Source organism: Macaca mulatta, chromosome 14 (genome assembly GCF_049350105.2).
Source record: "Macaca mulatta isolate MMU2019108-1 chromosome 14, T2T-MMU8v2.0, whole genome shotgun sequence".
Lineage (NCBI taxonomy): Eukaryota > Metazoa > Chordata > Mammalia > Primates > Cercopithecidae > Macaca > Macaca mulatta.
The window spans coordinates 80660282-80732370 of NC_133419.1; positions in this window are offsets into that span (position 1 = coordinate 80660282).

A 72089-nucleotide genomic window follows, 5' to 3' on the forward strand; every position below is an offset into this window, starting at 1 on the left:
TTAGTCTTGCTAGCAGTCTATCAATTTTGTTGATCTTTTCAAAAAACCAACTCCTGGATTCGTTGATTTTTTGGAGGGTTTTGTGTGTCTCCATCTCCTTCAGTTCTGCTCTGATCTTAATTATTTCTTGCCTTCTGCTAGCTTTTGAATGTGTTTGCTCTGGCTTCGCTAGTTCTTTTAATAGTGATATTAGAGTATCAATTTTAGATCTTTCCAGCTTTCTCTTGTGGGCATTTAGTGCTATAAATTTCCCTCTACACACTGCTTTAAATGTGTCCCAGAGATTCTGGTATGTTGTATCTTTGTTCTCATTGGTTTCAAAGAACATCTTTATTTCTGCCTTCATTTCGTTATGTACCCAGTAGTCATTCAGGAGCAGGTTATTCAGTTTCCATGTAGTTGAGCGGTTTCGATTGAGTTTCTTAGTCCTGAGTTCTAGTTTGATTGCACTGTGGTCTGAGAGACAGTTTTTTATAATTTCTGTTCTTGTACATTTGCTGAGGAGTGCTTTACTTCCAATTATGTGGTCAATTTTGGAATAAGTGTGATGTGGTGTTGAGTAGAATGTATAATCTGTTGATTTGGGGTGGAGAGTTCTGTAGATGTCTATTAGGTCTGCTTGCTGCAGAGATGAGTTCAATTCCTGGATATCCTTGTTAACTTTCTGTCTTGTTGATCTGTCTAATGTTGACAGTGGAGTGTTGAAGTCTCCCATTATTATTATATGGGAGTCTAAGTCTCTTTGTAAGTCTCTAAGGACTTGCTTTATGAATCCGGGTGCTCCTGTATTGGGTGCATATATATTTAGGATAGTTATCTCTTCCTGTTGAATTGATCCCTTTACCATTATGTAATGTCCTTCTTTGTCTCTTTTTATCTTTGATGGTTTAAAGTCTGTTGTATCAGAGACTAGGATTGCAACCCCTGCTTTTTTTGTTCTCCATTTGCTTGGTAGATCTTCCTCCATCCCTTTATTTTGAGCCTATGTATGTCTCTGCATGTGAGATAGGTCTCCTGAATACAGCAAACTGATGGGTCATGACTCTTTATCCAGTTTGCCAGTCTGTGTCTTTTAATTGGAGCATTTAGTCCATTTACATTTAAGGTTAATATTGTTATGTGTGAACTTGATCCTGCCATTATGATATTAAGTGGTTATTTTGCTTGTTAGTTGATGCAGTTTCTTCCTAGCCTCGATGGTCTTTACATTTTGGCATGTTTTTGCAATGGCGGGTACCGGTTGTTCCTTTCCATGTTTAGTGCTTCCTTCAGGGTCTCTTGTAAGGCAGGCCTGGTGGTGACAAAATCTCTAAGCATTTGCTTATCTGTAAAGGATTTTATTTCTCCTTCACTTATGAAACTTAGTTTGGCTGGATATGAAATTCTAGGTTGAAAATTCTTTTCTTTAAGAATGTTGAATATTGGCCCCCACTCTCTTCTGGCTTGTAGAGTTTCTGCTGAGAGATCTGCTATTAGTCTGATGGGCTTCCCTTTGTGGGTAACCCGACCTTTCTCTCTGGCTGCCCTTAAGATTTTTTCCTTCATTTCAACTTTGATGAATCTGGCAATTATGTGTCTTGGAGTTGCTCTTCTCGAGGAGTACCTTTGTGGCGTTCTCTGTATTTCCTGAATTTGAATGTTGGCCTGCCCTCCTAGGTTGGGGAAGTTCTCCTGGATGATATCCTGAAGAGTGTTTTCCAACTTGGTTCCATTTTCCCCCTCACAGTCAGGCAACCCAATCAGATGTAGATTTGGTCTTTTTACATAATCCCATACTTCTTGCAGGCTTTGTTCATTTCTTTTTCTTCTTTTTTCTTTTGGTTTCTCTTCTCACTTCATTTCATTCATTTGATCCTCAATCGCTGATACTCTTTCTTCCAGTTGATCGAGTCGGTTACTGAAGCTTGTGCATTTGTCACGTATTTCTCGTGTCATGGTTTTCATCTCTGTCAATTCGTTTATGGCCTTCTCTGCATTAATTATTCTAGCCATCAATTCTTCCATTCTTTTTTCAGGATTTTTAGTTTCTTTGCGCTGGGTATGTAATTCCTCCTTTAGCTCTGAGAAGTTTTATGGACTGGAGCCTTCTTCTCTCATCTCGTCAAAGTCATTCTCCATCCAGCTTTGATCCGTTGCTGGCAATGAGCTGCGTTCCTTTGCAGGGGGCGATGCACTCTTATTCTTTGAATTTCCAGCTTTTCTGTCCTGCTTTTTCCCCATCTTTGTGGTTTTATCTGCCTCTGGTCTTTGATGATGGTGACGTACTAATGGGGTTTTGGTGTGGGTGTCCTTCCTGTTTGATAGTTTTCCTTCTAACAGTCAGGACCCTCAGCTATAGGTCTGTTGGAGATTGCTTGTGGTCCACTCCAGACCCTGTTTGCCTGGGTATCAGCAGCAGAGGCTGCAGAAGATAGAATATTGCTGAACAGCGAATGTACCTGTCTGATTCTTGCTTTGGAAGCTTCCTCTCAGGGGTGCACTCCACCGTGTGAAGTGTGGGGTGTTGGTCTGCCCCTAGTGGGGGATGTCTCCCAGTTAGGCTACTCAGGGGTCAGGGACCCACTTGAGCAGGCAGTCTGTCCGTTCTCAGATCTCAACCTCCATGTTGGGAGATCCACTGCTCTCTTCAAAGCTGTCAGACAGAGTCATTTGCGTCTGCAGAGGTTTCAGCTGCTTTGTTGTTGTTGTTGTTTAGCTGTGCCCTGTCCCCAGAGGTGGAGACTACAGAGACAGGCAGGACTCCTTGAGCTGCTGTGAGCTCCACCAGTTCGAGCTTCCCAGTCCCTTAATCTACTTAAGCCTCAGCAATGAAGGGTGCCCCTCCCCCAGTCTCGCTGCTGCCTTGCCATGAGATCGCAGACTGCTGTGCTAGCAATGAGGGAGGCTCCCTGGGCGTGGGACCCTCCCAGCCAGGTGTGGGATGTAATCTCCTGGTGTGCCTGTTTGCTAAGATCCTTGGTAGAGCGCAGTATTGGGGTACGAGTTACCTGATTTTCCAGGTGTTGTGTGTCTCATTTCCCCTGGCTAGGAAAAGGGATTCCCTTCCCCCTTGTCCTTCCCAGGTGAGGCGATGCCTCGCCCTGCTTCAGCTCTCGCTGGTCGGGCTGCAGCAGCTGACTATCACCCACTGTCCCGCACTCCCTAGTGAGATGAACCCAGTACCTCAGTTGAAAATGCAGAAATCACCTGTCTTCTGTGTCCCTGGCACTGAGAGTTGGAGACTGGAGCTGTTCCTATTCAGCCATCTTGCTCCGCCATCTCTCCATTTTTTAATATATTTTCTCTGCCTATCTTTATTTTTTAATTTTATAATGTATATAAATTTATCTTTATAAAGTAACAGGGGTAAAGAATATATAATAAGTAAATGGAATGCATTATTATTATGTAAAAACATTTGCCCAATAAAATATTATTCACTATATAGTGGTTTTAGATATGCTGGCAATTTTATTAAAAATTTGAACCAAGCTCATTAACTATAGAGAATACTCTATGCTTTTTATAATACAATCAAAACCTGCTACGTGTTTGTGTTTCTGCAATCCTACAGGGGTTGTTGAAAGATATTATTTAGATATTTCCTTTGTTTCATCCATGCCAGTGGCTATTCCTTCTACTCACAGCTGCTTGTGTCCACACTGAGTCTCCTGTGATTTCAAAATCCCTTGTTCCTAACCAATAACCTCATTAAAAACAGATTCCCTCTAATCATTCTTCTTCTCATTATAGGGTACCTCCAAGTCACCTCCTAGGATAGAAAATATAATTTCCTTATGGTCATGACCTGAGCTGCCTGAGAAGGTTTATGTTAAGTCTCACCCAATGGGTTACCTTTCCTTTTCTTCTATGATGCAGAAACTCTATCAAAAATTTAGGTTTGTGAAAGAGCCATACTGCCTGCAGATAGTTTGAATAATTGGATTGATATGGTTTGGCTGTGTCCCCACCCAAATCTCATCTTGAATTGTAGTTTCCATAATCCCTACATGCCATGGGAGGGACCGGTGGGCGGTAATTGAATCATGGGGGCAGTTACCTCCATGCTGCTGTTCTCATTATAGTGAGTGAGTTCTCAGGAGACCTGATGGTTTTATAAGGTGCCTTTCCCCCTTTTGCTCGGCACTCCACCTTGCTGCCACCATGTGAAGAAGGACGTGCTTGCTTCACCTTCTACCATGATTATAAGTTTCCTGAGGGCTCCCCAGCTATGCTGAACTGTGAGTCAACTAAATTTCTTTCCTTTATATATTACCCAGTCTCAGATATGTCTTTATTAGCAGTGTAAGAACAGACTAATACGTGGGTTAATGTGTTTTAGAATATGTGGATAACGCAGAGATTTGCATTAAGCATTTGATATTTACTCAACTTGTTTTTTGAGCAATATGTATTAAGGACAATTTTGGGTCAGCCCATAGAGGGCAGGTGGTTGACATGGGCCATTGTTCAGAGTGGTATGAGTACGGAGTCCAAGTAAAAAGTGATTATGGCAAAGGATAAAGGAAAAATAAAGGCATTTTGGTTGAGTGCCTACTGTGTGCCACAACCTACTTATATTCCTTCATGAAGTGCTTTGAACATCCCTACAAGGTAGGCATTCCTTCAAAATGGAGGTTCAAAAAAGCAAAATATCTTTCCCAAAGCCATACAACTAGGCAGTAAGAGAAGCAAAATTCAAAGTCAAATAAAATCCATTTGAAAGTGTTGGTTCCATTTGGTATGAAGGAGAATTTTCAAGAGATTTTCAAATGTCTGAATGAACAGTAATAAACCCAACAGGGCCAAGGTGGGGTGTCCAGTTGGACAAGTGGCATAAAAGCCATCTTTGGAAACTCATCATCCACAATAGTACATTCTGTCCCCATTAATTTCCCTAAAAATCTAATAGGTACTATCAGTTTACAGTCATTGAAACACACACACGTGAGTGCACACACTCACACTCCACACATGAATATTTGCGTAGAGGTGTTCTAAAGAATTTTACTTTCCTCTATTTAACTTATTTTGTAGAGATCAATTCAATTCAACCAACTTTTACAAAGCACCCATATGCTTACAGACAGTAACCCAGTTATTCGTGTATCTATTCATGCACCCATCTATTTGCCCACCAGTTATCAATTTAGCAGGCAAGTATCTGTGAATAGTCACTGAATAGTAATATTTTTATATGCAGCAGACCCCTAGTGCAGATGACAAGTTGTAGTCTCTGCCAGGAGGGCTTGCAGTTGACTTTTGGAGTCATTTGCATGATCAGAACCTTCAAAGAAATGTGACAAGGACAGTAATTGAGGTTTGACCAGAGAGTGAAATAAGGTGGGATGGAGGGGTGGCTAGATTAGGCAAAAAGCATGAATTGTAAGAAAGAATTCACAGAGGAAATGTGAGGCTGAGGTTATGAGGTGTAGGGAGAATAAACTGGAAAGAAAAAAGCCTTAAATAAAAGCTTTAGAAACATTAAAATGAAAAGATGATATGGATAGATGATATGGATAGATTAGACATGGTATTTGATAACATATAGTCAAAGAAAATGTCTTTTCTTCTCCCAGGCAAGAATATAGATTGTCATTTGATTGTCCAATGGAAGTAATTTAGAAGAATATACTAGGATATGCTGTTTATCCACTGGACAGCTTTTTGAGATCTGATGTATACGTTCTGACTTTTTTTCTTTCTCCTTCTTTTGTCTGAAACATTACTGACAGTTACTGCTATAGTCCAGCACTCTCAAAGTTGACATATGCTGAGTGACAGATCTAAGATAAGAGTAAAATACATTTGAATGTGCCGATAAAAGAAAAATGGGAAAGGGATGAAATTACAGATATATGAAGGTGTATCTTTAAAGCTCTTAGGGGGACAAATTGCTAATCAGGAATTGAACTATATAGAGGCTTGATAAGTTGTAATGCAGAAACCCTTCTGGGATGAAAACTCTTTCTAGTGCATAGCGGTTTAATAAGAAGTCAAATAAAATCCATTTGAAAGTGTTGGTTCCATTTGGTATGAAGGAGAATTTTCAAGAGATTTTCAAATGTCTGAATGAACAGTAATAAACCCAAGGGCCAAGGTGGGGTGTCCAGTTGGACAAGTGGCATAAAAGCCATCTTTGGAAACTCATCATCCACAATAGTACATTCTGTCCCCATTAATTTCTGACAAATGGAAGCTATCTGCAAGGAAATTATGCTGACATGAATCAAGTCAATCATAGTGTGCGTTTACTTATAACCTAAAAATCTAATAGGGACTATCACTTTACAGTCATTGAAACACACACACGTGAGTGCACATACTCACACTCCACACATGAATATTTATAAAGCATACACAACTTCAATTCTTATTTTATCAACTTCCCAAGTAATATTAATTTATTCTAATAAAATTAATTTGTTCAATTATTTAATTGTTTTAGAAGCCATTGTAACTACCACATATAGTATTTGTTGGGCCTAAATATTGTCCTGTTCTCCAGAATTATTAGACTCTTAGTGTATAGGAATGATAAATTGCTAAGAATTTGCCTCTGCATTCCTGGTCATAGCTGATTGATTTTGGGGTAGATGCCTGACCTTAACTAGGCCAGCAAGAGGGTCTCTACTTGGAAGTGGGAGAGTGGTAGGGGGAGACCCAGAGGACAAGCTCATTCAAGCATTCAAGTTGCTCAGAATGCCTGTTTCAGAATCCTGGAACCCCAACCCTTTGATTGCTCACTCTGCAGAACAGTCTGCAAATTGCAATTTGCTAAAAGCAGAAACTACAGTTGCCCTGACACTTCTAAAGGTAGCAACACATCCCTACTGAACGTGCAGGCACCCAGACTACTCCATAAAGATAATTAAAACATTTTTTTTTTTATAGAAAGCTAACATCATTTTCCTTGCATCAAAACTGCCTTTCCACATCTTTTACCATCTTCAGAATTTACCTGTCACATGTTCCGTTCTTGAGGACCTATAATAAACACTGTGGTATCATAAGAACTATATTTGGTCTTTGTTCTCAGGTGCTGGCACTGAGAGGTTAAAACCCTTGGAATTTCCTGATAGGAGTGTATTTTTGTTATTCATAAAGAGCCTCTTTTTAATCACACCTGGGATTATTCTAATGAGGTGACTTAGGGTGGGGCACCTAGATAGTCTCAGGATGGAGGTTGGGCACTTAAAAGACTAAGCATATGATTAGAAGGTGGGAAGTTTCAGCCCTGCATCCTTACTTCCGGGAGCAGAATGGATCTGGAGATAGGGGTGTATAAACCCTTGACCAAAGATGTTTGGAGAGCATTCAGGTTGGTGAACACATAGAGTACTGGAAGGGTGGTGTACCCAGGGAGGGCATGGCAACTGTGCAGCCCCTCACCCCCATAGCTCACCCCATGCATCCCTTTCATGTGGCTACTGCTGAGTTGTATCCTTTATCATAAACCAGTACATGTAAGTAAAGTGTTGCACTAAGTTATGTGAGCCCACTGGCAAATATGGAAACTGAAGAGGGGTTTGTAGAAACTTCTGATTTATATCTGGCTGGTCAGCAATACAGGTGGCCTGGGACTTGTGACTAGTATCCAAAGTGAGGACAGGCTTGTGGAATGGAGCCCTTTAATTTGTGGAACTTGTTACTTCAGGGAGATAGTCTCAGAATTGAATTGAATGTTAAACACCTAGGTGGTATTTGAGAATTGGAGAGTTGAGTGGTATCAGCGAAAACAGCTCAGAAACACTGATACAAGATAAAGAGTTGATCGATTTGGATTGTGATTAAGCTAACATTTTTCTGGTGATAAAAATTCCTGAAAATTTGCTAAATACTTTTCATTACTTTTGTAGGTTTGGTCCTCATAACTAGCTATCGCTGAGGTATAGTATCCTCATTACATCATTGAGGACACTGAGTCTCAAAAAGTAAGAAGTATAGAAGTGAGGCAGCGTAGGTTGTCATTGACCACATCCTTGGGACATAGCAACAGTGCCGACCATACAATCAACTCAATAAGCGTCAGCATTTGCAGTGTTGTGAAGTTCATTCAAGCAAAGTTATCTTCAGTAGGGAATTTCCCCCATAAACAGCATGCACACTTTCATTTTACCTGTCCTCAAACTGACCCTTTGTTCAGTATAATAGTAAAAAACACGCTCTTGGGTGGATGTTACAGGCCAAAAGAGTGAGAGTGATGATCAACTCAGTATACCACTGGAGGCTAGATGAGCAAACCGCAAACTGTTCTCATAAAGGCAGAATGTTGGCAAACAGACAAACTGCATGTCACCCAGGAGGAATGCTGAGGGCATTCATGCCCCAAGTGCAGTGCTGCTTGTGATTAGGTAAATCTGAAACCTGTTAGTAATAATATGAATCTGTGATCAATTAAGCAGCTGACCAATTGTTACCTCTTCCTCCCTGCTCTTGTTACCCAATAAATACGAAGGGCTGTGGAAGCTCAGTGGCTGCCTTTGCTCACTAGAAGCAGGGAGCGCTCTTCTTCTTCCCCAGTTCCCCTTCCTTTAAGACGGTTTCTTTTGTCTTAAGTTTTCATTTCTGCATTCGTCCCTTCTTTCAGTCTCATGACAATGGTCTCAAGTAGTAACAGTAGTAACTGTCATAGTGACAGTCTCAAGTAGTAATTGTACAAGTCTGCCACAGGTGGAGATTTAAGATACTAATGAGACATACGATGTATGAACAAGCATGTGCAGTTACTGTGCTTGTGCATCCAGAAGACCACCCAGAACATGCTTACGAGGAATGCCTCTTCCCATCCCCTTATGAATAGTTATTTAAGACTCCCATAAAGGTAGTCTCCCTAGTGCCAGTCTTGGCTGGCTCCTCCTTATGACCAGCCCACCCTGAATCCTCTTTCTAAGGGTGGACTATCTATTCTGTACTTAACTTTCAGAGTATTTTTTCTCTTTTGCAATAAATTATCTTGCATCTCCTTTCCTGTGTGTCTCTCGTTCGAATTCTTTTAAACTAAGAAGACAAGAACCAAGGTGTTACAATGACCATCAATAGACGGACAACCTACCACCATGACAGGAACACTGTAACTTTTCCAGTTTCTGAGGTTACTTAAAAATACAGGCATACTTCATTATATTATATCTCATTTTGTTGTTCTTCACAGATAATGCGTTTTTTACAAATTGGTTTGTGGCAACCCTGCATCAAACAAGTCTATAAGTGCCATTTTTTCAATAGTACGTGCCCACTTTGTGTCTCTTTGTCACATTTTGGTAACACTAACAGCATTCCAGACTTTTTCATGGTAATTATATCTGTTATAGTGATCCGTGATCAGTGAACATGATTTTTTTTTATTATACTTTAAGTTCTAGCGTACATGTGCACAACATTCAGGTTTGTTACATATGTATGCATGAGCCATGTTGGTGTGTTGCACCCATTAACTCATCGTTTACATTAGGTATAATGATCTTGATGTTACTATTGTCATTGTTTTTCAGCACCACAAACCACACCAATATAAGATGGCTAATTTAATAAATGTGTGTGTTTGGACTGTTCCACCGACAAGCCATTCCCTCATCTCTCCCTCTGCATAGGCTTCCCTATTCCCTGAGGTGCAAGAATTGAAATTAGGACAATTAATAACCCTACAACAGTTTCTAAGTATTCATGTGAAAGGAGGAATCTTTCATCTCTCATGTTAAATTAAAAGCTAGAAATGATTATGCTTACTGAGGAAGGTAGGTTGAAAGCTGAGATAGGTTGAAAGCCAGGCCTCTCATGAAAGTTAGTAAAGTTGTGACTATAAAGGAAAAGTTCTTAAAGGAAATTATAAATGCTACTCCACTGAACACACAAATGACAGAAAGTAAAATCATCTTATTGCTGATATGGAGAAAGTATTAGTGGTCTGAATAAAAGATCAGGCCAGCCATAGTATTGCCTAATCCAGGGCAAGGCCTTAACTCTCTTCAATTCTATGAAGTCTGAGAGAAGTGAGAAAGCTACAGAAGAAAAGTTTGAAGTTAGCAGAGTTTATTTCACAAGGTTTAAAAAAAAAAAAGCCATTTCCATAACCTAAAAGTGCAAGGTGAAACATTAAGTCTTGATAAAGAAGCTCTAATTATCCAGAAGATCTAGCTAAGATCTACATAAGATTGGTAAAGATGACAACATTAAACAACAAATTTTCCTCTAGGCCATGTAGAAAGAACTTTTATAGCTAGAGAGGAAAAGTCAATGCCTGGCTTCAAAGGATAGGCTGACCCTCTTGTTAGGAGTTAATGAAGCTGGTGGCTTAAATTTGAAACCAATGCTCAATCTACCATTATGAAAATTTTGGGATATGTAAGAATTATGCTAGATATACTCTACCTGTGCTCTACAAATAAACAACAAAACCTGAAAGACAGAACATCTGTTTACAGCATAATTTACTGAATATTTGATACGCCGTGTTTCATATACGGCTTAGAAAGACTCCTTTCAAAATGTTACTTGCCATTGACAATGTATCTGGTCACCCAACAGTTCCGATGGAGATGTACAAGGAGATTAATGTTGTTTTCATGCCTACTAACACAATATTCAATCTTCAGCTCATGGATCAAAGAGTAATTTTAACTTTCAAGTCTCATTATTTAAGAAATACATTTAATAAGGCTATAGCTGCCATAGATTGTGATCCTTCTAATGGATCTGGGCAAAGTCAATTGAAAATCTTCTGGAAAGGATTTACCATTTTAGATGCCATTAAGAACATTTGTGATTCATAGGAGAAGGTCAAAATATCAACATTAATAGAAGTTTGGAAGAAGTTGATACCAACCTTCATGGATGAGTTTAAGGGGTTCAAGACGTCAGTGGAGGAAGTAACTGCAGATGTGGTAGAAACAGCAAAACAACTAGAATTAGAAGTGAAGCCTGAGAATGGAACCAAATTGCCGCAATCTCATAATAAAACTTTAAAGAATAAGGAGTTGCTTTATATGGATGAGCAAAGTAAGCGGCTTCTTCAGATGGAATCTACTCTCGGTGAGGATGTTGTGAACATTGTTGAAATGACAACCAAGTAGAATATTACATAACCTAGTTGATAAAGCCACAGTAGAGCTGCAGAGGATTGACTCTGATTTTGAAAGTTCTATCATAGGTAAAATGCTATCAAACGGCATTGCATTCTACAGAGAAATCTTTAGTGAAAGGAGTCAATTGATGTGGCAAATTTCATTGTCTTATTTTTAAAAAGTGCCATAGCCACCTCAGCCTTCAGCAACCACCATCTTGATGGGTCAGCTGCCATCAACAGTGAGGTAAGACCCTCCACCAGCAAAATGATTATGACTCGCTGAAGGCTCAGGTGATTGTTAGCATTTTTAGAAATATTTTAAAATTAAGGCATACCTTTTTTTTTTTTTTAACATAAAGCACACTAATAGACTACAGTGTAGTGTAAACATAACTTGTATAGGCACTGGGAAACAAAAAAGTTTGTATGACTCTACTTATTGCAATATTCACTTTATTACAATAGTCTGTAACAAAACCTATCATATTTCAAGATATATCTACATATGTATACGTTTGTGTATAGATTTTTATTATACATATCTCATATGACATTTTCTCAGCTTTTATATATTTTATTATCTTTGCAAATATTATTATTATTTTATACTGTACCAAAGTTGTTTCTACCCATTACTTTGCATGATTTTCTCCATACCCTCCCCCATCCTCACACATGTGCATTAGGCAGTAATTAAGATTATTTTTGCTGTACTTAATAGATAAGAAACTAGAGCTCGGAAAATACGGTTGACTCTCAAAATTATAAAATTGAAAGGGCTAGAGTTGAAACTTGCATTTGGAACTTCTTTTTCTCAAGCATGGTCCTTCCTCTGACATAATCTATATATTTTCTTCTAGATCATCTGTTCTCTATACTCACAATCTATTATGGGAATATGACTTGAACAGAGTGACTATTAATGACATAATGAACATGTACATTAAGGGAGGTTTGGAAGAGAGTCTTTTCTTGGTAGAAAGAGTACAGATCTGGAGCCAGGATGCTGGACTAATTAAGGGTCCCTGGTTGTGGAGTCAGATGGACTGGGATTAAATCTTGACTCGTCCACCAACTATCAACTTAAGTTTATTATCTTCTTTAAATCTTAGTTTCCTTATCAAGAAAATCATAATAGATATAACTTGCAGGACTGCTGCAGTGATTATATCATGTTATGAATGTGAAGCATTTATGACACTGCTGAATACAAGAGTTTCTACTATTTCTTAGCTATAATTATTATATTTTGATTATACTGGAATATGGAAAGCATGATCAGGTAATAGCCTTTGAAATCAGCTTGAAGGCAAATAGAATTTGTACATATATAATAATGGTAATCGCTACCATTTACTAAGTGTTAATTAAGTGTGAGCATGTTAATACACGATCATATTTAACCCCAAAACAATTATTTGATTAACTCACAACAATAAGTTATTGTTCCATTTTAAAGGTTAGAAATTTGAAGTACAGAGATATTAAATAATTTTTCTAAGGAAAAGAAAATGATTCAATTTAACTGGAGGGTGAATGTATTAAAATGTTATTGATTCTTCCAATAATATATACACCTTAAGTAGGGATCTCAGGAAATATAAGGTATTAATCCAAAGAAATATGTTTTTAATGATGGAATTTATGACCCCTAAAAGATTGTGAGGAAGAAATATGAAGGTGGGTATGAGGAATATGGCTGAAATGTTTATGCATTCATTCATTCCACATGTTACTAAACTTCCTATTATGTGCCAAATTTCATAGGTTTTCCATGCTGGTTTAGAGTATTAAGACTTATTCTCTCTTTTCCCCTATTTATTTTAAATAATTTCAAATGTAAGCAAATGTTACAAAAATAGTACAATAAGCACCCATATTCTTTTCATCTAGATTAATATATTAACATTTCACTGCATTTGTTTTTTCTCTCTTTCCCTCTGCGTACATATGTGCATATATATACACACACATACATTTCATTTTTGGCTGAACCATTTTAGAGTTAGTTACAGGTATCGACACACTCTACCTCTAAATACTTCTGCACATATTATCTTAGAACAAGAAGGGACTACATTACCACAATAAAATGATCACATATAGGAAACTGATCATCAATGATATTTTGTTATCTAATGTACTTTCAATATTCAAATTTATCCACTTGTCTCAATAATATTACTTAAAGCTTTTTTCCTAGTCCTATATCTAATCAAGAAGTACATTGCAGTTAGTCATCATGTCTCTTTAATTCAGAAAAGTCAACCAATCCCTTTTTTTTTTTTTTAAACTCTTAAGACATTGATAGTTATGAAGAGTCCAGGTGATTTATTTTGCAGAATATCCCACAATTTGACCTGCTTGCTTTCTCATTTTTTTTTCCATTTCTGAACATTACATAGGTGATATTGTCTCCTCATTGCATCACATTGAGAAGCTCATGGCATCAACTTGTTTAATCTCTTTATCTATAAGGAAGAAATTGGACTTTGTTTTTTTTTTTTTCTGAGGCAGAGTCTTGCTCTGTCACCCAGGCTACAGTGCAGTGGTGCAATCATAGCTCACTGCAAGCTTGAATTCCTGCACTCAAGTGATCCCCCTGCCTCAGCCTCCCAAGTTGCAGGGACTTCTAGTTTGTGCCACCATGCCTGGCTAATGTATTTTTATTTTTATTTTTTTTTTTTAATTTTTAGTCAAAATGAAGTCTCAGTATGTTGCCCAGGCTGGTCTTGAACTTCTGGGCTTAAGTGATCCTCCTGCCTTGGCCTCCCAAAGTGTGGGACTACAGGCATGAGCCACTGTGTATGGCTGAGATTGGAATTCTGAAGAATCAAATTTTGCCCCAATTTGCTGTGCTGCCTATGCTTGGAATAAACATTTTGCAGCCATCTATACAGTAGAAATCAGAAGGTAGATATGATGATGATTCTATTCTTTATTTATGTAACTGAAGTTATGTTCATTGCATCATTCATTCATGAATGGATGGCTCTTTCATGAAACAGCTTCTGTTCATGATGGTGCAAAATTATTTTTTGTAAGTTAAGGATTTTTACATACAAGGATGGTATTTATATGGGAAGTCTGACTTATTACTCAAGCATATTATTCCCAAAGTAGGGTGGGGGGACATCTTTGAAAATTAAAAATGGTAAGTTTAGGATGAAAAGAAGGAAATCTTGCTTTCTGTAGCAGCTATAAAGTTTATTACTTTACTTGAGTGACTGTGAACCAAGTTACTTGACTTTTCCAGCCCAGGTTGACTTATTTCAAAATGAAAGGGATAGATAGGTGATTTCTAAGTTCTCTTTCCTTTTGACATTGGGTTTCTGTCTAAATTTGTTAACATTTTAAAATACAATTTCAATGAATTCAGTGCAGACAAATGTACAAGAAGTTATTAGGCAAAACTAGCATGCTTGGAAACTTCCCCAATGTCTTAAGCAGACATCACAGAAAAATCACAATAGGTTCAATGGTACCACTAATTCTTACGTGCTTCTGTTTATTTCGCAGTCTACTATGTATCTTTATGATTCAAATGCCTGACTCATTTTTCTAGATATGGTTACAGTTTATCCTTCTTTTCATTACTTTATCAACTTATTCTTTGGCTTTTGATCCCTACCATGTTTCAGATTTGCTCTTTGACTTTGCTGTTGTTGGCTGATAAAAGTTAAACATTTCACTACATTATTCTGACCCAGAGTCATGCAGAATCTCAGAAGTTACGGTTTTTCTTGGCAATAGCATGAGTTCTAGGCCACGAAAGCAGTCTGATCTAATATGCCAGTCTGTATATTCTTAATTGTTAAACTCAGAGAGGTAAAAAGCACATTAACCTTTTCAGTCCTAGCATCACATTCCATATGATTCATTTCCACTTCATTTTATATTTGTGGGGAAATTGAAAGTAGAAGCAATTCAAAAGGTTGCTCAAAAAGAGAGAAAGACATATAGTGAGATTGATAATTTAAAATAACACTGGACTTGAGAACAGATTATAGATCCATTTTCTGAATGTGTTTAACTGATGAGATTTATTCAATCACTTAGTCATTCATGATTCTATAATACTATAAGGATAATGGCAAAGAGAACAGATTCTGTAGTTTAACTGCTTAAGTTTAAATCAGACCTCTGCTATTTGCCAATAGGGTAAGTCATTTAAACTCCATGTATTTCAGTTTCTTTTTTTTTTTTTTTTTTGAGGTGGAGTCTCACTCTGTCGCCCAGGCTGGAGTACAGCAGTGGCACAATCTCGGCTCACTGCAACCTCCACCTCCCAGGTTCAAGTGATTCTTCTGCCTCATCCTCCTGAGCAGCTGGCACTACAGCCATGCGCCACCACGCTCAGCTAATTTTTGTACTTTTAGTAGAGACGGGGTTTCACCATGTTGGCCAGACTGGTCTCGAAATCCTGACCTCATGATCCACCTGCCTCAGGCTCCCAAAGTGCTGGGATTACAGGCGTGAACTGTGCCCGGTGCTTCAGTTTGTTTATTTAGAAAAATGAGAAAAATAATAGTAACTATTTCAAAGTATTGATAAGAACTAATCAGTTAATGTATGTGAAATCATTTAAAACATTGCTTAGCACATAGTAAGTGCTACATAGACATTAGCTGTTACTATTAACAGCTATTGATAACCTATTACATGTCTGACATAAGGAATTCTGTACACATTCTTGAAGTCAAATAATAAATCAGAGTAATATTTGATGTTCAGTAGTTAGCAGAGAATATTCGTATCCACAGGATTTCTTCCTCAAAGAATAATAATGACTAAATTTATTAAATGTTTGCTTTTTGCCTAGCACTCTTTTAGATGTCTTTTATAATTTTTCTTTAGTTTTTATTTAGTTTTCATTGTACAGAAAGGTTAACTCTTTGCCAAAAGTCGTATAACTTGAAAACGGTAAAACCAGGATCAGCCTTAGGCAGCCTGATGCCATGATTCTTTGTTCTAAATAACACTGGATATATATAAATTTTTTGAGATGTGGCATACAGTCTCTTCTTTCAATCCACACACATTTATTGGGAATATGGTACATGCTTCTAGTGGGAAGAGAGGAATCAGACATAACTCTTGCCATCAAGGAGATCAGAGTTTTGTGATGAAGATACAAAAATGAAAATGACTATGTGTGGAATGTGCTAATAGTGATATGAGCAGGGTAAGCTCAAGGCACTAGGGAGGGTCAAAGGAAGCTTATGAAAGGAAGAGACTCTTCGGCAGTGTTAAGGTAAGTAGATGTGGAGCGGCATTTGAGGCAGAAAAACAACATGTAAGAAAATGCATGATGCATTTGAGAAGTTACAGGATTTGGGGGCTGGTGTTTATCTGAGAGCATGTAGGAGACATGAACTAGAAGGACAAAAGGGGGTCATAAACTCACATTGTATGCTAAAGTGAGGAGTTTGACATTTATCAAGAAGGCAAAGAGCATCTTTCAAAATATTTAGCTAGGACAACGACCAGAGAAAATTTTCTTGGCAAAGATCATTATATAAAACATATTAAGAAATATTTTTATCATGTCTTTGAATTAATCATATATTTTAGGGAAACTATGTGTATTAAATCCTCATTTTTGGAATTTTGCATTTCAGTAGGGAGTATTATTAACACTACTTACCACTACTGACAACAACCACTATTTTTTTTTTAAGTTTACACCATGATTGTGAGGAAGACCTCACAATCATGGTGGAAGGTAAAAGGCATGTCTTACATGGCAGAAGCCAAGAGAGAAAGAGAGTCAAGCAAAAGGAGTTTACCCTGATAAAACCATCAGATCTTGTGAGACTTATTCATGACCACGAGAACAGCATGAGGGAGACTGCTTCCATGATTCAATTATCTGTCACCAGGTCCCTCCCACAACACATGGGAATTATGGGAGTTGTAATTCAAGATGAGATTTGGGTGGGGACACAGCCAAACTACATCAACTATGCTTTCCTCATCACTGTGTCTCCCTCCAGGTTTAAAACAGTAAATTAAATCTAATAGGCACCCAATAAATGTATATTACATGAATGAATAAAACCTATACTAATTTAAATGACTCATATTCATGGCCACATCCTGCTGCACTGAACTATTTTTGCAGAGCTAAACTTTGTACATGGTTAATTTTCTAAATCACACATTTCAGAAAATGCACTAAGCAAACTGGAAAGGATCACATGCCATACCTAATTTTTTCAAACAATGTGGCCAGTCTCAAATTGAAAGTTAGCATTTAGATCTTTAAAAAACATTCTATTGATGGTACAAGATGACATATCTCAAAACATTGGGTCCTGAGAAATAGTAAACCTACACCAAGCTTTACTCTCTAGAACCTAGTTCCCTCAGAACAAAGTTCATAAATTATTATTTTTTCTTTACACAGCTGCAGAGGTAAAACAAAACAAAATGCACTTACAACAAAATAAACAAAAAGTCCCAAGTTCAAATCCTACTGCGGGTACTTACTAGAGCTTCACCTTGGGCGTGAAGTTCTTCTATTATTAAATGGGAAAAATCAAGTGTTCTAAGAATGCTTCTTAATTCCTTTTAAAGCTGTGATTCAGGCATTTATTCCCAAATTTTGTATGCTTATTTTCTGTTTATGATACCACGTGCTAAATTTGTTCTATAATATTTTACCAAGGAATCATTTTTTTTCTCTCTTTATTTACATTCTCCTGTTCATTGCTAAGAATTGCTTATTTGCCTGGCCCACTCAGAAATGAAGAGGTAGGTTAACACTTAGATCTTCTTATTAAAATATTTTCCTTCTCTTTCATAGATAATATCTTCTACTTCTCTTATATTAACTGCACTTTGTAACTGTGTTTTACTGCAAACAAGGTCTTCTAGGAAGTACATAGCATTTACATTTTTATGTAAAATTTAATGTATGCAATATTAAAAGGAACTTTACCATTTATTGATTATCTTCTATGAACACAGTACTTCCAAATCTTTAATCTTCAAAGAAATGTGACAAGGTAAAGAATTTGTCATCTTCCAGATGAGGAAAGTTAGGTTTGGGACAATTAAATAACATGCCCAAGGCAACTCAGTTAAGTGAGTGGCGTATTGAGGATTAGAAGTCAAAACTCCATGACCCCCAAAGTTGTATTGTTTGCTATACACCAGAGGTAAAAGAAATAGATAGGCAAACAGCAGCTTCCAAGGACATAGATAACCCTTTGCAATTCCTTGCCAAGAGGTAAGAGAGAGATAACTATTTTTATGAAAATCAAGACTTACATGGAGCTTAATTAACACAATGTTACATTTTAGAAATTATTTGACAAAATCCTAATGAAAGAATAAGGACCATTTTTTTTTGCATCTATATTTTTGTTTTCTTCTTTCTTTTTTTTTTTTTTTTTTGAGATGGAGTTTGCTCTTGTCGCCTTGTTGCCCGTGCTGGAGTGCAAGGGCATGATCTCGGCGCACCGCAACCTCTGCCTCCCTGGTTCAAGTGATTCTCCCACCTCAGCCGCCAAAGTAGCTGGGACTACAGGTGTGCACCACCATGCTCGGCTAATTTTTGTACTTTTTTTTTTTGTGTGTGTGTGTGTGTTCAAAAATTTTATTTATAGACTCTGAAAGATGAATTTTTTTTAAAATTTATTTATTATTATTATACTTTAAGTTGTAGGGTACATGTGCATAACGTGCAGGTTTGTTACATATGTATACTTGTGCCATGTTGGTGTGCTGCACCCATCAACTCGTCATTTACATCAGGTATAACTCCCAATGCAATCCCTCCCCCCTGCCCCCTCCCCATGATAGGCCCCGGTGTGTGATGTTCCCCTTCCTGAGTCCAAGTGATCTCATTGTTCAGTTCCCACCTATGAGTGAGAACATGCGGTGTTTGGTTTTCTGTTCTTGTGATAGTTTGCTAAGAATGATGGTTTCCAGCTGCATCCATGTCCCTACAAAGGACACAAACTCATCCTTTTTGATGGCTGCATAGTATTCCATGGTGTATATGTGCCACATTTTCTTAATCCAATCTGTCACTGATGGACATTTGGGTTGATTCCAAGTCTTTGCTATTGTGAATAGTGTTGCAATAAACATACGTGTGCATGTGTCTTTATAGCAGCATAATTTATAATCCTTTGGGTATATACCCAGTAATGGGATGGCTGGGTCATATGGTACATCTAGTTCTAGATCCTTGAGGAATCGCCATACTGTTTTCCATAATGGTTGAACTAGTTTACAATCCCACCAACAGTGTAAAAGTGTTCCTATTTCTCCACATCCTCTCCAGCACCTGTTGTTTCCTGACTTTTTAATGATCGCCAATCTAACTGGTGTGAGATGGTATCTCATTGTGGTTTTGATTTGCATTTCTCTGATGGCCAGTGATGATGAGCAGTTTTTCATGTGTCTGTTGGCTGTATGAATGTCTTCTTTTGAGAAATGTCTGTTCATATCCTTTGCCCACTTTTTGATGGGGTTGTTTGTTTTTTTCTTGTAAATTTGTTTGAGTTCTTTGTAGGTTCTGGATATTAGCCCTTTGTCAGATGAGTAGATTGCAAAAATTTTCTCCCATTCTATAGGTTGCCTGTTCACTCTGATGGTAGTTTCTTTTGCTGTGCAGAAGCTCTTTAATTTAATGAGATCCCATTTGTCAATTTTGGCTTTTGCTGCCGTTGCTTTTGGTGTTTTAGACATGAAGTCTTTGCCCATGCCTATGTCCTGAATGGTACTACCTAGGTTTTCCTCTAGGATTTTTATGGTATTAGGTCTAACATTTAAGGCTCTAATCCATCTTGAATTAATTTTCGTATAAGGAGTAAGGAAAGGATCCAGTTTCAGCTTTCTACTTATGGCTAGCCAATTTTCCCAGCACCATTTATTAAATAGGGAATCCTTTCCCCATTTCTTGTTTCTCTCAGGTTTGTCAAAGATCAGATGGCTGTAGATGTGTGGTATTATTTCTGAGGACTCTGTTCTGTTCCATTGGTCTATATCTCTGTTTTGGTACCAGTACCATGCTGTTTTGGTTACTGTAGCCTTGTAGTAGAGTTTGAAGTCAGGTAGCGTGATGCCTCCAGCTTTGTTCTTTTGACTTAGGATTGTCTTAGCAATGTGGGCTCTTTTTTGGTTCCATATGAACTTTAAAGCAGTTTTTTCCAATTCTGTGAAGAAAGTCATTGGTAGCTTGATGGGGATGGCATTGAATCTATAAATTACCTTGGGCAGTATGGCCATTTTCACGATATTGATTCTTCCTATCCATGAGCATGGTATGTTCTTCCATTTGTTTGTGTCCTCTTTTATTTCACTGAGCAGTGGTTTGTAGTTCTCCTTGAAGAGGTCCTTTACATCCCTTGTAAGTTGGATTCCTAGGTATTTTATTCTCTTTGAAGCGATTGTGAATGGAAGTTCATTCCTGATTTGGCTGTCTGTTTGACTGTTACTGGTGTATAAGAATGCTTGTGATGTTTGCACATTAATTTTGTACCCTGAGACTTTGCTGAAGTTGCTTATCAGCTTAAGGAGATTTTGGGCTGAGACAATGGGGTTTTCTAAATATACAATCATGTCATCTGCAAACAGGGACAATTTGACTTCTTCTTTTCCTAACTGAATACCCTTGATTTCTTTCTCTTGCCTGATTGCCCTAGCCTGAACTTCCAACACTATGTTGAATAGGAGTGGTGAGAGAGGGCATCCCTGCCTTGTGCCAGTTATCAAAGGGAATTTTTCCAGTTTTTGCCCATTCAGTATGATATTGGCTGTGGGTTTGTCATAAATAGCTCTTATTATTTTGAGGTACGTTCCATCAATACCGAATTTATTGAGCGTTTTTAGCATGAAGGGCTATTGAATTTTGTCAAAAGACTTTTCTGCATCTATTGAGATAATCATGTGGTTCTTGTCTTTGGTTCTGTTTATATGCTGGATTATGTTTATTGATTTGCGAATGTTGAACCAGCCTTGCATCCCAGGGATGAAGCCCACTTGATCATGGTGGATAAGCTTTTTGATGTGTGGCTGAATCCGGTTTGCCAGTATTTTATTGAGGATTTTTGCATCGATGTTCATCAGGGATATTGGTCTAAAATTCTCTTTTTTTGTTGTGTCTCTGACAGGCTTTGGTATCAGGATGATGTTGGCCTCATAAAATGAGTTAGGGAGGATTCCCTCTTTTTCTATTGATTGGAATAGTTTCAGAAGGGATGGTTCCAACTCCTCCTTGTACCTCTGGTAGAATTCAGCTGTGAATCCATCTGGTCCTGGACTTTTTTTGGTTGGCAGGCTATTAATTATTGCCTCAATTTCAGAGCCTGCTATTGGTCTATTCAGGGATTCAACTTCTTCCTGGTTTAGTCTTGGAAGAGTGTAAGTGTCCAGGAAATTATCCATTTCTTCTAGATTTTCCAGTTTATTTGCATAGAGGTGTTTATAGTATTCTCTGATGGTAGTTTGTATTTCTGTGGGGTCGGTGGTGATATCCCCTTTATCATTTTTAATTGCGTCGATTTGACTCCTCTCTCTTTTCTTCTTTATTAGTCTTGCTAGTGGTCTGTCAATTTTGTTGATCTTTTCAAAAAACCAACTCCTGGATTCATTGATTTTTTGGAGAGTTTTTTGTGTCTCTATCTCCTTCAGTTCTGCTCTGATCTTAGTTATTTCTTGCCTTCTGCTAGCTTTCGAATGTGTTTGCTCTTGCTTCTCTAGTTCTTTTAATTGCGATGTTAGAGTGTCAATTTTAGATCTTTCCTGCTTTCTCTTGTGGGCATTTAGTGCTATAAATTTCCCTCTACACACTGCTTTAAATGTGTCCCAGAGATTCTGGTATGTTGTATCTTTGTTCTCATTGGTTTCAAAGAATATCTTTATTTCTGCCTTCATTTCGTTATGTACCCAGTAGTCATTCAGGAGCAGGTTGTTCAGTTTCCATGTAGTTGAGCGGTTTTGATTGAGTTTCTTAGTCCTGAGTTCTAGTTTGATTGCACTGTGGTCTGAGAGACAGTTTGTTATAATTTCTGTTCTTGTACATTTGCTGAGGAGTGCTTTACTTCCAATTACGTGGTCGATTTTGGAGTAAGTACGATATGGTGCTGAGAAGAATGTATATTCTGTTGATTTGGGGTGGAGAGTTCTATAGATGTCTATTAGGTCTGCTTGCTGCAGAGATGAGTTCAATTCCTGGATATCCTTGTTAACTTTCTGTCTCGTTGATCTGTCTAATGTTGACAGTGGAGTGTTGAAGTCTCCCATTATTATTGTATGGGAGTCTAAGTCTCTTTGTAAGTCTCTAAGGACTTGCTTTATGAATCTGGGTGCTCCTGTATTGGGTGCATATATATTTAGGATAGTTATCTCTTCCTGTTGAATTGATCCCTTTACCATTATGTAATGGCCTTCTTTGCCTCTTTTGATCCTTGATGGTTTAAAGTCTGTTTTATCATAGACTAGGATTGCAACCCCCGCTTTTTTTTGTTCTCCATTTGCTTGGTAAATCTTCCTCCATCCCTTTATTTTGAGCCTATGTATGTCTCTGCGTGTGAGATGGGTCTCCTGAATACAGCAGACTGATGGGTCTTGACTCTTTATCCAGTTTGCCAGTCTGTGTCTTTTAATTGGAGCATTTAGTCCATTTACATTTAAGGTTAAGATTGTTATGTGTGAACTTGATCCTGCCATTATGATATTAACTGGTTATTTTGCTCGTTAGTTGATGCAGTTTCTTCCTAGCCTCGATGGTCTTTACATTTTGGCATGTTTTTGCAATGGCGGGTAACGGTTGTTCCTTTCCATGTTTAGTGCTTCCTTCAGGGTCTCTTGTAAGGCAGGCCTAGTGGTGACAAAATCTCTAAGCATTTGCTTATCTGTAAAGGATTTTATTTCTCCTTCACTTATGAAACTTAGTTTGGCTGGATATGAAATTCTGGGTTTAAAATTCTTTTCTTTAAGAATGTTGAATATTGGCCCCCACTCTCTTCTGGCTTGGAGAGTTTCTGCCAAGAGATCTGCTGTTAGTCTGATGGGCTTCCCTTTGTGGGTAACCCGACCTTTCTCTCTGGCTGCCCTTAAGATTTTTTCCTTCATTTCAACTTTGGTGAATCTGGCAATTATGTGTCTTGGAGTTGCTCTTCTCGAGGAGTATCTTTGTGGCGTTCTCTGTATTTCCTGGATTTGAATGTTGGCCTGCCCTACTAGGTTGGGGAAGTTCTCCTGGATGATATCCTGAAGAGTGTTTTCCAACTTGGTTCCATTTTCCCCCTCACTCAGGCACCCCAATCAGACGTAGATTTGGTCTTTTTACATAATCCCATACTTCTTGCAGGCTTTGTTCATTTCTTTTTCTTCTTCTCTCTTTAGGTTTCTCTTCTCGCTTCATTTCATTCATTTGATCCTCAATCGCTGATACTCTTACTTCCAGTTGATCGAGTCGGTTACTGAAGCTTGTGCATTTGTCACGTATTTCTCGTGTCATGGTTTTCATCTCTTTCATTTCGTTTAGGACCTTCTCTGCATTAATTACTCTAGCCATCAATTCTTCCACTTTTTTTTCAAGATTTTTAGTTTCTTTGCGCTGGGTACGTAATTCCTCCTTTAGCTCTGAGAAATTTGATGGACTGAAGCCTTCTTCTCTCATCCCGTCAAAGTCATTCTCCGTCCAGCTTTGATCCATTGCTGGCGATGAGCTGCACTACTTTGCGGGGGGAGATGCGCTCTTATTTTTTGAATTTCCAGCTTTTCTGCCCTGCTTTTTCCCCATCTCTGTGGTTTTATCTGCCTCTGGTCTTTGATGATGGTGACGTACTGATGGGGTTTTGGTGTAGGTGTCCTTCCTCTTTGATAGTTTTCCTTCTAACAGTCAGGACCCTCAGCTGTAGGTCTGTTGGAGATTGCTTGAGGTCCACTCCAGACCCTGTTTGCCTGGGTATCAGCAGCAGAGGCTGCAGAAGATAGAATATTTCTGAACAGCGAGTGTACCTGTCTGATTCTTGCTTTGGAAGCTTCCTCTCAGGGGTGTACTCCACCGTGTGAGGTGTGGGGTGTCAGACTGCCCCTAGTGGGGGATGTCTCCCAGTTAGGCTACTCAGGGGTCAGGGACCCATTTGAGCAGGGAGTCTGTCCCTTCTCAGATCTCAACCTCCGTGTTGGGAGATCCACTGCTCTCTTCAAAGCTGTCAGACAGAGTCGTTTGCATCTGCAGAGGTTTCGGCTGCGTTTGTTATTGCCCTGTCCCCAGAGATGGAGTCTACAGAGACAGGCAGGTTTCCTTGAGCTGCTGTGAGCTCCACCCAGTTCGAGCTTCCCAGCAGCTTTGTTTACCTACTTAAGCCTCAGCAATGGCGGGCGCCCCTCCCCCAGCCTCGCTGCTGCCTTGCCAGTAGATCACAGACTGCTGTGCTAGCAATGAGGGAGGCTCCGTGGGTGTGGGACCCTCCCGGCCAGGTGTGGGATTTGATCTCCTGGTGTGCTTGTTTGCTTAAAGCGCAGTATTGGGGTGGGAGTTACCCGATTTTCCAGGTGTTGTGTGTCTCAGTTCCCCTGGCTAGGAAAAGGGATTCCCTTCCCCCTTGAGCTTCCCAGGTGAGCCAATGCCTCTCCCTGCTTCAGCTCTCGCTGGTCGGGCTGCAGCAGCTGACCAGCACCGATCGTCCGGCACTCCCCAGTGAGATGAACCCAGTACCTCAGTTGAAAATGTAGAAATCACCGGTCTTCTGTGTCGCTCACGCTGGGAGTTGGAGACTGGAGCTGTTCCTATTCGGCCATCTTGCTCCGCCCCCTCTAATTTTCATATTTTTAGTAGAGACGGGGCTTCACCAACTTGGCCAGGCTTGTCTCAAACTCCTGACCTTGTGATCCACCTGCCTCGGCCTCCCAGAGTGCTGAGATTACAGGCATGAGCCACTGTACCTGTACCTATATTTTTCTTTTTTAAGAAATTATTCATCCCAGTGATGATCTTAAGGAACAATTAGTAAATAAGCATTACTTGATAAGTTAAGCTTAGAGAAAGCTTAGAATGAGTAAACATTTAAAAACTTGGCTAGTTTTATTCTTTGTAAGGTGTCAGAACTTGAGAGGAGATGCAGAAATACATAATTTAATTTTTCCCAATTTATTAATCAAATAATATATTAGCTACATGGAGGGCATTTTAAAATAAATAAAATGATCTACTTGGTCATTACTATAACACAATAGTTGTTTCCATTTCTTTTTCTTGTATTTCTTTTAAGCCTCTCTCAATATGAGGTTGTGAAATCTTTATATTTGAAATATTTGTTAAGAATAGCATACTGATGGGAACACAAGATCTTAATAAATATGATTTGATGAAAAGAAACCAAAGTTCAGCTTTTGCTCCAGAGAATACAATGTAACCAGCTTTATTTGATATAGAATCATTTACACAGACTATGGTCTCTAGTTAGAACTCATAGTGGCAGAAAGAAATATTGAATATGAAGAAAAAGGCATTTTCCAATGAGATATTAAAAGATGACATAGGTTGAGAGATTGGGTGGGGGAGGGGGGCGGCGATTTGAAAGGGGAAAGAGGAAGGATAGTTTCTAGCATGCAGAGAGCTAATATCACTGTTTTTTTTTTTTCTTAGAATATCTTTTCAACCAAAAAAGGGACATTCTGTTCACTGAATAAAGGAGTAGATAAATGAATAAAATCAGCTTTTTTTCCCCCCTACACAGCTGCAATGGCAAAACAAAATGCACTTACAAAAAAATAAATAAATAAATAAAAACAAGAAGTCCCAGGTCCAAATCCTACTAAGCAGGGTCACCAGTCAGCAGGCTACTGTAGCCACCTAGGTGATGGCAGACAACTGTTGTGGACTAGGGTGATAGCAGGGGAGATGAAGAGAAGCTTGAGAAACAGAACTTACTTGAGATTAGGAAGTTTGTGCTGGGGAAATCAACAAATTATCTCCCCAGATTGAAGCTACATGGAAAACAAAATCAAAACCAGAGACCATGTCCAAGTTTTCCACGAATGATTACTTTGATCGGATCTAAAATGTTTGTGACCCGAACACTATTTCCTGAAGGCAAATCTGATGAGCCAAGAGACAATCAAGAAGATGACTTTGTAGGCATAGAATTTGAATAAGGGAGCTAGATGACTTGGAAGCTGACTAGCACTAGCAAACATAGCCAGATTCAGCATTCTCACAGTAAGAATGGTCTGGCCAGCAAGGTCAGAAATACTTGAAGTGCAGTGACCATACTCCTGTGCCTCTTCCTCCAGGAATCATTTCACCTTTGAGATGGGCAAGGCTGCTGCCTGAACACTCATATTCCTCCTCCTCAGTCCCTGCTGACTACCCCTGCTCTGTTTGCTTCTAAAATGTTTTTTGCTACATTCCTAGGGCTAGCAACCTTCTGTTTTTATAGTTCATTTATTATAATATAATTGTCTGGTGGAGATTAAAATTTGCCCATTATTTCCAAGGTATATAAAAGAATATAGCTATTTTTTTTTCTACAAATGATCAAAATATTCTCACAAGCCTTTCTTCCCAGAGGTAGAGGGGGTCAAAAGGTGAGATTAACAATTACCACATTTTTCTTCAAATTATTTTGGGTTATTTCTCTTATCTTTCCCTTTGGAGAGACTGTGTCTTACTTTGTTTGAGCTACTATATCAAAATATCTTAGATGAGGTAATCAATAAACAACAGAAATGTACTGCTCTCAGTTCTAGAAGGCTGGAAAGTCTAAACTCAAGGTGCAACAGATACCGTGTGTGGTGAGGGCTTCATCTTCACAGACGGTGGCTTCTTACTGTGTCCTCACGTGATGGAATAAAGGAACAGGTGTCCTCAAGCCTCTTCTCTAATGGCACAAATCCATTTTGTGGCCCTTATGACCTAATCACCTCCTGAAGGCCCCACTTCTGAATACTATTGCATTGGAGATTACATTCAACATACATATTTTGGGGGACACAAATATCCAGAACATCGCAGACTGCATGATCAAATTCAAGACTGAAATAGTCTAATGGTGGTGTTTCTCTCCTCTAAAGTGTCTCCTTGTCTCCTTTTCTCCTCTTTCTCCCAAATATGGCTTTTTTATTTTTATTTTTATTTTTTTTTTGAGTCTTGCACTGTCACTCAGGCTGGAGTGCAGTGGCATGATCTCAGCTCACTGCAACCTCCGCCTCCCAGGTTCAAATGATTCTCCTGCCTCAGCCTCCCAAGTAGCTGGGATTACAGGCGCCCACCACCATGCCCAGCTAATTTTTTTGTATTTTTCGTAGAGATGGGGTTGCACTATGTTGGTCAAGCTGGTCTCGAACTCCTGACCTCATGATCCGCCTGCCTCAACTTCCCAAAGTGCTGGGATTACAGGCATGAGCCACCATGCCTGGCCCTTCTTGATAAATAAGGAAGTTCATGTAACCTCATGTCAGCAAGAAAAGGAGTCTAGCTGGTGCCCTGTGTCCTTACTAGTTTCTAGCAAGTGGGGTTGGCCTGATCTCTGTGCACATATTTTTCTTTTTGATTCAAAAATTGTTTTAAAAATGTATATGTGGGTATTTCATTTTGGTGTTCCCTGCCCCAGATCAAGTGTGAATCCCTGGGTCTTCTGCATTTTTTAGAGATTCATCTTTCAATACATCTCTCCTTGCTGATCTTCACTTCCTAGGTCATTCCAATGAAGCAAGGACTATGAACAGCTGCCTGCATCTTTTTCTATCTTTCCAGCCTCTCTGGGGCTCCTCTGCTATCTCCTCACCCCAGTCTCTCCTCTGGGCAGGAGAGGAGGGAGTTTGAGGGAGTCAGGCAGTATTCTTAACTTAACTGAATCTCTTTTACATCTTTCTTCTTTTGGCATTACACCTACAACTGAAAGGTCTCTCAACATCTTTCTTTCTAGCTTCCATTTCTTCTCCCTTGTGGCCTCAGTCCTTTGCCTTTTTTTTATTTGTGATTTTTTTTTTTTAAGGTCAGAGGTATTTGTGGAAAGCCTGCTTACTGATAAAATACATAAGGGGTACTCTTTAGATACTATCACCTTTAAACTGGCCAGTCAAGGAGCTAAGATAGTACTATTGTTTATCTCTTCTCTGACCTTTTATGTGTATGTGGCTGATCTTAGGGATTTACTCCCAGGAGGCAATCTCCCTTTTGTCAAAATTCTTAGGGATACAGACAGTCTCTAAAGATAAATATAAATTTATAAAAAAAAACAGAACACACACACACACATATATGAAGGAGAAGAAAGATAATCAATATTTTAGAAGAGTTGATGTGCTAGACACCGCTGGAAGATTCACACACATTTTCAAAATCAATAACTCACAAGAACTAAATGCAGTCCCTCTATTACAAATCTAAAAATGGAGACTGCCAAAATCTCAGGTTAATATAATTATGTATTTACTGATGTCCCACAAGTACTCTAAACCCAAAATGTCTGCTTATCTCTGTATCGAGGCTCCTCATTCCTCATCTCCCATTACAGTGAATGTCGCTAACATCCAAACAAACTCTAGGGTCAGAAAGTTTGTCATCATGCTGTACCACTTTCTTTAAGCCATTCTCTTCTCTAAGCAAATACAAAGATTTTAAATTTCTACCAACTTAACATCTTCTTCTTTTTTGTCCTATTTTCTCCATCTACTCTGTGACTGGCTCGACACAGACATTTATCACTGCTCACTTCCACAATGTAATAGAATCCTAATTGGCCTGTTCTATTTCATGTTCCCTGTATTATTTCTAAAATGTAGATTTGGTCATGTCATATCATATGGTTTGAATCTGTGTCTTAACCCAAATTTCATGTCGAAATGTAATCCCCAGTGTTGGGGTTGGGGCCTGGCGGGAAGTAATTGGATCGCAGCATTCTCATGAATGGTTTAGTACCATCCCTCTTGGTACTGTATAGTGAGTGAGTTCTTACGAGATCTGGTTGTTTAAAAGCGTGTAGCACCTCTACCCTTGCTGTCTTGGTCCTACTCCTGCTACGTAATACACTTGCTCCGTTTGCCTTCTACCATGAGTAAAAGTTGCCTGAAGCCTTCCAAGAAGCAGATGTTGCCATGCTTCCTGTACACCCTGCAGAATCATGAGCCAATTAAACTTCTTTTCTTTATAAATTACCCAGTCTCAAGTATTTATTTATAGCAATGAGAGAATGAACTAATACATCAGGTCTTCACTTAAAATTCTTTAGTGGCTCTCCGTTTCCTCCTTAAGAAAGTCCAGCCTCCTCAGCATGATTTGAAAATCTCCTTGACTTGCCCATTTGCAGCCTTATTTCTGTGGGTCGTGGTATTTCACACTTCTATGCCTTTGCTCTGCTCTTCTCTTGGCTTTAAACATATTTTACTTATTTACCTGACTCTATCAGTTTACTTAACAAAATTAACCCAAGAGTAAAGATTTTCTGATGCCCCAAGTAAGATCAACCCATTTTCCTTTGTGCTTCTACAAAGTCATATACGATAGGATGCTTTCTTCTTTATGTGTCTCTAGTTATCCAGTGATATTAGTGTTTGTATATCTTATGCCCAGAAAACTCTCCACCTCTTAGTAAGCACCTAATAAGTATTCAAAGCCATGATGAAAGAGAAATAAAGAGGAAAATAAAAGTAAGAAAATATAGATCATAAAGAGGAAATAAAAACAACTGGCTAAGATCAGCTCAGAGCTAACAGGGGCTCCCCATTGTAGGGAAAGGTAAAAGAGAGATCCACAATGCTCCACATTCAAACTACAGATGTCTGCAATACTGACTACAGGAGAGTCCCTTGGCCCTTGAGAGTTCCTGAGTCTAGTACAGGGATCTGCCTGGAGTCCACATGACTACATTGTCCCAGAGAGGAAATTCATGCAGGGTCTCACCCACTCCCGGGTCACAAGATGCTGTAGCAAAGTGCTGTTTTGAGAGCTGAGCCAATATCAAACTACATCTTTTCCTAGGTCTCAATAACCCCTGAATTTCCAAATCCCTGGGGTCCTACCAACATCCTTCATATCTACTCACAGGCATGCAGCATTGAGACATCACCTTCACTCAGTGGATCAGCTGTGTCCCTAGTACCTGAGCCCAGGAAGAACCTTATAACTTGAGAAATAGGTAATCAGCACACCAGGGAGGCTACTTCTGGAATACACGTAGCCAAAATATGTGCTCCAAGAAGCCTGAGAGCCACTCACCCAAGGCCTCTGTCATTAACAGCGACTCAGTCCCCTCCAGCACTGGGATTGCCACACACCTGATTGTTTTGCCTAGGGAACCAAAACTTGGCCCATTTATGCTGCTAATGCCACTGCAGGTGCTAGCACACACTGCCCAGGGACGCAAGGAGACCAGCCAGCCCAAGACTGCTGCTGCCATTGCTAATGCCTGTGTATGTCATCTGGATTCCTGAGGACCAGCCTGTCCAGGCTGTCACCACCAGTAATCTCACATACTTCCATGCGATTCAAAGAACATTCGCACAAGGGTCTGCTGCAGCTGGTGCCCATGCATGGCTCTCAGGGGCCTAAGACCTGGCCTTCCTGGCAACCTAGTTCGCAGATAAGCATCAACACAGCCTTCACAAGTAACTGCAACCAAAGTCACTGAGGAACTCACACATACCATTGAGATTAATTACAGCTTAAGAAATCATATGAAGACTCTATGTTACCCACCCAGAAACAAAGGCAAAGTTCTCTAATCAACTGACACTATAGATTCCTCTACAGAAAAAAGCCTTTCCTTATAAAAGCTACCCCACAAAATTGGAAGAACCAACTGTTGCACAAGATGTGCATATGTCAATGTAAGAACACAAGAAACATGAAAAAGCAAGAAAACATAGCACCTGCAAAGGAATACAATGATTCTCCAATAAAAGACTCCAAAGGAAAGAAAATTTATAACATTCTTAAAAAGGAATTCAAAATAATTGTCTTAGGAAAACTCAGTAAGATACAAGAGAACACAGACAATACAAATAAATCAAGAAAACAATTCCTCACCTGAATGAGAAACTAATAAAGAGATAGCTACTATAAAAAAAGAGGCCAAGCACAGTGGCTTACGCCTGTAATCCCAGCATTTTGGCAAGGTGAGGCAGGTGGATCATGAAGTCAGGAGATCGAGACCATCCTGGCTAACATGCTGAAACCCTGTCTCTACTAAAAATACAAAAACAAAATTAGCCAGGCGTGGTGGCGGGCGCCTGTAGTCCTAGCTACTGGGGAGGCTGAGGTGGGAGAATGGCATGAACCCACGAGGCGGAGCTTGCAGTGAGCCGCGATCACACCACTGCACTCCAGCCTGGGGACAGAGCGAGACTCCGTCTGGAAAAAAAAAAAAAAAAAAAAGAACAGAATATGACTGGGCGTGGTGGCTTACGCCTGTATTCCCAGCACTTTGGGAGAGTAAGGCAGGTGGATCACTTGAGGTAAGGAATTCAAGACCAACCTGGCCGACATGGCAAAGTCCCGTCTCTACTAAAAATACAAAAATTAGCCAGGCGGGGTGGTGCGCGCCTGTAATCCCAGTTACTTGGGCGGATGAGGCATGAGAATCACTTGAACCTGGGAGAAGGAGATTGCAGTAAGCCAAGACTGTGCCACTGCACTCCAGCTTGGGCAACAGAGTGAGACTCTGCAAGAAAAAAAAAAAAAAAAAAAAAAAGGAAAGAACAAAACATAAATCTAGGAAGTGGAAAATTTAATAAATGATAAAAATATAATCCAGAGCTTTAATAAAAGACTAGATAAAGTAGAAGAAAGAATTTGTGCATTTGAAGATAGATCTTTTGTAATAAGTCAGTCATACAAAAAAAAAGAAGAAAGAAAAAGAATGAAGAAAGCCTATGTAACATATGGGATGCCATCAAATGAACAATTATTTAAATTCCAGAAGGAAAATAAATGGAAAAATACCTAGAAAACATGTTTAATAAAATAATAGCTGAAAACTCCCCAAGTCTTGAAAGAAGTATAGTCCTCCAGATACATAAAACTTAACATTTCCAAATAAATTCCATCCCCCAAAAAACCCTCTCTGAGGTACATTATAGTCAAACTGTCATTCTACAAACAGCAAAGAATGTGTCAAGTCACATGTAAGATAATCACTTTTAGACTTACAGCAGATTTATCAGCAGAAACCTTCCAGGCCAGGAGAGAATGGGATGATATATTTAAAGTACTGAAAGAAAGAGAGAGCTGGGCATGGTGGCTCACGCCTCTAATCCCAGCACTTTGGGAGGCTGAGGCGGGTGGATCACGAGGTCAGGAGATCGAGACCATCCTGGCTAACACAGTGAAACCCCGTCTGTACTAAAAATACAAAAATTTAGCCAGGCTTAGTGGCGGGCGCCTGTAGTCCCAGCTACTCGGGAGGCTGAGACAGGAGAATCGCGTGAATCCAGGAGGCGGAGCTTGCGGTGAGCCGAGATCGCGCCACTGGACTCCAGCCTGAGCGACTAGACCCAGGAAAACTATTCCCCAGAAATGAAGGATAAATAGTATTTTCCAGGTAAGCAAAAATGGAGGAAATTCATCACCACTGGAGTGGTCCAACATGAAATCAGTAAGAGAGTTTTACATCTGGAAGCCAAAGGACAATATCTACCATCATGCAAAAACACAAAAGTATAAAACTCCGTGGTAGAGTGGGTACACAAAAGAGAAAGAGAAAATAATCTAATGTTATCATTACAGAAAATTAACAAATCTCAAAGATTAAAAAATAAATAAAAGAGGAGGAAGGGAACCAAGGATATACAAAACAATCAGAAACCAGTTAACAAATGACAGCATCAAGTCTTCATCTGTCTGTAACAATCAGAATGTAAATGGTTTAAATTCCCAAATTAAAAGATACAGACTGGTTGATTGGATTAAGCAAACCTAGATCCAAACATATGCTACTCAAAAGAAACTCAGTTCACCTGTAATGACACACATAGACCCAAAGTGAAAGGTTGGAAAAAGATATTTTGTACAAATGAAAACAAAAAGTTTATAGGAATGGCAATACTTATGTCAGAAAGAATAGACTTTCAGCCAAAGAATAATCAAAAGAGAAAAAGAACATAATTATATAATGATTAAGGTATCAGTTCACCAAGAGGATATAACAATTATATATGCAATCAACACCAGAATATCTATGTATACAAACCAAATATTATTAGAAATAAAGAGAATGATGGATTCCAATATAATAATAGTCATGACTTCAACACCTGTATTTCAGCATTGGATAGATCATGTAGACAAAATCAACAAAGCAACATTGGAGTTAAACTGCACTCTAGACCAAAAGGACCTAACAGACATTTACAGAGCATTCCATTCAAAGCTGCGGAATACACATTATTCTCAATTGGGTATAAAATATTCTCCAGAATAGACTACAGATTCGAGTACAAAGCAAGTCTAAACAAATTTTTAAAAATCTAAATCATAACAAGTATCCATTCTGACTACAATAAAGTAAACCTAGAAATTAATAACAAGAGTAATTTTGGAAACTACAAACATATAGAAATTGAACAATATGCTCCTGAATAACCAATAGGTCAATATAAAATTTAAAATAAAAATTTAAAAAATTCTTGAGACAACTAAAAATGGAAACATAACATACCAAGCCCTGTGTTATACAGCAAAACCAGCATCGAAAGGAAAGTTTACAGCAATAAATGCTTACATCATAAAAGTAGAAAGATTTTAAATAAAAAGCCTAACAATGGATATCACATGGAACTAGAAAAGCAAGAACAAACCAACCTAAATTAATTGTAGAAAATAAATAATAATATGAGAACATAACTAAACAAAATAGACACAAAAATAACAATGATCAATGAAATAAAAATTTATTCTCTTAAAAGAATAAGCAAGATTGACAAATGGTTATCTAGGCTAAGAAAAATGAGAGAAAACTCAAACAAAAATATTGGAAATGAAAGATGAGACATTACAAATAGTACAGAAATACAAAGGATAATTAGAAACTATTATGAACAACTGTATGTTAACAAATTAGAAAACTTATAAAAAATTGAAAAATTCCTAGACACAAATAACCTTCTAATATTTAACTTTGAAGAAATAGAAAACATGAACAGACTAAAAACAAATAGCAAGTTTGAATCAGCAATAAAAAGTCTCCCAATAAAGAAAAGCTTAGGATCAGATGACTTTACTGCTGAATGCTATGGAACTTCCAAAAAAAGAACATGAATTCTTCTCAAAATATTCAAAAAATTGAAGAGAAGGAAATTCTTAACCCATTCTACAAGTCCAGCTTTACTCTGATAGCAAAACCAGACAGGGACATGACAAAAAAAAAAAAAAAAGGAATTCAGGCCAATATCACTGAAAAACAAGGATGCAAAAATCCTCAAAAAATATTGGCAAACTGAATCCAACAGCACATCAAAAAGATAATACATCATGATCAAGTGGGATTTATCCCATGAATGTAAGAATAATCAACATATGCTAATCGATAAATGTGATACATCACATCAACACAATGAAGCTGAAAAACTACAAGTTCATTTCAATAAATGCAAAAAAAAGTAGACTGGATAAAATTCATTATCCATTTGTTTAAAAAAAACTTTCAACAAATTTTGTATATAAGAAACATACCTCAACACAATAAAAACACACATATGTAAAAACACATATATAACAGACACATATATAAAAACACACAGCTAATATCATACTGAATGGGAAAATCCTGAAAACATTTCCTCTAAGAAATAGAACAAGACAATGATGTCTACTTTTACCACTCTTATTCAACAGAATCCTGGAAGTTCCAGCCAGAGAAATTAGGCAATATAAAGATATATAGGACATTGAAATTCGAAAAGAGGAAGTCAAATTTTCCCTTTCTGCAAATGACATGCTTTTATATAGAGAAAACCCTAATGGCTTCTCTACAAACCCTTAAGCTGATAAACAAATTAAGTGAATTTGCAGGATACAAAATTGACATACAAAAATCAGTAACATTACCATACACTGATAATGACTTAGCTGAAAAAGAAATCAAGAAAGCAATCCCATTTTACAATAGATAAAAAAATTTAAAATATCTAAGAATAAATTTAACCAAGGAGGTAAAAATATCTACAATGAAATTATGAAACACTGGTGAAAGAAACTGAAGGAACACAAAAAGTGAAAAGACATCTCATGCTCATGTATTGGAAGAAATCATACTGTTAAAATGATCATACTATGTAAGATGATCTACAGATTTAACACAATTTCTATAAAAATACCAATGGTATTCTTCACATAAATAGAAAAGGAACAATTCTAAAATTTTCATGGAACCACAAAAGATCTCAAAGACATAAAACAATCCTGATTACAGAGAGAAAAGCTAGAGGGATCACATTACCTGATTTCAAAAATACTACAAACAACCAGGCACTATGGCTCACACCTGTAATCCCAACACTTTGGGAAGCCAAGGCAGGTGGATCACCTGAGGTCAAGAGTTTGAGACCAGCCTGGCCATCATGGTGAAACCCCATCTCTAATAAAAATGCAAAAAAAGAATTAGCCAAGCATGGTGGCATGTGCTTGTAATCCCAGCTACTCGGGAGGCTGAGGCAGGAAAATCGCTTGTACCTAGGAGGCAGAGGTTGCAGTGAGCCAAGATTGCACCCCTGCACTCCAGCTTGGGCAACAGAGGGAGACTCAGAAGAAAAAAAATAATAAAATAAACACTTCAAATATCTTGTAACTAAAACAGGATGGTACTGGCATAAAAGCAGACACGTAGACCAGTGGAACAGAGAATGCAGAAATACATTTACATATTTATGGCCAACTGATTTTTAACTAAGGTTCCAAGAACGTACACTGGGGAAAAGACATCTTCAATAAATGGTGCTGGGAAAAGTGAACATCCATGCAGAAGACTGAAACTAGACTCTTATCTTTCACCACATAAAAAATAAATCAACTCAAAATAGATTAGAGACTTAAACCTATGACCCAAAACTACAAAACAACTAGAAGAAAATATGGGGGAAACACTTCAGGACTTTGATCTAGGCAAATATTTTACAGTAAGACTTCAAAACCACAGGCCGTAAAAAGAGAAATAGGCAAATGAGATTCTAGTATATGAAACAGATTCTGCATAGCAAAGGAAACTCAGTGGAGTGAAGAGGCAATCTGTAAAGTGGGAGAAAAATATTTGCAAACTATCCAACAAGGGACTAATATCCACATTATAAAAGGAACTAAAATCAAATAATCTAATTTAAAAATAAGCAAAGGATCTGAATAATCATTTCTCAAAAAAGGAGATGCAAAGGGCCAATAAGTACATGCAAAACTGCTCAACATCATTAATTATCAAAGAAATGCAAATAACCACAATGAGATATCATCTTATCCAAATTAAAATGGCTATCATCAAAAAGTCAAAAAATAACAATTGCTGACAAGGAAGTGGAAAAATTTAAACTCTTATAAACTGTTGGTTGGAATGTAAGTTAGTACAGCTTTGTGGAAAACAATATGGCATTTTCTCAAAAAACTGAAAATAGGAGTACCATACAATTGAGCAATCTCGCTATTGGGTATTTACCCAAAGAAAAGGAGAGTATTGAAGAAATACCTGCATTCCCAAGTTTATTGCAGCACTATTCACAATAGTCAAGATACAGAATCAACCTAAATGTCCATAGACAGATAAACAGATAAAGAAAATGTGGTATATATTCACGATGGAATACTGTACAGCTGTAAAAAGCAATGGAATCCTGTAATTTGAGGCAGCATCAATGAGCTCGGAGGACATTAAGTGAAATGAATCAGGCACAGAAAGATAAAGTTACCACATGGTCCCATTCATATATAGGATTGAAAAAAATTGAGCTCACAGGGATAGAGAGTAGAATTGTGATTTTCTAGAGGCTGGGACGGGTGAGGAGAAAGGAGGAGAAGTTGTTTAATGGGTGCAAAGTTGTAGCTAGAAGGAAAGACTAAGTTCTAATGGTCTGTAGCACTGTAAGGTGAATATCATTAAAAATAATTTTGTGTATATATTCACAAGCTAGAGGAGAATATTTTGAATAGTCACAAAGCAAAGAAATGATAAATGTGTGAGATGATGGAATTACCCTTATTTGATTATTTAACATTATATCTGTGTATCAAAATTTTACTGTCTTCCATAAATATGTACAATTATTATTTGTCAACTAAAAATAAAAGAAAAATACAGAAAGTAATGGAAAAGAAGGGAGCAAGAAAGGAAGGGAGGGTTAGTCAGAAATGAAGGAAGAGAGAATGGAAATTAGAGAAACAGGAAAGACAGGAGGATGGTAAGATTATTAACCACAGCGTCAGCGTCAAGATTGCTATGTCCACATTTTCAGATGCTTAAGCATTTGTCCTCAGAGTAAGATGAAGGAAAATACGGCCTCTAAAAAGTACATTTGGGCAATTATCCTACCTGGAACACTCCCAGCTTACTTCTCTTGGTTTCCTACAGAAAATGCTGGGTTAAAATAACTGTTATCAGTTAAAATAGCTGTTATCCACATCCAAGACTAAGTTCTCAGCCTTGGCATCTTCCAGAAGGGCTGTCTGACCTCCTGGATTGTGATCTGGGTGCTTGGCACATACTCTGACAGGAAGGCTCCCTGCCTGACTCTTGGATTCACGGGCCAGTACCTTATATGGTCAGAGGCCACGGTGTCCCATTATTAGAAGTAAAAAGAAACGTGTGGACAAAAAATGATAAGGCTTATTTGACACCTGGAAATAAAATACTATTTTGTGGTACTGGATCTGCTTTTGTGCAACATCTGCCTGTCTCTTCTGCTGTTCCTTCTTCTTCCCCTTAGTCATTTCTGTCTTAACTTAGATGGGATAATAATAATGACAATGACAGTGTCAACAACAACAGCAACACCACCACAATCAGTAATACATAGCATATCTGTCAGGCGTCAGATACTAAATATATTACATAGAATAGTAAATGTAATTCTCAGAATAATTTTTCAAGGTGGGTATCATGTCCACTTTATAGAATAAGAAGCAAACTTGGAGAGCTGAAATAACTTGCTCAAATTTACATAGTCAGGTACAGAGTTGGGTTCAACACCCCCACCCCCAATGGTTTTCCATTGTCCTAGAGAACATTTCTAACTCTCTACCATCATTTTTCATGAATGGCCTACATACCTTGATGATATAATCTCCAAATTCTTTCTTCCTTACACACTTTGCTCTGATTATACCAGTCAAGAGGATTTAATTTTTTCATTTATGCCTTACTCATAAGTGGCTTGGGGCCTTTGTACTGGCTGGTTCCCTTACTTGCAATATCTATGCTCAGTCCTTTACATGGCTGGCTTCTTCTCCTATTCAGAATTCTGTTCAAACAGGACCTCCTTGGAAAGGTCTTTCTGGGCACACAATCCAAGGTAGTTCATGATACTCTGCCACACCCCTCTCCCAATTCAAGTGGCCAATAATGCCATTGGCTTCTGAGTTTTTGAGACCATATTTCCAAACATACACTAGATCATGAGTTTTATATAATCACTGTAATATAAGTAGGAGAAATAGACATTATGGCCCAGTGCAGTGGCTCATGCCTGTAATCACAGCACTTGGGGAGGCCGAGGCGGGCAGATCATGAGGTCAGGAGTTCAAGACCTGCCTGATCAACACGGTGAAACCCCATCTCTACTTTAAAAAATACAAAAATTAGCCAGGCATGGTGGCAGGTACCTGTAATCCCAGCCACTCATGAGGCTGAGGCAGGAGAATCGCTTGAACCCAGGAGGCAAAGGTTGCAGTGAGCTGAGATCACACCACTGCACTCCAGCCTGGGTGACAGAACGAGACTTCATCTCAAAAAAAAAAAAAAAAAAAAAATAGACATTATCTCCATTTTATTGATGATGAAGGTGAGGCTAAGAAGAAATATTAGCAATGAATGTAGAAAATTAGCAGATATAGATCCATTGCCATGGGCCCAAGATCATAATGGGCACTTTCACCTCATTACTGCCAACAGTATGTTATCTCTATCACAAAGACTCAGACACAGGTTTTGAATTTCAAATCTAGCAGTTAATCCACCCTATCTTCCTCTAATAACTATAGCATACATAATAGTTATACAAAATATTAAGCTTTTCAAAAAAGTTTTAGTTTGCCTGTACACAATCGATAAAGAAAATTTGGTGATTAAATAAATATATATGGTGTAGATAAATCAAAGTTTGGGTTGAGAGTAACAGAACAGCAAAAAGAGAAGAGAAAAATGCCCAATTTATTTGTGTTATCCTGTTACTTCCTCAGGAAGTGCTCCATTGACTTGGTTTTAATTAAGCTTTCCTTAAGCCTAAGATTTCTGGTAATCTAAGTGAGTGTGGGTGCCAGGTGGAAATATGCCAAGTACTCCTAGATCTAATTTTAAAAATTCTTCTTCTTAGCAAACATCCATGACATGGATTCTGCTGAAAAGTGACCTGCATCCAGCTGAGGAGCATTGGTTGTACATTTGTGTTTGGTGCTGACAAAAGAGTCTATGCTACTAGGGATATTAAGTTATCATCTTGCCTCTGGATTGAGGAGGTAGCATTATGTAAGGAAAACAGCTAGGTTAAGCATTAGTAAACTAGTTTTGCTACTAACAATCCATGTGACCTTGGGGACACTAGGGCACTTCTCTGAATTTCATTTCTATCAGTTGTCTGAATTAAGTAGACCGTGCTATGGACAAAAACACCTCCTGGAATTGAAAAGTCATACTTTCTGCTTTTTATTTAAAATAGGTAAAAAGCTTTATGCATTTCTTTAAACAAGGCAAAATTTAAAAAGAATTTGTAGTGAATGCACCATTCTTCCTCAGCCTTGAATTATTTTACCCTTATTTGTCTGCCTAATTTCTACTCATTTCTTAAGAGTCACTTCAGATACCTCCTTTTATTTTTTTCTTTTATTCTTTCCTTTTTCTTTTTCTTTTTCTTTTTTTTTTTTTTTTTTTTTTTTGAGACAAGGTCTGGCTCTGTTGCCCAGACTGGAGTGCAGTGGCACAATCTTGATTCACTGCATCCTCCACCTACTGGGCTCAAGCTACCCTTCCACCTCAGTCTCCTAAGAAGTTGGGATTACAGGTGTGCACCACCATGCCCAGCTAATTTTTGTATTTTTGGGAGAGAGAGGGTTTCACCATGTTGTCCAGGCTGATCTCAAATTCCTGAGCTCAAGCGATCCATCTGCCTCAGCCTGCCAAAGTGCTGGGGTTTTAGGCATGAGCTGCTGTGCCCAGCAAGATACCCCTTCTTTTAGTAAGTATTTACTGACTACTTCAGGTTACCCTATTACTGAATACTTCAGGTTGCCCTAGTTGGCCTCTTCTTGGTGCTCACAGTCTTCTCTTTAATGTCATTGAGTTCATGGACTGTGTATTTCATCATTTCTCTAACTCTGGCACATTATATAGCATAATCCCCATAACAGTTGGGCAACAAGCATGTTTGAATCAATAAATAAAAGATAATAAAGAATAGAAATATATAATATCTTACACTTTCATAAAGCTTTAAGTTTTACACATTGTTAAAGAGGCTTTTTGTTTATATGTGTGTGTTTGGTTTATTTTATAGATAAGTAAATGGAGGGTCAGAGACACTATTGTTTACCCAAGATCGTATTCCAGATCACTGGTGAAGCTTGTTAGCAACTCCAGGCATTTGAGCTAGGATCTGCTATTTCTCAACACCAGGCTACAGGCATTCTCAGCAGTTCTCATCTTACTGGACTTAATAATAATGTACAAGTAACATAACTGCAAAGTAGGATATTGTGTCTCACAAGATAAGAGCAAAGGAAGTGCTAGAAGAGTTTCAAGCCTGGCTGTAGACAGCTGGAAAGATGAGAGTCTACTTGGGAAGATGATACAAAATGTCTGAAAATTTAAGCAACTGCTCAAGACTCCTGTCTTATGAGGGAAAGGAGGAGGGCTCCCTCACAAGACATTAAGGCTGCCTGTGAGGGTTGCCACCAGTAGTGCTACTAAGGTAAGATCCTAATGTACAGTGTGGACATATGAGTGTATCTTTTTCTTTTACAAAGGCTGCTAAAGAACATGCCCATAGAGGACATTTACAATACCTTATAAACTAAGACTGACAATAAGAAAGACCATACAAAAAGTATGTACCTTTTAATTTTTTTCCCTTAAGAAAGAAGTTCTAGGCAAGGTAATCAGGTAAGAAATTATTCAAATAAAATTAGAAAAATCAAATATTGCTCTGATTATACATGTAAAATAATTGTAGTTATTCATTAAAATAATGCATTGTATATATTGATCCATCTATAATTTATGAGGCACTGGACAACCTAATCATGAATTCACTCAGTCTTTTATTATGTCTGTTATTTCAACCCACATTATTGAACTTCTGTTATGCGCAAAGCTGTGGCCAGGGTGTGGATTTCTCCATGGATAAGACATATTCTGTCCTAGAGAGGAGGCTAGAAAAACTATGATTTAATGAGCAGATATTAGATGTTCTGTATTGTGCTAAGAATTTTATACATGGTATTTCATATAAAAATTGTAATAACCCTGTTAGGCAAGGTTTACTGTAATATTCTTAGAGATGGTGTATTAGTCTGTTTTCACACTGATAATAAAGATAATGAGACTGGGTAATTTATAAAGAAAAAGAGGCATAATGGACTCACAGTTCCACGTGGCTGGGGAGGCCTCACAATCATAGTGGAAGGTGAAGGAGGAGCAAAGTCATATCTTACATGGTGGCAGTCAAGAGTGTGTGCACGGAAACTGCCATTTACAAAGCCATCAGATCTCATGAGACTTATTCATTATCACAAGAACAGCGTGGGAAAAACCCACCCCCCATGACTCAATTACCTCTCACTGGGTCCTTCCCATGACACATCGGGATTATGGGAGCTACAATTCAAGATGAGATTTGGATGGCGACACAGCCAAGCCATATCAGATGGGAAAATGAAAACTTAGAGAGCTGAAGTAAGTTGCATAATTCACTTAGAGTTAGTTAGTGGCACACCCAGACTGGAAATCCAGGTCTCTCAAACTGCAAGTCTTTAAGCCAAACCATGGGGTAAACAGTTGAAGATTCTGTTAAGTTGCGAATTATGATTCAGTTTATCTGATATAGGGCCTAAGATTCAGCTTTTCTAGTAAGTTACCACATGATAACCATGCTTGTGGTCTATGAACCAAACTTTGAGCAGCAAGGATATACAAGAACTACATATTCAACTCTTCCTTCCAAAAAAGGACCTACATTTTACTCAGAGTTCTCTCGTCTCCCTCACTACAGCCCATGTGACTCAATGGAGTTGGATTCTATGTCCATCTCCAGCCTGAATCTTGGTCACTTTATTACTCTAATATTTTATTTATTTTTAATTAATTTAATTTAAATAGCACTGTGGTTAGTTAATTTAAATAGCCACAGTGGCCACTGGCCAGTGGCTATTATATTGGCCAGTGGAGAATGCAGCATTTCTTTTTTGCAGAAAGTTCTATTATGCAGCACTGAAAGTTTAGAGTAAACATAGTAATTCAACTTCCACTATTTCAAAATCCTCTTTTTAAGAGCATGATACTCCCCTAGGAACTACTATCAGCCAACACATGTATAGTTCAGCTAGACTGGCACAGTGTTATTGAAAGACAGGACAAAAATCCTTGTTAGGGGAGAGGTTTCCTCTCTCTTTCTGTGCACACTAAATTAAACAAGGAAATGTGTATCTCCACTTGTTGTTGGCAGCCTCTGCGGACTTCAGGGGAGAGCAGGACTTTTGGAGGGCAAAACGGAACCCCTGGTGGACTTGCAGTAGAACCCCACCTTCCTTTTTATTTATAGCTTCGGTGGTTATGAGCTCTGACAACAGTTAGTCTACTTAGATTACTAAACAGACGCATTGTAGTAGAACAGAAAAAACAAAGCTAGATTGCAAAGACTGGAATAAGTAACTAATTCTTTAATGTGTAGACACTGACATACATTCACAAGCATCAAGAACAATCGGAAAATTATGACCTAATTAAAAGGACACAACAAGATTCCTGTGACAGGCTCTGAAGAGATGGAGATGTATGATCGGTTACACAAGGGATTCAAAATAACTGTAAAGGAAGCTCAGTGAACTTCATGAAAACATCAAGAAACAATTTAAAAAACATCAGAGAAATTTAGCAGAGAGACTAAAATAATAATAAAGAAATCAAACAGAAATTCTAGAGCTGAAAAATATACTGAATGAAGTAAGAAATGCAATAGGTAAAGACCTTATCAGGCAGAAGAATCAGTGAACTTGAATACAAGCTATTTGAAAATTCAGTCAGAAGGAAAAAAAGAAAAAAGAATGAAAAGGACTCATGAAGGCATATAAGAAAAATGCAGTAGTATCAAAAGAGCAAATTTTGGGGTTATTGGAGTTCAAGAGGGAGTAGAAACAAAAATAAGTAGAATATTTATTCAAAGAAACAATGAGGGAAAATTTTCAATCTTAGAAAAAGATATAAATATTCAGGTAGAGGAAAGTTAAAGGTCATCAATCAGATTCAACCCAAATAAGCCTACTCCAAGACATATTATAACCAAATTTTCAAAGGCCAGACACAAAGAATAGCTTCTGAAAGCAGCAAAAGTAGCAAATTACATAGTTTAAAAATTCCAAAATAGCTGACAACAGCCTTCTCAGAAGAAATCTTCCAGGCCAAAAGGTAGTGAAAGATATATTCAGAGTGCTAAAGAAGATAAAAAAGCTGCCAACCAAGAATACTGTACCCAGCAAAGGTATCCTCCTGAAAAGAAGCAAAAATAAGGACTTTCCCAGACAAACAAAAGCTGAGGAAATTCATCACCATTAGATCTTTCTTACAAGAAATGCTAGAGAGAATTCTTCAAACTGAAAGCAAAGGGTGCTAACTTATGATAAGAAAATATCTGATGGTATAAAACTCACTAGTAAAAGTAAACACATAGACAAATTCAGAATGCTTTAATACTGTAATCCTGGTGTGTAAACAACTTGTATCTTCAGTGTGAAGGCTAGAAGACAAAAATGACAACAATAAATTGTTGAGATAAGCAATATAAGATACAAAATTTGATATCAATAATTCAAAATATGGAGGGAAAATGGAGCTAAAGAGAACAGGTTTTTTGTTTATTTTCCTTTTATTGAAATTAAAGTTGTTATCATTCTAGTACAACTTGCTAAACTATAAGATTTCTTTATATGCCTCATGGTAACCAAAAATGAAAAATGTACAATAGATATACTAAAAATAAAAAACAAAGACTCAAACATACTATAAAATATATTTAACCATTAAAGAATACAGTAAGAAAGTAAGAAAGAAAAGGTCTAGAAAACTAACAATGAAATAGCAGTAGTAAGCCCTTACTTATTAATAATTACTTTCATTGCAAATAGAATAAGTTCTCTAATTAGAAAACACAGTGTAGCTAAATGGGTAATGCAAAAAGAGCTAACTATATTCTGTCTACAAGAGACTCACTCAACCTGTTAGGGTATGCATAAAGTGAAGGGTGAAAAAGATATTTAATACAAATGGAAACAAAACAAGAGCAGGAGTAGCAACAATACTTTTAACAGATAAAATAGACATTAAGCCAAAAACTGTAAAAAGATGGTAAAAAGCCCATTATATAGTGATAAAGTTCTTGATACAACAGGAGAATATAAGAAGTGTAAATATATGTGTACCTAATGTGGGAACAATTTAATATAGAAAACAAATATTAATATACCTACAGGAAGATACAGACTTCAATATAATAATAGTGGGGAACACTCCACTTTCAGCAGTGAGTAGATTACCCAGATGGAAAATCAAAGAAACACTAGACTTGAACTGCAGTCTAGAATAAATAAACCTAAGAAATATTTACAGAAAATTCTATCCAAAACTACAGAATATACATTCATCTGAATTGCATATAAAATATTCTCAAGAATAAATCATCTGTTAGGGCAAAAAACAAGCCTTAACAAATTTTTAAAAATCAAAATTATATCAAGTATCCTTTCTGACTGCAATAAAACTAGAAATTAATAACAGGAGTAATTTTAGAAACTATACAAACACATGGAAGTCAAATAACATGCTTTTGAATGACCAATAGGTCAATAAGGAAATGTAAAGTAAAGTTTAAAAAATTTTTTGAGACAAATAAAAATGGAAATAGAACATTTTGAACCCTATGGAATACATCAAAAGCAGTGCTTAGAGGGAAGTTTACAATAATAAACAGTGACATCAAGAAAATACAATAATTTCATAAAAACAATCTAATAGTGTACCTCAAGGAAGCAGAAAAGCAAGAATGAAACAACCCCAAAATCAATAGAGGAAAAGAATGAATAAAGAAAAATATGAAATAGAAACTAAAGAAGATCAGTAATAAATTTAAAAAAATCAATGAGTTGGTTTTTTGAAAAGATATACAAAATCAACAAAACTTTAACAAGACTAAGAAAAAGAGAAGATCTAAATAAATAAATTAGAAGTAAAAAAGGAGTCAGTAAGAATTGATACTATAAAAATACATAGGTTCATAATTATGAACAACTACATCCCAAATTGAAAAATAAAAAAAAATTTGATAAATTTCTAGACATACAACCTAACAAGAGGTGATTACAGAGAAATAGAAAATCTAAAGAGACCAATGAATAATAACATTGAATCATTAATAAAAAGGGTTTCATCAAAGAAATCCAATGGTTTCATTGCTGAATTCTAACAAACATTTAAAGAAGAAATAATACCAATGATTCTCAAACTATTCCAAAACACTGAAGGGAAGGCAATTATTCCAAACTCAATCTCTAAGGCCAGCAGTACCTTGTAATATGGTTTGGCTGAGTCCCTACCCAAATCTCATCCTGAATTGTAGTTCACATAATTCCTATGTATTGTGGGAGGGACCGGGTGTGAGGTGATTGAATCATGGGGGCAGGTCTTTTCCTGTGCTATTCTAGTGATAGTAAAAAAGTCTCACAAGATCTGATAATTTTATAGAGGGCAGTTTTCCTGCACATGCTCTCTGGCCTGCTACCTTGTAAGACTGACATTGTTCCACCTTCACCCTCTGACATGAATGTGAGGTTTCCCCAGTCATGTGAAACTGTGAGACCATTAAACCTCTTTTTCTTTATAAATTACCTAGTCTTCGGTATTTCTTCATAGCACTATGAGAACATAATAATACACCCAGATACCAAAAGCAAAGAAGAACACAATGAAAAGAAAACAAACAAGAACAGAAAACCACAGGCCAATATTCCTCATGAAGATAGATGCAAAAATTCTCAACATAATATTCACAAACCAAATTTAGTAGCAAATTAAAAAGATCATTCACCATGATCAAGTGGGGTTTATTCTAGCAATGAAAGAGTGGTTGAACATATGCAAATCAATGTACATCATACATTATATTAATACAATTAAGAACAAGAATCTTATGATTATTTTATTATACACAGAAATTCAACATCCCTTTATGCTAAAAACTCTCAGCAAATTTGGTACGGCAGGAATGTACCTCAACACAATTAATACCATATACCACATCCAAAGCTAACATCATATAAGTAAGGGCAAGTAAAAAGCATTTCCTATAAGATCTGGAAGAAGGCAAGGAAGCCCAATTTCATAATTTCTATTCAACCTAGTTCTGGAAGTACAAGTCAGGGCAATTTGTCAAGAGAAAGAAAAAATGGTCATCCAAATTTGAAAGGAGGAAGTCAGGTTATTCCTGTTTTCAGATAACATAATCTTATACCTAGAAAACACTAAAGACTTCACCCAAAAACTACTATAATTAATAAATAAATTTAGTAAAGTTGCAAAATACAAAATCAACATACAAAAGTATTTCTATATACTAACAGTGAACCACGTTAGAATGAAATAAAGAAGACAATCCCATTTGCAATAGTCACCAAAAATTTCTTAGGAATAAATTTAACCAAAAAAGTGAAAAATTTATGTGATAAAATTATAAAACATTGATAAAATAAAGAGGACATGAATGAAGAGAAAATATCTCACTTTCATGGATTGGGAGAATTAATATTGTTAAAATGTACATATAACAAAAAGCAATCTATATATTTAATGTAATCCCTGTGAAAATACCAATGATACTATTTATAAAAGTACAAAAAAATCCTAAATTTTGTATGGAATCACAAAAGATCCTAAATAGTCAAAGTAATAATCTTGAGCAATAGAACAAAGCTGGAGGCATCATACTGCCTGATTTCAAAATATACTACAAAGCTATAATAATCAAGAGAGCATTCTACTGGCGTAAAAACAGAAACATGAACAAATGGAGCAGAATAGAGTATCCAGAAATAAATTTACACATTTACAGTAAACAGATTTTCTATAAAGGTGCCAACAATACGCATTGGAAAAAAAGACAGTCTCTCTAGTATGGTGCTGGGATAACTGGATATCAACATGCAGAAAAATAAAACTAGACCTCTATCTATCACTATATACAAAAATCAAATCAAAATCAATATCAAATTTGAATGTAAGAACTGAAGCTATAAAATTGCTAGAAGAAAACAGGACACTTTATAACATTTGTTGGGGAAATGCTTTTTTTTTTAGAATAAGACCTCAAAAGCACAGGTAACAACAACAACAATAATGAAGTGGGAATGCATCAAACTAAAAAGTTTATGCAAAAGAAAGGAAACAATCAACAGAGTGAAGACACAACCTATAGAATGGAAGAAAATAGCTACAAACTTACAAGGGGCTTATATATAGAATACACAAAGAAGTCAAACAATTCAACATAGTTACAAAATCTGATTAAAAATGGGCAAAAGATCTGAACAGGCATTTTTCAAATGAAGTTATACAAATGACCAACAGGTATATGGAAAAATGTTTAACATTACTAATCAACAGAGAAGCGTAAATTAAAACCAGGATGATATTAGCTCGTGCCAATTAGATTGGATATTACCAAAAGAATAAAAAGCAACAAATGCTGGTGTAGATGTGGAGAACAGGGAATTTGTACACTATTGTTGAGAATGTAAATTAATACAGCCATTGTGGACAACAGTATGGAGCTTTCTCAAAAAAACAAAAACAGAACTACCATATGGTCAAACAATCCCAGTACTGGGAATTCAAAGGAAATAAAATCAGTATGTCAGAGACATCTACAATCCCATGTTTTTGTAGCACTATTCACAAGAGCCAAAGTATGGAATGAACATAAGTGTCTATCAAAAAGTAAATATATTTTTAAAATGTTGTATATATACACAATTTAATACTAATCAGTCATTAAAAAAAAACGAAATTTTGTCATTCACTACAAACCAGATAAACCTAGAGGGCATTATGTTAAGTGAATTAAGCCAAGCATGGAAGAAAAAATACTTAATGATCTCACCCATTTGTGTTATCTAACAAAGTTGATTTTATAGACATATAGAATGGAACAGGGAGGTAGCTCAGCAAGATAGCTGACCAGATGCAGCCAGGTAGAACAGCTGCTATGGAGGGACAAGGACAACAGGTGTGTTCCTAACAGATCTTCCAAGAGAAGTGACTGGGAGTAGATGAAGGGAAGACACAGAATCCGGGCTGAACGAGAAGGAAGCTGGAAATCCTTCACGGGGCTACCTCAAAGTAGGACTCATTCTTAGCCCCCAGTGACTCCAGAAATATGAGTAAGTTATACTGGAAAAGGAGCAAACCTGCTCAATTCAACAAGAAGATGTAACTATCCTAAATATATGTGCACCCAACACAGAAGCACTTAGACTAATAAAGCAAGTTCTTAGAGACTTACAAAGAGATTTTGACTCCCACACAGTGTTAGTTGGAGACTTTGACACCCCAAATATTAGACAGATTATCAAGGCAAAAAACTTAACAAAGATATATGGGACCTGAACTCAGCACTGTATCAAATGGACCTGACAGACATCTGCAGAACTCTCCACCTAAAAACAACAGAATATACACTCTTTTTATTGCCATATGGCACATATTTTAAAACCAACTACATAATCAGAGATGAAACACTCCTCAGCAAACACCAAAAAAGTAAAATCATAACAACCTCTCTCTCTCTGACCATAGCACAATCAAGTTAGAAATCAAGACTAAGAAATTCACTCAAAAGCATGTAATTATATGGGAATTGAATAACCTTCTCCTGAATGATTTCTGAGTAAACAATGGATGAAGGCAGAAATCAATAAGTTTTATGAAACTAACAAGAACAAAGATACAACATACCAGAACCTCTGGGACACAGCTAAGGCAGTGTTAAGAGGGAAATTTATAGTACTAGATGCTCACATCAAAAAGTTAGAAAATTTTCAATTTAATAATCTAACATCACAACTAAAAGAACTAGAGAACCAACAGGAAACTAACTCCAAAGCTAGACGAGGACAAGAAATAACCAAAATTAGTGATGAACTGAAAAAGAATGAGACATAAGAAACCATTTAAAAGATCAACCAATACAGAAGTTAGTATTTTGAAAAATTTCACAAAATAGACTGCCAGCTAGACTAATAAAGAAGAAAATAGAGAAGATTCAAATAAACAGAACCAGAAACAACATGGGAATATTACTACTGAATCCACAGAATAAAACAACCATCAGAGAATATTATGAATAACTCTATGTACATAAACTAAAAAATCTAGAAGAAATGGATAAATTCATGGACACATTTACCCTCCCAAAACTGGACCAATAAGAAACCGAATCTCTAAATAGACTAATAACAACTCTGAAATTGAGTCAGTAATAAATAGCCTATTGACAACAAAAATTTAAAAGGCCAGGATTAGACAGATTCACAGCTGAATTCTACCAGATATGCAAAAAAGAGCTCACATCATTCCTATTGAAATTATTCCAAAAAATGGAGGAGGAAGGACTCCTTTGTAACTCAGTCTATTAGACCAGCATCATCCTGATACCAAAACCTGGAAGAAATACGACAACAAAAAAATAAAACTTTGGGCCAATATCCTTGATGAACTTTGATGCAAAAATCCTGGACAGTATATTGGCATATCAAATTCTGTGGCACATTATAAAGCTTATTCACCACTATCAAGTAAGATTTTCCCGGGGAAGCAAGGTTAGTTTGATATATATAAATCAATAAATGTGATTCATCATATAAACAGAACTAAATACAAAAACCACATGATTATCTTAACAGATGCAGAAAAGGCCTTCAATAAATTTCAATACTCCTTCATGTTAAAAACTCTCAGTAAATTAGGTATTGAAGAAACATATATCAAAATAATAACAGCCAACTATGACAAACACACAGCCAACATCATATTGAATGACAAAAATCTGGAAGCATTCCCCTTGAAAACTGGTACAAAACAAAGATGTCATCTCTCACTACTCCTATTCAACATAATATTGGAAGTCCTAGCCAGAACAATCGGGCAAGGGAAAGAAATAAAGAGCATCCAAATAGGAAGAGAGGAAGTCAAACTATCCCTGTTTGCAGAAGACATGATTCTGTAGCTAGAAAACTCTATAATTTTGGCCCCAAATCTCCTTAAGCTGATAAACAAAATTTCAAAGTCTCAAAATTAATGTACAAAGAATGCTTGTGATTTTTGCACACTGATTTTGTATCCTGAGACTTTGCTGAAATTGCTTATCAGCTTAAGGAGATTTTGGGCTGAGACGATGGAGTTTTCTAAATATATAATTGTGTCATCTGCAAACAGGGACAATTTGAGTTCCTCTTTTCCTAACTGAATACCCTTTATTTCTTTCTCCTGCCTGATTGCCCTGGCCAGAACTTCAAAAACTATGCTGAATAGGAGTGGTGAGAGAGGGCATCCCTGTCTTGTGTCAGTTTTCAAAGGGAATGTTTCCAGGTTTTGCCCATTCAGTATGGTATTGGCTGTGGGATTGTCATAAATAGCTCTCATTATTTTGAGATACGTCCTATGAACTCCCATTCACAATTGCTTCAAAAAGAATAAAATACTTTATTCTAGGAATCCAACTTACAAGGAATGTGAAGGACCTCTTCAAGGAGAACTACAAACCACTGATCAATGAAATAAAAGAGGACACAAACAAATGGAAGAACATTCCATGCTCATGGATAGGAAGAATCAATATTGTGAAAATGGCCATACTGTCCAAGGTAATTTATAGATTCAATGCCATCCCCATCAAGCTACCAATGACTTTCTTCACAGAATTGGAAAAAACTACTTTAAAGTTCATATGGAACCAAAAAAGAACTCGCATTGCCAAGACAAACCTACACCAAAAGAACAAAACCGGAGACATCATGCTACCTGACTTCAAACTATACTACAAAGCTACAGTAACCAAAACAGCATGGTAATGGTATCAAAACAGACATATAGACCAATGGAAGAGAACAGAGCCCTCAGGAATAATATCACACATCTACAACCATCTGATCTTTGACAAACCTGAGAAAAACAAGAAACGGTGAAAGGATTCCCTATTTAATAAATGCTGCTGGGAAAACTGGCTAACTATATGTAGAAAGCGGAAACTGGATCCCTTCCTTACACCTTGTACAAAAATTAATTCAAGATGGATTAAAGACTTAAATGTTAGACCTAAAACCATAAAATCCCTAGAAGAAAACCTAGGCAATACCATTCAGGACATAGGCATGGGCAAGGACTTCACGTCTAAAACACCAAAAGCAATGGCAACAAAAGCCAACATTGACGAATGGAATCTAATTAAACTAAAGAGTTTGTGCACACCAAAGGAAACTACCATCAGAGTGAACAGGCAACCTACAGAATGGGAGAAAATTTTTGCAATCTACTTATCTGAAAAATGGCTAATATCCAGAACCTACAAAGAACACAAACAAATTTACAAGAAAAAAACAAACAACCCCATCAAAAAGTGAGCAAAAGATATGAACAGACACTTCTCAAAAGAAGACATTTACGCAGCCAAAAGACACATGAAAAAATGCTCATCATCACTGGCCATCAGAGAAATGCAAATCAAAACCACAATGAGAAACCATCTCACACCAGTTAGAATGGGGGTCATTAAAAAGTCAGGAAACAGAATAGGAACAGCTCCAGTCGCCAACTCCCAGCGCGAGTGACACAGAAGACCGATGATTTCTGCATTTTCAACTGAGGTACTGGGTTCATCTCACTGGGGAGTGCCGGACGATCGGTGCTGGTCAGCTGCTGCAGCCCGACCAGTGAGAGCTGAAGCAGGGAGAGGCATTGCCTCACCTGGGAAGCGCAAGGGGGAAGGGAATCCCTTTTCCTAGCCAGGGGAACTGAGACACACAACACCTGGAAAATCGGGTAACTCCCACCCCAATACTGCACTTTAAGCAAACAGGCACACCAGGAGATCATATCCCACACCTGGCCGGGAGGGTCCCACACCCACGGAGCCTCCCTCATTGCTAGCACAGCAGTCTGTGATCTACCGGCAAGGCAGCAGCGAGGCTGGGGGAGGGGCGCCCGCCATTGCTGAGGCTTAAGTAGGTAAACAAAGCTGCTGGGAAGCTCGAACTGGGTGGAGCTCACAGCAGCTCAAGGAAACCTGCCTGTCTCTGTAGACTCCACCTCTGGGGACAGGGCACAGTAAACAATAACAAACGCAGCAGAAAACTCTGCAGACGCAAACGACTCTGTCTGACAGCTTTGAAGAGAGCAGTGGATCTCCCAACACGGAGGCTGAGATCTGAGAAGGGACAGACTCCCTGCTCAAGTGCGTCCCTGACCCCTGAGCAGCCTAACTGGGAGACATCCCCCACCAGGGGGAGTCTGACACCCCACACCTCACACGGTGGAGTACACCCCTGAGAGGAAGCTTCCAAAGCAAGAATCAGACAGGTACACTCGCTGTTCAGAAATATTCTATCTTCTGCAGCCTCTGCTGCTGATACCCAGGCAAACAGGGTCTGGAGTGGACCTCAAGCAATCTCCAATAGACCTACAGCTGAGGGTCCTGACTGTTAGAAGGAAAACTATCAAACAGGAAGGACACCTACACCAAAACCCCATCAGTACGTCACCATCATCAAAGACCAGAGGCAGATAAAACCACAGAGATGGGGAAAAAGCAGGGTAGAAAAGCTGGAAATTCAAAAAATAAGAGCGCATCTCCCCCCGCAAAGTAGCGCAGCTCATCGCCAGCAACGGATCAAAGCTGGACGGAGAATGACTTTGACGAGATGAGAGAAGAAGGCTTCAGTCCATCAAATTTCTCAGAGCTAAAGGAGGAATTACGTACCCAGCACAAAGAAACTAAAAATCTTGAAAAAAAAGTGGAAGAATTGATGGCTAGAGTAATTAATGCAGAGAAGGTCCTAAACGAAATGAAAGAGATGAAAACAATGACACGAGAAATACGTGACAAATGCACAAGCTTCAGTAACCGACTCGATCAACTGGAAGAAAGAGTATCAGCGATTGAGGATCAAATGAATGAAATGAAGCAAGAAGAGAAACCAAAAGAAAAAAGAAGAAAAAGAAATGAACAAAGCCTGCAAGAAGTATGGGATTATGTAAACAGACCAAATCTACGTCTGATTGGGGTGCCTGAAAGTGAGGGGGAAAATGGAACCAAGTTGGAAAACACTCTTCAGGATATCATCCAGGAGAACTTCCCCAACCTAGTAGGGCAGGCCAATGTTCAAATCCAGGAAATACAGAGAACGCCACAAAGATACTCCTCGAGAAGAGCAACTCCAAGACACATAATTGCCAGATTCACCAAAGTTGAAATGAAGGAAAAAATCTTAAGGGCAGCCAGAGAGAAAGGTCGGGTTACCCACAAAGGGAAGCCCATCAGAATAACAGCAGATCTCTCAGCAGAAACTCTCCAAGCCAGAAGAGAGTGGGGGCCAATATTCAACATTCTTAAAGAAAATAATTTTAAACCCAGAGCTTCATATCCAGCCAAACTAAGTTTCATAAGTGAAGGAGAAATAAAATCCTTTACAGATAAGCAAATGCTTAGAGATTTTCTCACCACTAGGCCTGCCTTACAAGAGACCCTGAAGGAAGCACTTAAAATGGAAAGGAACAACCGGTTCCAGCCATTGCAAAAACATGCCAAAATGTAAAGACCATCGAGGCTAGGAAGAAACTGCATCAACTAACGAGCAAAATAACCAGTTAATATCATAATGGCAGGATCAAGTTCACACATAACAATCTTAACCTTAAATGTAAATGGACTAAATGCTCCAATTAAAAGACACAGACTGGCAAACTGGATAAAGAGTCAAGACCCATCAGTCTGCTGTATTCAGGAGACCCATCTCACACGCAGAGACATACATAGGCTCAAAATAAAGGGATGGAGGAAGATTTACCAAGCAAATGGAGAACAAAAAAGGCAGGGGTTGCAATACTAGTCTCTGATAAAACAGACTTTAAACCATCAAAGATCAAAAGAGACAAAGAAGGCCATTACATAATGGTAAAGGGATCAATTCAACAGGAAGAGCTAACTATCCTAAATATATATGCACCCAATACAGGAGCACCCAGATTCATAAAGCAAGTCCTTAGAGACTTACAAAGAGACTTAGACTCCCATACAATAATAATGGGAGACTTCAACACTCCACTGTCAACATTAGACAGATCAACGAGACAGAAAGTTAACAAGGATATCTAGGAATTGAACTCATCTCTGCAGCAAGCAGACCTAATAGACATCTATAGAACTCTCCACCCCAAATCAACAGAATATACATTCTTCTCAGCACCACATCGTACTTACTCCAAAATGGACCACGTAATTGGAAGTAAAGCACTCCTCAGCAAATGTACAAGAACAGAAATTATAACAAACTGTCTCTCAGACCACAGTGCAATCAAACTAGAACTCAGGACTAAGAAACTCAATCAAAACCGCTCAACTACATGGAAACTGAACAACCTGCTCCTGAGTGACTACTGGGTACATAACGAAATGAAGGCAGAAATAAAGATGTTCTTTGAAACCAATGAGAACAAAGATACAACATACCAGAATCTCTGGGACACATTTAAAGCAGTGTGTAGAGGGAAATTTATAGCACTAAATGGTTGCAAGAGAAAGCAGGAAAGATCTAAAATTGACACTCTAACATCGCAATTAAAAGAACTAGAGAAGCAAGAGCAAACACATTCGAAAGCTAGCAGAAGGCAAGAAATAACTAAGATCAGAGTAGAACTGAAGGAGATAGAGACACAAAAAACTCTCCAAAAAATCAATGAATCCAGGAGTTGGTTTTTTGAAAAGATCAACAAAATTGACAGACCGCTAGCAAGACTAATAAAGAAGAAAAGAGAGAAGAATCAAATCGACGCAATTAAAAATGATAAAGGGGATATCACCACCGACCCCACAGAAATACAAACTACCATCAGAGAATACTATAAACACCTCTACGCAAATAAACTGGAAAATCTAGAAGAAATGGATAATTTCCTGGACACTTACACTCTTCCAAGACTAAACCAGGAAGAAGTTGAATCCCTGAATAGACCAATAGCAGGCTCTGAAATTGAGGCAATAATTAATAGCCTACCAACCAAAAAAAGTCCAGGACCAGATGGATTCACAGCTGAATTCTACCAGAGGTACAAGGAGGAGTTGGAACCATTCCTTCTGAAACTATTCCAATCAATAGAAAAAGAGGGAATCCTCCCTAACTCATTTTATGAGGCCAACATCATCCTGATACCAAAGCCTGTCAGAGACACAACAAAAAGAAGAGAATTTTAGACCAATATCCCTGATGAACATCGATGCAAAAATCCTCAATAAAATACTGGCAAACCGGATTCAGCAACACATCAAAAAGCTTATCCACCATGATCAAGTGGCCTTCATCCCTGGGATGCAAGGCTGGTTCAACATTCGCAAATCAATAAACATAATCCAGCATATAAACAGAACCAAAGACAAGAACCACATGATTATCTCAATAGATGCAGAAAAGGCTTTTGACAAAATTCAACAGCCCTTCATGCTAAAAACGCTCAATAAATTCAGTATTGATGGAACGTACCTCAAAATAATAAGAGCTATCTATGACAAACCCACAGCCAATATCATACTGAATGGGCAAAAACTGGAAAAATTCCCTTTGAAAACTGGCACAAGACAGGGATGCCCTCTGTCACCACTCCTATTCAACATAGTGTTGGAAGTTCTGGCTAGGGCAATTAGGCAAGAGAAAGAAATCAAGGGTATTCAGTTAGGAAAAGAAGAAGTCAAATTGTCCCTGTTTGCAGATGACATGATTGTATATTTAGAAAACCCCATTGTCTCAGCCCAAAATCTCCTGAAGCTGATAAGCAACCTCAGCAAAGTCTCAGGATACAAAATTAATGTGCAAAAATCACAAGCATTCTTATACACCAGTAACAGACAAACAGAGAGCCAAATCAGGAATGAACTTCCATTCACAATTGCTTCAAAGAGAATCAAATACCTAGGAATCCAACTTACAAGGGATGTAAAGGACCTCTTCAAGGAGAACTACAAACCACTGCTCAGTGAAATCAAAGAGGACACAAACAAATGGAAGAACATACCATGCTCATGGATAGGAAGAATCAATATCGTGTAAATGGCCATACTGCCCAAGGTAATTTATAGATTCAGTGCCATCCCCATCAAGCTACCAATGAGTTTCTTCACAGAATTGGAAAAAACTGCTTTAAAGTTCATATGGAACCAAAAAAGAGCCCGCATCTCCAGGACAATCCTAAGTCAAAAGAACAAAGCTGGAGGCATCACGCTACCTGACTTCAAACTATACTACAAGGCTACAGTAACCAAAACAGCATGGTACTGGTACCAAAACAGAGATATAGACCAATGGAACAGAACAGAGTCCTCAGAAATAATACCACACATCTACAGCCATCTGATCTTTGACAAACCTGAGAGAAACAAGAAATGGGGAAAGGATTCCCTATTTAATAAATGGTGCTGGGAAAATTGGCTAGCCATAAGTAGAAAGCTGAAACTGGATCCTTTCCTTACTCCTTATACGAAAATTAATTCAAGATGGATTAGAGCCTTAAATGTTAGACCTAATACCATAAAAATCCTAGAGGAAAACCTAGGTAGTATCATTAAGGACATAGGCATGGGCAAAGACTTCATGTCTAAAACATCAAAAGCAACGGCAGCAAAAGCCAAAATTGACAAATGGGATCTCATTAAACTAAAGAGCTTCTGCATAGCAAAAGAAACTACCATCAGAGTGAACAGGCAACCTACAGAATGGGAGAAAATTTTTGCAATCTACTCATCTGACAAAGGGCTAATATCCAGAACCTACAAAGAACTCAAACAAATTGACAAGAAAAAAACAAACAACCCCATCAAAAAGTGGGCAAAGGATATGAACAGACATTTCTCAAAAGAAGACATTCATACAGCCAACAGACACATGAAAAACTGCTCATCATCACTGGCCATCAGAGAAATGCAAATCAAAACCACAATGAGATACCATCTCACACCAGTTAGAATGGCGATCATTAAAAAGTCAGGAAACAACAGGTGCTGGAGAGGATGTGGAGAAATAGGAACACTTTTACACTGCTGGTGGGATCGTAAACTAGTTCAACCATTATGGAAAACAGTATGGCGATTCCTCAAGGATCTAGAACTAGATGTACCATATGACCCAGCCATCCCATTACTGGGTATATACCCAAAGGATTATAAATTATGCTGCTATAAAGACACATGCACACGTATGTTTATTGCGGCACTATTCACAATAGCAAAGACTTGGAATCAACCCAAATGTCCATCAGTGACAGATTGGATTAAGAAAATGTGGCACATATACACCATGGAATACTATGCAGCCATCAAAAAGGATGAGTTTGTGTCCTTTGTAGGGACATGGATGCAGCTGGAAACCATCATTCTTAGCAAACTATCACAAGAACAGAAAACCAAAACCGCATGTTCTCACTCATAGGTGGCAACTGAACAATGAGATCACTTGGACTCAGGAAGGGGAACATCACACACCGGGGCCTATCATGGGGAGGGGGGAGGGGGGAGGGGAGAGGGATTGCATTGGGAGTTATACCTGATGTAAATGACCAGTTGATGGGTGCAGCACACCAACAAGGCACAAGTATACATATGTAACAAACCTGCACGTTATGCACATGTACCCTACAACTTAAAGTATAATAATAATAAATTTAAAAAAAAATAATTAAAAAAAATAGTCAGGAAACAACAGGTGCTGGAGAGGATATGGAGAAATAGGAACACTTTTACACTGTCGGTGGGACTATAAACTGGTTCAACCGTTGTGGAAGACAGTGTGGCAATTCCTCAAGGATCTAGAACAAGAAATACCATTTGACCTAGTCATCCCATTATTGTACCCAAACAATTATAAATCATTCTGCTATAAAGATACATGCACACATATGTTTATTGCGGCACTATTCACAATAGCAAAGAATTGGAACTAACCCAAATGTTCACCAATGATAGACTGGATTAAGAAAATGTGGCACATATACACTATGGAATACTATGCAGCCATAAAAAAGGATGAGTTCATGTCCTTTGTGGGGAAATAGATGAAGCTGGAAACCATCATTCTCAGCAAACTATCGCAAGGACAGAAAACCAAACACCGCATGTCCTCAATCATAGGTGGGAACTGAACAATGAGAACACTTGGACACAGGAAGGGGAACATCACACACCGGGGCCTGTTGTAAGGTGGGGGGAGGGAGGAAGGATAGCATTAGGAGATATACCTAATGCAAATGACGAGTTAATGGGTACAGCACACCAACATGGCACGTGTATACATATGTAACAAACCGGCACATTGTACACATGTACCCTAGAACTTAAAGATAATAAAAAATAAATAATAAAAAAAGCCTTCAAGGATTCACCTTTTTTTTTTTTTTTAATCAAATACTACCTTAACTCCATATCCTGGCATTCAAGGCCATTCAGAAGTTGATGTACTTGACAATGACGTGCTTGATAATCTCCAGCCAATCCAGATGGCTATGCTTCATGCCATCATCCCAGTCTCCCTATCTCTACCTAGGAACATCCTATTGACCATGAAGAGCTCAGATCAAGACTCATCTTCTTGATAAAGCCTTTCCTGGCACTCTTTAGTAATCTCCTTAGCCACAGCTACACATTCTTGCCATGTTCTCAGCAGCAGATGGAGATGTCTTATTCAGTTTACAATACTCCTCAATACCTGTACAGTCTCTACAACTTGATTTGTCCATTCAACTGTGAGTTATTTGAGGACAAGGGGCCATGCACCAGTCGCCAGGCCTGATGCTATCACAGGATTGCACAACTTCAAGGGGCACCATGCCCTTCTATGTAACAATACTTGCATTTATCATTCATGCGATTTTTCATCCTGAATGAATGACAGAACTGCCAGTAAAGAAGTGATTACATATAAAAACATGAATTCCTCCCCAACCCCTAAGTTAAAAAATGGTTCCTTCACATGGACACAGAGAGGGGAACAACACACACCAGGGCCTGTTGAGGGGTGGAGGATGAGGGGAGGAAACTTAGATGGGTCAATAGGTGCAGCAAACCACCATGGTACACGTATACCCATGTAACAAACCTGTGCGTTCTGCACATCATTTATCACTTTTTTTAGAAGAAATAAAGACAGACAAACAAGCAAAAAACCAAATGTTTCCTTTTACATCTGTGATTTTTATTCACGAATGCAAACTTGAACTTGTAAATAGTAATAAGAAAATTATTTGATTTTAAGATGATGGAATAAAGAAAGCCTCATTTGAAGACAGAAAAAAAAAATAATGTACAAAAATCATTAGCATTCCTATACACTAACAACAGTCAAGTCAACAGCCAAATCAGGAACACAATTCCATTCACAATTGCCACCAAAAGAACAAAATACCTAGCAATACAGGTAACTAGGGAACTGAAAAACCTTTACAAGGAGTTACAAAATACTGCTCAAAGAAATCAGAGATGACACAAAAAAAGGAGAAAACATTCCCTGTTCATGAATAGGAAGAATCAATATTGCTAAAATGGCCATACTGCCCAAAGCTATTTATAGATTCAGTGCTTTTCTTATCAAACTGCCTTTGAGATTCTTCACAGAACTACAAAAAATTATTTTAAAATTCATATGGAATCAAAAAACAGCCAAAATAGCAAAGGCAATCCTAAGCAAAAAGACCAAAGCTGGAGGCATCATGCTACCCAACTTCAAACTATACTGCAGGACTACAGTAACCAAAACAGCATGGTACTGGTACAAAAACAGACACAGACCAATGGAACAGAATAAAGAGCACAGAAATAAGGCCACACATCTGCAACCCTCTGATGTTTGACAAACCTGACAAAAACAAGCAATGGGGAAAAGATTCCCTATTTAATAAATGGTGCTGGGATAACTGGCTAGCCATAGGAAGCAGATTGAAACTGGACTTCCTCTGTACACTATATACAAAAATCAACTTAAGATGAATTAAAGACTTACATGTAAAACCCCAAACTATAAAAACCCTGGAAGACATCCTAGGCAAAACCATTCTAGCCATAGGAATGAGCAAAGTTTTTGTGACAAAGATGCCAAAAGCAATTACAACAAAAGCAAAAATTGACAAATGAAATCTAATTAAACTAAAGAGTGTCTGCACAGCAAAAGAAACTATCAATGCAGTACGCAGGCAATGTACAGAATGGGAGAAATATTTGCTAACTATGTATCTATCAAAAGTCTAATATCCAGCATCTGTAAGAAATTTAAATTTATGAGAAAAAACAAACAACCCCATTAAAAAGTGAGTAAAGGGCATGAACAGACACCTTTCAAAAGAAGATATACATGTGACCAACAGGTATATGAAATAATGCTAAACACATTGATTATTACAGAAATGCAAATCAAAACCACAATGAAATATCTCACGCCAGTCAGAACAGCTATTTTAAAAAAAAGAAAAAGAAAAAAGGTGCTGGCAAGGCTGTGGATACAAAGGAATGCTTATACACTGTTGGTAGCAGTGTAAATTAGTTTAACCATTGTGGAAAACAGTGTGGTGACTCCTCAAAGGCCTAAAAACAGAACTACCATTTGACCCAGCAATCTCATACTGAGTATATACTCCAAATAATATAAATAGTTTTATCATAAAGACACACGCATGCGTAGGTTTATTGCAGCACTATTCACAATAGCAAAAATACAGAATCAACCTAAATGCCCATCAATGGTAGACTTGATATAGGAAATGTGGTACATATATACTTTGGAATACTATACAGCTATAAAAACCAATGAGATCATGTCACTTGTAGAAATGGATGGAGCTGCAGGCCATTATCCTTAACAAACTAATTCATGAATAGAAAACCAAATACTGTATGTTCTCACTTATAATTGGGAGCTAAGTGATGAGAACACATGGACACATAGAGGAAAAGAGCAGACAATAGGGCCTATCAGAGAGAGGATCTGGGACGAGAAAGAGAGGATCAGGAAAAATAACTAGTGAGTTCCAAGCTTAATACCTGGGTGACAAAATTATCTGTACAACAAACCCCCATGACAGATTTACCTATATAAGAAACCTGCACATATACCCCTGAAATTAAAATAAAAATGAAAAACAAGAGAATAGAACAATGGGTTATCAGAGGCTAGAGAGGGTAGAAAGGATCAGGGGATTGTGAGATGGTGGTCAATTAGTACAAAGTTAGAAGAGTTACATAGGAAAAACAAGTCCAAGTGTTCCATTGCACTGTACAATGACTAAAGTTAATAATAATTATTTTATATTTCAAAATAGTAATAGCTAGAAAAGAGGATTCTGAGGTTTCTCGACAAAGAATAAATGTTTGAGGTGATGGATATGCTAATTACTCTGATTTGATCATTACACAATGTATACATGTGTCAAAATATCACACTGTACCCCATAAGTATGTACAATTATTATATCTCAATTAAAATATAATAACACTTAAAAAACTAAGATTTTCTGGTGAGGGTAGAAAATTATACGGTTGCCTTACCATCAATTCTGCAGACATGACTTGTGTGACTTCCTCTCGGCCGTTAGCGATGTTGTGGGAGTTCAGACTGACCTAGAGGCACAGACCTCAAGCTCCAGAAAGCAGTTTCCAGCCACTCTCCATGGGGTGGGCAGTCTATTGACCAGGAGAAAATTTTCATATTAGGTTGGGAAAATAATTTTGTTTTAGTAGCCAACAATTTATTTCAGTACAGAGGAAAGGCTTCTGAGGAGAAGATTAACCTGCTTCTGAGCCCTGAAACTTATTTCAATTTATTCAATTATTAAGATTTTCTCCTCGCCAATAGACTGCCCACCCCATGGCAAGTGGCTGGCAACTGCTTTCTGGAGCTTGAGGTCTGTGCCTCTAGGTCAGTCTGAACTCCCACAACATTGCTAAAGGCTGAGGGGAAGTCACACAAGTCATGTCTGCAGAAATGATAATAGGGCAACCATATAATTTGCCACCCACACCAGGAAATTTTAATTTTTTAAAAGTTGTATTGTATTTGAATTGAGATATAATAATAGTACATATTTATGGGGTACAGTGTGATATTTTGATACATGTATACATTGTGTAATGATCAAATCAGAGTAATAGCATATCCATCACCTCATTCATTAATTTAATTCACACTTAATTAATTTAGTTCACAAAAACAGTAACAGATGTATATATCTCTCTCTCCTTTCCTCTCTCTCTCTCTCTCTCTCTGTCTCTGTGTGTGTGTGTGTGGTGTGTGTGTGTGTGTGTGTGTGTGGTGAGAAGAGAGGGAAAGAGTCAGAGACAGAGACAAAAGAAAGATTTATAAAGCAAATATGTCAAAATGATTAACAATTAATGAAGTATTATTTTTCAACTATTTTTGTAGATTTGAATACTTTCAAAATATAAAACAAAAAGTAAGCAACTAAAAACATAATTGGGATAACATTCCTTGTGTCTGGGCAGCGAAGTCAGTGGGGTGCTACCATTCGAATGAAGATGGTTAGAAGTTAATGAAATTGCACTTTATGATGACAGCCTAGTAAACCCGTGTGCCCATCACATCTGTAAAGCACTGACCCATAAAGAGCTACACAAGGAACACTAACTTTTTAGGAGCTTGCCTGTTCTTTAACACCCAAATGGCTGCTAAAGCGTCATGGACGGCCATCTCCACATCTGCAGGCTTGAATCCAACTCTCTATTTTCTCAACCTGCTCTACCTAACATATGAAACATTGAAACTCATTTTTATCTGACTCCTCAAAGCCTATTGTACATCATCAGGTTAGACTTCCTGTTAAGGACATACTAGCCATAATTATACTTAAGTCTGATATATATTTTTTAAAAAGTTAAATGATACAGAATATAGATTCAGGCATTTCCACTAGAGTTTGAGAGGTCTGGGAGGAGATTTAGGTTTCCTGTGCTTTGTGCTTCGGGATTTAAAAGAGTGCTCAAAACTTGTCCTTGCAGTCCTTCACTATAGGACTGATTGCTAGGATAAGAGTCAGGAAGTCATATAGGAAAATCATTTAAGCTTGGAACCTCAGATGAGTCTGTTCTGGCTCACAAGAAGGAGTAAGGCTGAGTCCTCTTTTGGCTAGGGATACATGAGGAACAAAAGGGTTCAGGATCACCATGGGCCCCACCAGAGGAATGTAGAGGAGAGGGATGGAACTATGGTGCATGCTAGCTTCATGGACTACAGAAAGCATCCTAAATGAGGCATTGAAATTTATTAGCAAAGACCATTTGGTTTGAAACTCCTCACTCCTTCCTATCTTACTCCATTATGAGGCAATGGAACACAGAGTAATATAGAGCAGAAAACAGCCAACTTATCTAAATGTTAATGACAATAATCACTGACCTGGAGAAAATCTTTTAGTTCAACTGAAATATATCACAAACATCATTGGGAGGATCTGTTGGGGTTAGTGGTTATCCTAGCAATGAGGGGCCTTTATCAGGACTAGCATGACTTTCCAGAAGAGAATTAACACTCAGCTGGGCTGGTGATGAGTTGGTAGCATGGGACTGCTTAACTAGGTGGTGAGGGAGAGAGGGAGGGATGCACTGTGAAGGTCATGATGACAAAATCTGAAAAAAAAAAAAAGCAAGGCTCTGTAAACTATGAGTATTATGATGAGTCCAGACTATGTCCTTGACTGTCATTGGCCCATTTCCCATTTATTGTGCAAGACCTACCCAGCTGACAAACAGTGAACTTGTTTGAGATGTTTTTATTGATTGTAAAAAGGTGAGAGTACAAAGAGAAAACAATGGACCCTGTGAGGAGAAAGACAGATGTACAGCTAGCCATCCTGAGATCAAGAAAATACCCTGGGATCTAATGTGACAGGAACCTTTACAGGCGATCCCTACAAAAAAAGATCCTCAAAGTGTGCTCTCTGGACTAGCAGCGCCAGTATCACCTGCAAACTTGTCAGAAATGCATTGTCTCAGTCCTGGACTTTGAGAGTAGGGTCCAGCCATTTATGCTTAATAGGCCTTCCACATGATTTGGATGTACTCTAGAGTCTGAGAACCATGAGTTAGATGCAACTTCTTCTAACTTCCTATTAAGAGCCAAAGGTGATATCAAATCCTGAGGTTTAGAGAGATCAAAAGAGAACACAGGGACTAATACAAAAATAGATCTTACTCCCAAGGATCTTTCAGGAAGGAGTCAGAGGTACAAGAAAGGATAAGGAAAACATAAAGTAAATGAGTGCTGAACAGAAGGCAATGCACCTGTTTCAGAAGAAAAAAAGCTCCTCTGGCAGGAGGACAATTCTACCTTTTGGTCCACAGTTCTTAGCAGCAGCTTCTGTCCTCAGAGATACAAAATGACTGATGGAGCTCCAACCATCACAACCATATGGTGATTGATTTAAAGCTAGATCAACCCTAATCAGAGTTGCAAAAGGTAAAGGTCAATGTGGCAGAAACTGCTCTACTCTATGTATTTTCTTCTTCTTCCTTGAAAAATTAAAAACCCAAATTAAAAAAAAAAACGCACACACACACACCCTCTTTCACTTTTTTTCCTCCCCAAGTAGCAATGTATTGCAGGAAAAGACCGCATTTTATTTCCCAGTCCCCTTACATGTAGGGATAGCCAATAACATGTAAACATGAGTGGTTAGGTAGAACATTGTAATAGCTTCTTAAAAGGAAACAGATAATATGTAGATTATTTCTGCTTCTTTCATACTTCTGTTTGAAATGTGCTTATGATGATTGGAGCTCCATCAGTCATTTTGTATCTCTGAGGATAGAACTGCTGCTAAGAACTGTGGACCAAAAGGTAGAAAAGTTGGTGTGAAGTCAAAACAAGTTCTGGACTGTTTATCATCTGAACTTTTTGTTTTCATACTAGTACACTATAAATTTAAACCATTATAGTTAGATGTCTATTGCTATGAGCTAAAGACAATTTCCAACACATATATTCAGGAAGGTCATTCTGGAATGACAGAACAATGGAGTCAATGCACATAGCTGTGAATGTGCATGGCATGTCTGGAGAATGGTCATGAACTAAGGAGAGCTGGAGAATGAGGTTTTGGAGAATAATTCACAGGAAGATAAAGCAGATTGGGATTTCTGGGACTGGCAGAAGAAGAAAACAGAAGAAATGATTTATCAGAAAGATGGAGGGTTCTCTATTTCTTAATGTATCTTTTCTACAGGTACCTAAACTCAAAGTAAATTTTTCATCCACCAACGTCTTCCTTCCCATGTGTGGTGCTCATTCTGTGAGGGGTCCCATCATTCATCCAGTTGCACAATGCAGAAAATGAGTAGTACACAAGATCCCACTCTTGTTCCCCAAAGCCCATGAGTCACCTGACCTCAACAAGTCATATTCTTAAAAAAGCTTGCTCATACCCCTCCCCTTTACCCATTTCTGTCATCAGCACCCAATTCCCATTTCATCTTCTCTCTTGCACATGCATCTGCTTTCTCTCTCTCTCTCTCTCTCTCTCTCTCTCTCTCTCTCTCTGCAGAGAAAGTGCAGCAACAGCTTATTTCATCTCTTTGTTTCCAAATTAATGGTTTCCACTCCATACCACACACTGTAACAAGGTAACATTTTAAAAGGTAAAATGATCACACTGGTTCGTTCTTTAAACTCTTCAATTCCAAGGTATTCTCTGCAGTGATGTTCCATAGGATTCAAATAGATGTTGAAAAGAAAAAAATAAATGTTTTTCTGTTTTAGAGACTTTTGAAAAATGTTGGACTTTAAGTTAAACAGCTTATTTACTCTTTAGCAGCTTTAATAAGCCAATGTGCAATGTGTACCTCCAAAAAATATACCAGGCATATTTGTCTTTGTAAGCGGTTGTAGAAGAGCACCTTGGGAAATTGACAACCAACAGTGTGAAGATAAAGCTCCTTAGCCTGAAAGTTAGATTGCCACCATCTAACCCCAGCTGGCATTGCCAGGCTTCTCCAACCCACCCCTGCCATGTTCCTAATACTGCAGCCACCTGTAGCCATTTCATTGCCTATAAAGCATTCTTGAAAATATCACTGTCCTTTTATTCGGCTGTCCCTGTTCTTGAAATGTCCTTCTCCAATCTGCATATATTGAAATTCTTCAACTGAAAAACAGCCCAAAAGTCAATTTCTCTTTGAAGAATTCCTAGATCCATTCCTAACAGTTCGAAGCAGAACTGTCACCTCCCTCCTTTTTCCTCAGATTTCTCTGTTTATGTTTCTCAGATAACTACTACATTATAAGAGAGTTAGTCATAGACAAGTATACTTAGTTTGCTTCTATAACTAGTCTAAAGCCATCTTGAAGTTGAGGAATTCACATTATCTATCTATCCACCCATGCATCCATTCATCCACAATGATGATTAATGTAGTACTCAAAACAAACATTCTGAATTTTGAAAAGGGCTATACGTAATAACCTGGAAAACTCTTATTTTATTACAAATCCAATTTAGGATAGACTTGTAAAAAGGTTCAGCAGATCTTTATTACTATATCTATTACAAAAATATAAGGCTAAATACTTAAGAAAATTTAACAAAGTTTCTATGGAATTAAAATACATCATTTCATCTTTTCTCTAATGTCTCATCTTCTCTCTAATGTCTCAGTCATATCACTCAACTGATTATTTAGCAAGATGCTCCCTCCACATGTAAGACTTCTTGAGAATACGGACCATAAGTCATTCGTGTTTCCATCATTAATGTCCCTCACTGTCTCTGTAACTAGCAGCCACTCATGTAATGTTGTTCTCTGGTCCTCAAACCTTAATTTGTCTTCCGTTTCTAAGTTAGGCTTATAACTCAATAACTTCAGAATCCATTTTGAGTAGCTACTACACCCAATACCCTGTTTTACCATGTTTACATTATACCTTTGCAATCTGATAAAGATAAAAAGGAAGAGATTGGCAAAGGCTTTGCTATGGACTGAATGTTTCTGCCACTGCCCCCACCTCCTCCAAATATATATATATGTCGAAGCTAATCTGACTGTGATAGTACTTGGTGGTAGGCCTTTGGGGGAGTAGTTAGGTTGAGATGATGTTGTAAGGGTGAAGATCTGATGACGGGATTAATGCCTTTATAAAAGGAGAGATAGGAAGTTTCTTTCAGGGAAAAGGCATATGAGGGCATAAACGGGAAGAGAGCCCTCATCAAGAACCCAGTTAGACAGTCACATTCACATTAGAATTTCCAGTTTTCAGAACCATGAGAAAGAAGCCACTCAGTTTGGTTATAATGGCTACACACATCACAGTCTGTTTTAGTCAGTTGGGGCTACTGTAACAAATTACCATATGGTAATGGTAAGGAACCATTGCCTCCATGACTTAAACACCTCCCACCAGTGCCCCCACCCCCCACATCCAACATTGGGGATTACATTTCAACATCAGATTTGGAGGGGACAAATATCCATCACCATGCCACTCACACATGCTGATATGGTTAGGCTTTGTGTACCCATTAAAATTCCATCTTGAATTATAGTCCCTATTATCCCCACATGTTGCGGGACAGACCCAGTGGGAGGTAATTTAATCGTGGGGGCAGTTACCCTCATAGCGTTCTCATGATAGTGACTTCTCATGAAACCTGATGGTTTTATAAGGGGCTTTTCCCCCTTTTGCTTGGCACGTCTCCTTGCTGCCTCCATGTGAAGAAGGATGTGTTTGCTTTCCCTTCCACCATGATTGTAAGTTTCCTAAGGCCTCCCCAGCCCTGTGGAACTGTGAATCAATTAGACCTCTTTCATCTACAAATTACCCAGTCTCGGTATGTCTTTATTAGCAGCATGAGAAGAAACTAATACAGTAAATTGGTACCAGGTAGTGGGGTGTTGCCATAAAAATACCCGAAAATGTGGAAGTGACTTTGGAATTGGGTAAGAGGTAGAGGTTGGAACAATTTGGAGGGCTCAGAAGAGGACAGGAAGATGTGGGAAAGTTTGGAATTTCCTAGAGACTTGTTGAATGGCTTTGACCAAAGTGCTGATAGTGATATGGATGGACAATGAAGTCCAGGCTGAGGTGGTCTTAGATAGAGATGAGGAACTTTGTTGGGAACTGGAGCAAAGGCCACCCTTGCTATGCAAAGAGACTGGTGGCATTTTGCCCCTGTCCTAGAGATCTGTAGAACTCTGAGCTTGAGAGAGATGATTTAGGGTATCTGGTGGAAGAAATTTCAAAGCGGCAAAGCATTCAAGAAGAAGCACAGCATAAAAGTTTAGAAAGTTTTCAGCCTGACTATGTCATAGAAAAGAAAACCTCATTTTCTGAGGAGACATTCAAGCTGGTTACAGAAATTTACGTAAGTAATGAGGAGCCAAATGTTAATCACCAACACATTGGGGAAAATGTCTCCAGGCCATTTTTCCCTAAGAGGGAAAAATCCTTTCATGGGCCAGACCCAGGACCCTCCTGCAGTCTCAGGACTTGGTGCCCCGTGTACCATCTGCTTCAGCTCCAGCCATGGCTAAAAGGGGCCAACATTCAGCTCAGCCCATTGCTTCAGAGAATACAAGCCCCAAGCCTTGGCCGCCTACACGTTGTGTTGAGCCTGCGGGTGCACAGAAGTCAAGAACTGAGGTTTGGGAACCTCCACCGAGATTTCAGAGGATGTATAGAAACACCTGGATGCCCAGACAGAAGTTTGATGCAGGGATGGAACCCTCGTGGAGAACCTCTGCTAGGTCAGTGAAGAAAGGAAGTTGTAGGGTCGAAGACCCCACACTGAGTCCCTACTGGGGCACTGCCTAGTGGAGGTGTGAGAAAAGGGCCACCATCCTCCAGACCCCAGAATGGTAGATCCACCAACAGCTTGCAATGTGTGCCTGGAAAGGATGCAGACATTCAACACCAGCCTGTGAAAGCAGCCAGGAGTGGGGGGCTGTACCCTGCAAAACCTCAGGGGTGGAGCTGCCCAAGGCTGTGGGAGTTCTCTTGCATCAGCATGATCTGGATGTGAGACATGGAGTCAAAGGAGATAATTTTGGAACTTTAAGGTTTAATGACTCCCCTATTGGATTTTGGTCTTGCATGGGGCCTGCAGCCCCTATGTTTTGGCCAATTTCTCTCATTTGGAATGGACATATTTACCCAATGGCTGTATGCCCATTGTATCAGAAGTAACTACCTTGCTTTTGCTTTTATAGGCTCACAGATGGAAGGGACTTGCCTCGTCCCAGGTGAGACTTTGGACTTAGACCTTTGGGTTAATGCTGGAATGAGTTAAGACTCAGGGACTGTTGGAAGGGCATGATTGGGTTTAGAAATGTAAGGATATGAGATTTGGGATGGGCTGGGGCAGAATGATATGGTTGGACATTGTGTCCCTACTCAAGTCTCATCTTGAATTATAGTTCCCATAATCCCCACATGCCATGGGGAGGACCCAGTGGGAGGTAATTTAATAATGGGGGCAGTTACCCTCATGGTGGTCTCCTGATAGTCAGTGAGTTGTTGTGATATCTGATGGTGTTATAAGGGGCTTTCCCCTGTTTTGCTCAGCACTTCCCCTTGCTGCTGCCATGTAAAAAAGGATGTGTTTGCTTCTCCTATGCCATAATTGTAAGTTTCCCAAGGCCTCCCTGTGCAACTGTGAATCAATTGAAACTTTTTCCTTTATAAATTATCCAGTCTTGGGTGTTTTTATTAGCAGCATGGGAATTGACTGATACACACGCACACCCTGGAAGCATGAGGGAGTTAACCTGCCATGGAATAACCTTCAACCAGTGGGAGAAGGGGAACTGGTAGATGATGTATACTCTTCCTTTACTTCCCAGTTCATCATTCTGAGATGCTTTCTACACCATTTCTCAGAGGGCCAGAGTGGACTTCAGCTCAATTTTCCCACAGGTCAATCAGCTTAACACTACACACTCCTATTAGCTTTTGTTTCTCCCTCTTTCATTTCCCAGTACTCTACCCCTGTTCTCTGGGTCACTTCATAAAATAAGTGCTATGTGCAAGCCATTTCTCAGGCCCTGCATTTTTGGTGCTGTTAGTATAAGAATGAACACCTAGGCCAACATCGTTATCCATCTCATCCAGCAAGCTGTCAGTTCCCAGAGGGAAAAATGCACATTTCCTTTATTTACACATCCCCAGCTCCAAGAACAAGACCTGGCATGGATTAAGTGCTCAAATATTGATTGAACTTATTGAACAAAACCCGTGAGGTCTATAAGAGCAGGAATCACATTTTTAATTCATTTATTCATTCAACAAATATTTGTTTATGTGCTTTCCATGTATCAGGCATTGACCTACTGGCTACAGGCAGAGGTAGTGAACCAAGTCTCAGCCCTCATGAACCTTATATCCTAGTAATGGAAGAAACACATCAATGTCTATGCAATACCTGGAATGCTAAAAATATACTGTGGAGAAAATAAACGCAGGAGGGGCATCTAGGTTAGGGAGAATGCATTATTTTATTTAGGGTAGTTAGAGCAGGCCATACTTAGGGATTTAGGAATCTACAGCTAAGGTGACAGTAAGTCATATGAAGGGCTTGGGGAAAATTCAAGCAGAAAGAACTCAGAGCCTTGAGGCATTGGTAGCCCAAAGAAACCAGTAGGGTTGGAGCAGGATGAGCAGGAAAGGATAAGGAAGAGATTCAGAGGGGTGAGAAGTAGAAATGCTGAAGCACAGAGTGCTCTTCTGATAAGGTCTCATAAGAAGCAAATGCTGATACTATACTTCTTTTACGGTCTTGGACAACTATAAACACAGAAGTTACCTTAGACTTCTACTGTAAGTGAAATGAATGGATATTAGAGAAACCTGAGGAGAGGACTTCACATTTGAAGGGATTATTCTGTTGTGTTGAAGGTAGAAGGAGGGAAAGTGGAAATAAGGAGACAGGTTAAGAGACTCTTCAACTGATCAAGGGAAAAATTCACATTGGCTTGATCCAGAATAGCGGAGGTAAACTTGATGAGAAGCAGATATATTTTACAGCAAGAAATACCAGGATTGACTGATGGATAGAATAAGAGAGAAAGAGAAGAACTGAGGATAATTCCAAAGAAACTGCATGAACTACTGGAATGATAAAGTTGGCATTTTCTAAGAGTGAATAGACAGTAGCATAGGTTAGGTTATGAGGTGGTAGGAGTAGGAAGTTCAATCCTTGGACTCCTAATTTTGAGAAGTCTATCAGACAGCCAATTGTAAAAGTGGTGATGTCAAATAAGCAGTTGAATGCACAAGTCTAGACTGCAGATGAGAGACCTCACTTAGAGATATAAAACCACTTAGTGTTATAAATCCTATTTAAAACCGTGTAATGGGATGACATCAGCTAGGGGAAACCACAGATGGAAA